Source organism: Salvelinus namaycush, chromosome 34, assembly GCF_016432855.1.
Source record: "Salvelinus namaycush isolate Seneca chromosome 34, SaNama_1.0, whole genome shotgun sequence".
NCBI classification, from domain to species: domain Eukaryota; kingdom Metazoa; phylum Chordata; class Actinopteri; order Salmoniformes; family Salmonidae; genus Salvelinus; species Salvelinus namaycush.
This window is the reverse complement of record NC_052340.1, coordinates 12,552,047-12,623,293: the sequence shown is the minus strand read 5'-3', so window position 1 is coordinate 12,623,293 and position 71,247 is coordinate 12,552,047. Positions and strand designations below refer to the sequence as shown.

At 44.5% G+C, this 71,247-nt stretch overlaps 4 protein-coding genes and 1 pseudogene across 6 annotated transcripts in view; 2 read left to right on the top strand and 3 right to left on the bottom strand.

Moving 5' to 3' along the window:
* The window catches only part of LOC120028931 (kinesin light chain 1-like), a 5,107-nt gene extending 4,219 nt beyond the window's left edge, over positions 1–888 (top strand). Inside the window, exon 11 of the mRNA XM_038974202.1 lies at positions 1–888. This exon is cut by the window's left edge and continues 132 nt beyond it. The gene's annotated coding sequence lies outside the window, so the exon portion shown is untranslated.
* Positions 889–1,577: 689 nt separating this feature from the next.
* LOC120028979 lies at positions 1,578–12,935 on the bottom strand (annotated as a pseudogene).
* Positions 12,936–16,496: 3,561 nt separating this feature from the next.
* On the bottom strand, positions 16,497–25,663 carry LOC120028733 (cdc42 effector protein 2-like). The gene is made up of 2 exons (XM_038973958.1): positions 25,532–25,663; positions 16,497–18,549 (listed from the first exon to the last, which is right to left on the bottom strand). The coding sequence occupies exon 2, from the start codon at positions 18,193–18,195 to the stop codon at positions 17,332–17,334; it is 864 nt and encodes a 287-aa protein (XP_038829886.1). The 5' UTR covers positions 18,196–18,549; positions 25,532–25,663; the 3' UTR covers positions 16,497–17,331.
* Positions 25,664–35,964: 10,301 nt separating this feature from the next.
* Positions 35,965–52,063, bottom strand: LOC120028850 (zinc finger CCCH domain-containing protein 4-like). Its single transcript, XM_038974099.1, has 14 exons — positions 51,772–52,063; positions 46,634–46,925; positions 46,355–46,462; positions 45,962–46,241; positions 45,689–45,813; positions 45,449–45,533; positions 45,098–45,234; positions 44,870–44,971; positions 44,595–44,706; positions 44,285–44,394; positions 43,741–44,171; positions 43,353–43,642; positions 42,929–43,177; positions 35,965–37,802 (listed from the first exon to the last, which is right to left on the bottom strand). The coding sequence occupies exons 1-14, from the start codon at positions 51,849–51,851 to the stop codon at positions 36,136–36,138; spliced, it is 4,068 nt and encodes a 1,355-aa protein (XP_038830027.1). The 5' UTR covers positions 51,852–52,063; the 3' UTR covers positions 35,965–36,135.
* A 3,244-nt stretch (positions 52,064–55,307) lies between these two features.
* On the top strand, positions 55,308–71,035 carry LOC120028739 (SUMO-activating enzyme subunit 1-like). Of its 3 annotated transcripts, XM_038973968.1 has the most exons (9): positions 55,308–55,521; positions 55,749–55,860; positions 56,256–56,429; positions 65,610–65,755; positions 65,866–65,968; positions 66,071–66,176; positions 67,845–67,989; positions 69,792–69,861; positions 70,606–71,035. In XM_038973968.1, exons 1-9 carry the CDS (start codon positions 55,421–55,423, stop codon positions 70,696–70,698), a joined length of 1,050 nt encoding a protein of 349 aa, XP_038829896.1. In that variant the 5' UTR covers positions 55,308–55,420; the 3' UTR covers positions 70,699–71,035. The 3 variants fall into 3 exon arrangements, 1 of the variants encoding a protein (XP_038829896.1); XR_005473522.1 differs by lacking the exons at positions 69,792–69,861; positions 70,606–71,035 and adding an exon at positions 67,361–67,483 and having other exon boundaries at positions 66,071–67,198; positions 67,845–67,957; XR_005473521.1 differs by lacking the exons at positions 69,792–69,861; positions 70,606–71,035 and having other exon boundaries at positions 66,071–67,198; positions 67,845–67,957.
* Positions 71,036–71,247: the final 212 nt, after the last annotated feature.

The following is a 71,247-nucleotide window of genomic DNA, read 5'->3' as shown; positions in this document are numbered from 1 at the left end:
TGACCCCTACTCCACTCTCCGTCTGTGGATTGGCCTCTTGTGCCTACATGGGTTACTCCACCCCTTCCCTGTTTAAATCGAACACTGATCCATTATCAGTTGAGGTTTGTTTACTGCACTATGTTGTAGTGGGGGGAGGCCACTGGTACTCCTTGCCTGCTGTCTGCTAGTTTCATCCCCTGGTGCCCCAGTTCTGGGGTATAGATTAGGATACACACAGCAATGAGGACTGGTTTTGAGTGACACAGATTGTATCAATTTCAGACCAGTTTAATCTGGAAATGAAATGACAATCCATTTTGCTTTTTTATAATGATTTAGTAATGCTCTGTTGTGACTTACTGTACAAGGAGGGAAATGCTTGAATTCTTAAATGATTGTTCACAATTATGAACATGTTGATATTTCTATTAAGGTAGTGTCTGAAGCTATTGGATATTATCTAAATGACTGTAGCTATGCATGAAAAAAATACCTTATTTATACAATATGTTTTTTTAAATGTGTTACATTCTGATTTTATCTTCTTGTGTTCATGTTTACCAGCGGTTCTCGTGTTTTTGGCACTAGATTTTAATTCCAAAACGCTGATCTGCACAAGCACAATTAAAACAAAGATTTACTAATACATCTAGTGAATGTGATGCACAATCTGTGTATTGGCTTCCATATTAGGTTATGGTAAAGGACTCTCCTTAGTCCACAATATTACAGCACAATCTCTACTTCCCAGTCCAGCTGTAGAATGCTATGTAATTATTGTCTAAGGCTTGGCATTCTGTGAAATGTTTGAACTATGTTTAGCCGATTTCATTATGAGCAGATATAAAAAGCATAAGGGGCTCCCAAGTGGCACAGTCTAAGGCACTGCATCTCAGTGCTAGAGGTGTCACTACAGACCCTGGTTCGATTCCAGGCTGTATCACAACCAGCCGTGATTGGGAGTGCCATAGGGCGTCGTTAGGGTTTGTAAATAAGAATTTGTTCTTAACTGACTTGCCTAGTTAAATAAAATAAAACTATTTTGATGGGCCAAAAGTAAAAGCACTACAGTATGTGCCTGTATGTAATCTCTTATTTTTAAATTTCTCAGTTTGGTATACATTTACATTTTTGGGGGTAGCTAGCTCTAATTTAAATTCCTTCTGGAACATGTTTAAAAATTATTTGATTTTGTTGATGTAGCCTATGCATCTTATTCAGGATGTTAGCAAGTCAAGAGTAAATATATGCAATTTGAGGCACAAAAAGTGATTGTTAATCCATTGTGGCGGTATTGCCACGTGATCATTGAAAGAGCTGTAGAGGAGTCACTAATGTAGAAAACCTAGATTGTTAAACCCCATTAAGATGGATTGAAGGCGTTAAATGCAGATTGCGACAAGGTCGCCATTTCGAATCCCAATGAGCCTTTTGTTTTCCAACCTTAACCATTCACATTTCTCATTTGACGTTCTAAATGACTAATTGACTGAACAGCTTTATAAATGTAGGAAACGTGTGGCACCCTCCCTCATGCTGCTGCAGTGGACTAGAACTGGGATAGGGACCAGAAGGCCACAGGTTCTAATCTTTGCCATGCCATTTTAATCGTCGACACTGGTCAAAAAAATAAAAAAAAGGGCACAATCCGATCAGGACACAGAATGCATGTTAGAACCGGGGATATAAACTGACAAAAGCACAATAAGGGCTCTATTCAATCTGTATCAAGCGTTTCAGATTGCGCAATAGAAATGAAGGTCATTTCCAATTGAGTCGACATATGCAGCGTTTACCATGAATGCAGTCTTCGCCAACACGGGAACATTGCCTTTAAATTTTAATCACGCTGAACTTCAGCGGTACAGATTAAATAGAATCCTACTTATTTATGTAGAACTCTTGCTGTTACGGAGAGCTTTCTTTGCAGATTGTCAATGTTATTGAAAATGACAAATGTATTTTATATCTGGAAACCATAGACAAATGTCAAATAAAGTATATTGAGTCTCTTTAATCCACTGTATTCATGCTAGCCTTGTCTGTATCATGATGTACATGTGCAAATATTTAGAAGACAAAAATAAACATGCTAGAAACTGTAAACAATTATTTTTCGGCCTCCAGGCTTATGCAAATATACACTTTGTAAGAACATATAAGCTGCTCTATGTACAGTAGGATTGAAACAGTGACCTTGTCTGTATGACAGATGTGGGTTTGACTGGGTGATGACATTTCCTCTTAGGCTTGGTGAGCGATCTGGGCGATCTTTTGCAGCATGTCCTCTGACTGCAGCTGCTCCAGTGTCAGCAGAGACAGGCCCAACTGGTCCTCCTGAGGGAGGAGGGGGGCATTCAGAGAAAGTAGGGGTTAAGGGGGGACCTGGGACACGTTCACTTAGCAAACATTGAAGAACGTTGCAGGTAGAGATGTCATGAATAGATCTGATGTGATTTCTTTTTCTACGTCAGACAGGCATCTCCATAACATTTGTTTCCACAACCTCGGAAACCTGCTAAACATGTGCCTGTGCAGTACCTTTCTGAAGGGCTGGGCCATCTGGCGTAGGAAGTGTTTGGTCAGGTTGAGGCTGCCGTCAGTGAGGTGCTCCTGAATCCACCGGGGCAGCTTCCCTCGCTTGTCAGCCCGGGCATAGCGCTGCAACACGAGAGAAAAAGGATCTTAGGCTTTGTTCCAATTCTCTTCAATACTGATGTGAAGGAACTAGATCACTAACAGCATTATGGAACAACCTGCTGTGAGCTCAGTGCATTATGGCTTTCAACTTCCAGAAATCCACTTTCATATTTTTTATTACAAAAGGAATTTTTAATTTTTATTAGGATCCCCATTAGCTGACGCCATAACGTCAGCTAATCTTCCTGGGGTCCAACACAGAACTATAAATACATTAAACATTTATTTAAGTAGACATTGCAGACAAAAGAAAATGATCAGGGTCGAGTCTATCAATGATCAGAGTGGTAAGAAAGGATCCAACAATTCCTCTGAAACTTTTGACACACCAAGTTCCAAAGGCCCTCACCTTGTCTGCGAAGATCATCAAGCCGTAGTCTGTCTTGCCCCTGATGACGCGGCCCACACACTGCGCTGCGTGCCGCCTGGCGTCAAACGTCAAGAAGTCATTATCTCTAATCTGGAACTGGTCCCGCAGGTACTCCAGACGAGCCTGGTAGGGATGGACAGAGGAGGAGAAGGATAACTATTTTGGACAAACAGCCCATTAGGATTAAAGGAAGTAAAGTGAAAGACAGAGGGATGAGGAGGACATACATGGAACATAAGAGGAACAGATCAAAACAGTGAATAAAGCAGAAGAGAACAAGGATGATGAACAGAGGAGTTGGACTGACCTTCAGGATCCGGCTCTGTGTGTAAACGTAAGGCACTCCGAACATGATCACCGCACGTCCAAAATGGTGGACTGAGGGAGACAGTTTCACATCACTCATCTCTTCAAATAACTACAATGAACAACTCACTGTACATGACCTGTGTTGTAACTTTGGCAGCCATTTTGTTTTGCAAATGAGCCTGAAGGAGGCTATACTACAGGAACTAAAACACTCACCAAAGTCGATTCCCTCGGACACCTTTCCCCTGGCCACAGACAGCAGGATGGCTCCTCTGCCGTTCTCACAGGCCTGGGGCACAACGGATAAGAGGTCACAGACACAACGACAGAAGACAACCTAAGACAATCAAAGAAAGGGTCTCCTGACCTCCTGGTATTTCTCCAGAGCCATGCTGGTCTCTGCTGCGTCTGGGGTCTCGATGAAGATCAGCTTGTTCCTCTGGACGTTCTCCAAGATGCCCTACAGACAGAGACACACCGGGACAGGACAAGAGGACAACGCTTACTCAACTTCCAGATTACTACCCTTCAAAAAATTCAATTTCTCCAACTCAGGAATCTATCACCAATATCAACATTGGGCACAATTCTAGCTGCTGCCAATAAAATGCTAACATACTGTATACTGAGCAAAAATATAAAACGCAACATGCAACAATGAAATAAATTCATTAGGCCCTAATCTATGGATTTCACATGACTGGGAATACAGATAATTGGTTGGTCACAGACACCCCCCCCATCAAAAAAGGTAGTGGCGTGGATCAGAAAACCAGTTAGTATCTGGTGTGACCATGTGTCACGCTGCATGAGGCAAATCTCCTTCGCATAGAGTTCATCAGGCTGTTGATTGTGGCCTGTGGAATGTTGTCCCACTCCTCTTCTATGGCTGTGCGTAGTTGCTGGATAATGGCAGGAAAACTGGAACACGCTGTCTGGTGAGTGTGCAGGCCATGGGACATTTTCAGCTTCCAGGAATTGTATACAGATCCTTGCGACATGGGGCCATGCGGAAACAAGGTGATGGCGGGGATGAATGTCACGACAATGGGCCTCAGGATCTCGTCACAGTGTCTCTGTGCATTCAAACTGCCATCGATAAAATGCAATTTCTCTTCGTTGTCTGTAGCTCGTGCCTGACCATACCATAACCCCACCATGGGGCACTTTGTTCACAACGTCATCAGCAAACCGCTCGCCCACACAACGCCATACACATGGTCTGCGGTTGTGAGGCCGGTTGAGCTTACTGCCAAATTCTCAAAAATGACGTTAGAGGCAGCTTATGGTAGAGAAAATAACATTCAATTCACTGGCAACAGCTCTGGTGGACATTCCTGCAGTCAGCATGCCTATTGCACGCTCCCTCAACTTGAGACATCTGTGGCATTGTTTTGTGTGAAAAGAATTCACATTTTAGAGTAGCCTTGTATGGTCCACAGCTTCTTGATATGCCATACTTGTCAGGTGGATGGATTATCTTGGAAAAGGAGAAATGCTCACTAACAAGGATGTAAAAAAAAAAAAGGTACACAATTTTAGAGAAATAAGCTTTTTGTGCATATGGAAAATGTCTGGGATCTTTTATTTCAGCTCATGAAACATGGGACCAACACTTTACACGTTGTTTGTATTTTTGTTCAGTGTAGCTATGTCTATTGCCATAACAGCACAAACAGAACCACACGATATTCACTTAACATTTATTCTCACTTCCATTTGTGGACCGTGTGTACACACCTGCTCATACCACAATATTCTCCATGTAGGTGTAGCTGGTAAAGAAGGCCACGATGCCATCGGGCACGATCGCAGACATCTCCAGCAGCAGGTTGCCATAGTTACGGATGACCGCTGAAAAATAGAAATCAGACCAGGTTTATTCCAATGTTTTGTTTTATCACAACTAAGGAACGGAGAGTCTAAGCTTACAATTATTTCGATACAATGTAACAATCACTAACCAAAATCTTCACGTGTCTCAAACTTGGAGGTCATGGCCACCTGGTCGTTCCCCCTCCCCACCACCTGAAAGAGGAAGAGCTCAGTGTCACCCCCTTGCATCCTTTCTGAAGCTCAGCATAGCTTGAATTAACCACTCAGGTCATATCATGTAGACTGTTTCTGAGGTTACTCACAAGAGGGCAGAGGCAGGTGCGTGCCAGCGTCATGGTGAAGGATGCCGTGGTAACAGGCCGGAAGTCCAGGATTCGGGGGTAAATGTCCAACGGTGAAAGGGTCTGTGGGTAGAAACATGGTCAGAAGTAGACAGCCGCAGGGTAGGACAGCCGAGCCAACACACAGCCAAGGGATCTAGTGTGCGGATCAATGGCGTGAGGTGATGATCATACTCCTGAACTAACTGCTGAAGACACCTACAGGCAAAATAATATAAAACTATCATACTCCTTTACATTTGTTTGCATCGCATGAACTCTGTCATTCTGAATGGTGGTAAAAAATAAATAATTAAAAGCTGCAGATTTAAGGGGGAATGCCCTGTTGATAAAGTACTGAGAAACAAAGAAAAGGCATGTGTCCCTCATTAACACATCTACATGGACAAGATACAGCACTAAGTTTACAAATAGCACCCGAGCCTGACTGCATTGGAATGTGAGTGGCCACATCTTGGACAGATGAGACCATCAGCAGGTGGCTTATAATCACTGATTAGTGGCTAGGTCACAGGTAATCTAGGAACAAGAGAGCGAGAGAGATTACCCCTGACGTAATGATGACAGACTGGAAGCGCTCAAACACAGGCTTGATGGCAATGGAAGGGTCCATACAGCTGAAGGGAGATCAGAGCCAGGGTTAGAAGATCCCAGATAAAAAGCGTAAACCGACATACGTTGGTGTTTTTTAATGCACTAGCCCATAAAATAAAAGGCTGTTTAATATCTGAAACTACATTAATGCCTGGACCTGGATTTATGCAATATATAATATAAATTGTTCCTGTTTCTCTCAACTAGATCCCAGGTAAGATGAATGCCAAATCATTTCTTATGATGCATTTAAACTATCCAATGACACAATGAGTAACTAAGCAGAGTGTATACATGAGTCATTCACTTGCATCCTAATGGATTATTTCACCCTTGGCTCTTGCAGTGGTACAACATCTCATCCATCAATAACACACCGTTCTGCTGGCGAAACAAAATATGAACCGCACCTGAAGTGCAGAACGGGGTTAGCAATGGTGGGGGTTCGGTCTTCAAAGGGTTCAATGATGATGGTGAATCCTGAGGGTGGAAGATGTCAAGGAACGGACAAAGAAAGTAAATAACCACAGAGCTGTAGCCGTGTAGAGATAACAGACACAGTCAGCCTAGGGAGGTTCAGTACCTTTGCTGTAAGTGCTGACCAGTGTGGCAAAGTTGGAGATGAGGGTGATGGCTGAGAAGTCTGCGATGTCCGCTATCTCTAAAGTCCTCAGCAACGAACGCAACCTCTCGGCACAGAATCTAGAGAAACAAATAGATATGTCATATAAGAATTAAGGAGTGAGGAGTTACTAGAAACTTATTTCAATGTTCCCAAGAGACATAATCCACGATGGAGTCTTAAGTCTAGGAGCATTCCTTTTGCATTCCCTGGTGCCCTGGTGGACGGAGTTTGCACATGTTAGGGCCATTCCATTGGTCCTAAAATAGAAATCTCCATGGTCCTAAAGTGGAAAACTCCACCAACCAAGGGCACCAGGCTATACAAAACTAACACAAATGTACTGTAGAAGTCACCTGAGGGGCTTGCGGTCAATGCAGACCTTCTGAAAGATGTCTTTGAGGAACTGGGGAGCGCTCTCCTGCATTACATGGTGAAACCTCAGCCTGGACTTCAGGTACTCCAGGAAACGCTTCATGAAGCCCACAAAGTGCTCTGCCGTGCGGATGCTGCCAGGCACAGCCTCTGGAGGCGGATGGGGGAAAAGACGTAAAAAAAGACATTACGGGAGAGGGAGGACAGGATATAGAAAGGGAAAGGTAGATACATGAAACCCTGTTTGAGCATAAATCGATACAAATATGAACAAATATTCAATAACTGGGTTGTTTTCAACTGGACTCCAGGGGGCTAACCTTGGAGGATCTCATCTGGCAACACGGGATTGGACATGTAGATGTCGGTCTCCCTGGCAACGTTGGCCTCTTTCAGGCCCTCCACCAATCGTCTGTATTCCTCTTTCAGTTTGGCTGCGTCTGTCTCCTTTATCCTACAGCAGAGGACAAGCGGTTGAGATGACATCACAAGACAAATGTTAGTGTATCTAGTGCTGCTCTCCACTAGACCCCTGAGTGGATGACCTTACTTGAGAATGGTGTTCTGTAGGGTCTCCACGTTGGCCTGACTGCGGTCCAGAGTCCTCCTGGTGATGTTGACACTCATGGAGTCGATGCACACGTTGTCTGAGGAAGAGGATGGAATATCAGCTTGTGGAGGCTTGAAAGTGGGTTAACTTAAAGAAATTATAAAGAAACAGGTGGATGTCCTTACCGATGTTATGTGCTTCATCAAAAACAACCACCGATTTCTTGGAGAGCTCCTTTGATACTAGGTCTGCAATCTTTGGATCCAGGAGGTAGTGGTAACTGTAAACTATGATGTTGGCATGGAGGATCTGTATGTGTTAAGGAAAGAAGCAAAAAGGAAAAACATCCTCACTTGTCCATCTCCTTCATACAGTAATACCAGAGTTTCTAAACCCAGAGGCGCAACATAGCAAGACTTCCGGGAACGCATGCGAAACAGACCAAGCAGACCAGGGTTTGAGAAGTCAATGAGAGAAGTGAAAAATTCTTCCTTACTTGTTAATTTTCTCAAAATGTAAAAGGCACAACCTAGATCCGAGCCTATGTCTTAAGTAGCTAAATGTTATTACTCCAACCTTGTGAAAGTAAACTGACACATTTTCATCAAAAACAACTTCATATCGAAAGTATATTGCCTAAAAGGGTGATCGGGATTTCTATTGGAGAATCAGTTTCTGCCCATCTTCATACTGTACCGTCTTTAGTAATGCTGTCAAATATAACACGCTACAAAAACAATTGTAAAAGAAAAACATCAGAAGCTATGACAAAGGGTTATTCTTACCGAATAGCGTGCTAGGTAGTAGGGGCACCAGCCTTTCCTCCGCCCAAAGTCCTTCATATCATCCAGGTTGTAGACTCCAGCTGGGAGGGGCACCTGCTTTCCCATAGCGTCAAACTCCTAAAGCAGATAGTCAGTCAGACAGAGGCATGGAAGTCTCCAGATCACTCTCTTTGTCACAATCCCAAGCCCCTCACCTCATAGAAACGGCACGAAGGCAGGCTTGGGTTGCTGTGCCGTTGGGCGCGGATGTATGACGCTGTCAGGCTGTGACATTTCCCATCCACCTCCTTCCCAAAGCGTAACGAGCTCACCTGAACACAAAGAATCATGCAATTTGGACCATGACATGGACAAAATATTTGCTATTTTGACCACACACAAATGTGTTTGAAGAGTGTTACAGGACCGTGGTTAGTGGGTGTCATCGTGAATATATACTGTCGGCAGTGTACTGACTGCTAGGGCCGGGCAATAAAGTTGTCTACCGTGACCCTTTACAGACATAGAACGCAGTACAGTAACATGTCGATAACTGATGACTTTTCAGAAGCGTCTGTACCTTTTCAGATTGTAGAATTCTGCTCCTGCATATAATATTCCATTGTTTCCCTGACAACAATAAACATTGCCATTTATGGTAGGGTGGATAGATGTGCTTTCTTTCAACTAAATGTCTAGGTAAGTTGCAATAATTAACAAACCTTAAAGTACCATTTTTTTAGGAAAGAATGATCTATGCGTGGGCAGCAGGCAGGCTAGGTTTGACTGTTCTGGTCACCTACTGATGGAAGTCAGTCCCGCTTCAGAAGCGGCATTACTTTACAGACAAATAAAATGCTGTTCATGTCTCCAAAGGTTTTGTGTCTGCGTTTAAAAAGCTGTAGTGTAGCCTACCCTAACAGACAAACAAACATGTCGTAGCAGAGGTGCTTTTAAGGGGCCACTAACCATTATATCTGAAAAGGGTAATCGATATAGGCTATACTGGAAGCCTACTGTCATTTCATATTATGAGACAAAAACACACCCACCCACTCATAAACAAAGAGTAGCCTACCCCGTGCTGGCAAGACTGGCCTCAAGATACCCGTCCCGGCGACATTGGTCCCATGAATAGCCTAAACTAGGATATTCTACACGCAACAGACCGAACACACACACGGGTCATTAGCAAAGAGAAAGAACAGGCAGGCCAGCACAAGGGAAAGACAGCCGTGAGCATATGTCTTGGTAATCTGCATCTTGCAATGTCTTGTCTTGCATGCCTCGCAAATTCACCAAAGTAGCCTAAAGTTAGTCTCTTCCTCTTTGGTTTTATTTAAAAATTACACAACCTTGCCCAGGTCTTTGTAGACATACACTGCTCAAAAAAATAAAGGGAACACTTAAACAACACAATGTAACTCCAAGTCAATCACACTTCTGTGAAATCAAACTGTCCACTTAGGAAGCAACACTGATTGACAATAAATTTCACATGCTGTTGTGCAAATGGAATAGACAACAGGTGGAAATTAGGCAATTAGCAAGACACCCCCAATAAAGGAGTGGTTCTGCAGGTGGTGACCACAGACCACTTCTCAGTTCCTATGCTTCCTGGCTGATGTTTTGGTCACTTTTGAATGCTGGCGGTGCTTTCACTCTAGTGGTAGCATGAGACGGAGTCTACAACCCACACAAGTGGCTCAGGTAGTGCAGCTCATCCAGGATGGCACATCAATGCGAGCTGTGGCAAGAAGGTTTGCTGTGTCTGTCAGCGTAGTGTCCAGAGCATGGAGGCGCTACCAGAAGACAGGCCAGTACATCAGGAGACGTGGAGGAGGCCGTAGGAGGGCAACAACCCAGCAGCAGGACCGCTACCTCCGCCTTTGTGCAAGGAGGAGCACTGCCAGAGCCCTGCAAAATGACCTCCAGCAGGCCACAAATGTGCATGTGCCTGCTCAAACGGTCAGAAACAGACTCCATGAGGGTGGTATGAGGGCCCGACGTCCACAGGTGGGGGTTGTGCTTACAGCCCAACACCGTGCAGGACGTTTGGCATTTGCCAGAGAACACCAAGATTGGCAAATTCGCCACTGGCGCCCTGTGCTCTTCACAGATGAAAGCAGGTTCACACTGAGCACATGTGACAGACGTGGCAGTCTGGAGACGCCGTGGAGAACGTTCTGCTGCCTGCAACATCCTCCAGCATGACCGGTTTGGCGGTGGGTCAGTCATGGTGTGGGGTGGCATTTCTTTGGGGGGCCGCACAGCCCTCCATGGGCTCGCCAGAGGTAGCCTGACTGCCATTAGGTACCGAGATGAGATCCTCAGACCCTTGTGAGACCATATGCTGGTGCGGTTGGCCCTGGGTTCCTCCTAAATGCAAGACAATGCTAGACCTCATGTGGCTGGAGTGTGTCAGCAGTTCCTGCAAGAGGAAGGCATTGATGCTATGGACTGGCCCGCCCGTTCCCCAGACCTGAATCCAATTGAGCACATCTGGGACATCATGTCTCGCTCCATCCACCAACGCCACGTTGCACCACAGACTGTCCAGGAGTTGGCGGATGCTTTAGTCCAGGTCTGGGAGGAGATCCCTCAGGAGACCATCCGCCACCTCATCAGGAGCATGCCCAGGCGTTGTAGGGAGGTCATACAGGCACGTGGAGGCCACACACACTACTGAGCCTCATTTTGACTTGTTTTAAGGACATTACATCAAAGTTGGATCAGCCTGTAGTGTGGTTTTCCACTTTAATTTTGAGTGTGACTCCAAATCCAGACCTCCATGGGTTGATAAATTTGATTTCCATTGATCATTTTTGTGTGATTTTGTTGTCAGCACATTCAACTATGTAAAGAAAAAAGTATTTAATAAGAATATTTCATTCATTCAGATCTAGGATGTGTTATTTTAGTGTTCCCTTTATTGTTTTGAGCAGTGTATAAATCTAGTTAGGCTACACCACAAAAAAAATGATGTTTTGTGATAACTGCACTGTGATTTTAATTATGTGGGGGGAATTTTTTGTTTCTTCTTCTTAATGTTAAGGATTCCAACTTTGTTTAAACGTTTACACCCCTAATGGAATCCATGTTTGATTTGGAGGGGTGATAGTAGTAGCATCTAATAATTGGATTTAATTATTTCCTGGGCACCGCTCGGTGATGCAAACGACTCCTTCCCAAACAGAACCGTCCAAGGATATACCCTTCAACGTGGAAAAAGCGATGCCAAACAGGCAGACACCAGTCAGTATACTGTATATGTTTCAAGGCTTGGGATTGTTAAGCCCATAGACCTCCCTTGATTGAGGTCTATAAAATGTGCTATTGGCACGCCTACCTCAGGGTGAACACATAGGTTTTTTCGAAAGGAGAGCGCCAGAGCCAGGAAGTTGTTCTTCTCTCCCGTCTCCTTAGAATAGAACTCCGTAAGCTTCCTCAACTCCTCCACCACCTGATGGAGAAGGGAGCAACATGGCATCAGAGAAGGGGATGAGAAACATATGTTCTTCAAGGATAGGGGAGCACACACAAAGGTGTAGGAGAAGAGAGAGATCACCTTCTCTATCTCAGGAACAGTAGATCAGCTTTGTGACTTCAAGGGGATACTCCTGTCAAAGAGAGGAGATATCACTGTATAAGTGTACTGTCAAAATGGTCCAATGGAGTCCTGACGGAGAAACTGACATATCTTGACTCACCCGCTGATATGCAACAATCAATGACAGAAGAGAGATGGTTTTCCCAGTTCCCGATGGCATCTCCAGAACACCATGTCCATTTGGATAAGCAATGTGTTACCATCATGCATAGGGCCATAACATTAGGATAGATCTACAACAACTGGCATGTTGCTGGGTCTCTCTAGTTACCTTGGCATCCAGGGTCCTCTTGAGTTCCAGCATGTAGGAATATTGCTCTGGGTAAATGTAGTCATAAGGAAAATAGACTAACAACCCTTCGATGTTGAGCCTAGAATAAAGGTATTACAGAAACATGCATGTAAGTGAAATAGTAAGGGCATTTAGCCAGGTAACATTAGCTACCAAAACAGAGCTGTGACAGCACGTACCATTAGCTAAGTCAAAGAAACCTATAACTACCTAGCTAACGGCCCTATTCATCTGTGGCTAAGTTCGTTCCAACAGACATTGCATGGTGCAATGTTTACAGTTTAGCCAGCTAGCTAGCTTATGATAGCCAACAGCTAGCTATGTTAGCAAAGAGCGGATTTAGTAACGTTTACTAACGTTACGTGCGCTAGCTAACTAACTTTGCCGTCTGAGAATCTCTCTGCCACGAGCACTCACTTCATTTCGGTAGGATGTCTTGCAGCGATGAGCAAGCAGCTTCTTTGGGTCAGTCACTTTTTTTTCATTTTTCACAATAAATAGATGCCTAGCTAACTTATTGGCAAAACAAAACCCTTCAATTAGCTAGCTATGTCCCACACGTTAGATTTTTTCAGACATTCTCCATCTACACAAAGGCCCACCTTTTGCTTCTCTGATTGGTTGCAGAATTGTGATCTAGTCATTTGGTCTTCTCTGATTGGGTTTTGTATGCGTTCCTCAATGGAAGTACGTACCGTTTCTTTAATCAGACCTAACTAGTCAAATATCGAGTTCAATTTTGACCTGAATTGCATTTGTGGAAAACAAGACTGTTTTCAGATCAGACCTGGTTGTGGCTGGATATTTTCGAGTCGCGTCGGGGATAATTTTAGCATTTTAGCTAACCCTAACCCTTTTCCTAACCTTAACTTAATTGTCCTAAACCTGCCAAGTTAATTTTCCTAACCTGCTACGATACTTCTGCTTGTCAAAACCGGCAGACCTGCCTGAGAGCAGTGTGTGTATCCACTAATGCGATGCAGCCAGCCAGGGAGGTTCAGAGAACTTCATAAAACCAAGCAAAAAGAAAACTGAAGTACTGCAGACTAAAAAAATAACAAAGATTTACCTGAACAGAACATTATATTTATATTAAACATGAGCAGAAGGTATTGTCATAATAGTAGTAAAGGTACTGTACTGTTAGCCTATGTTTTTCATTTGACAAGTTGTAAGATAGAGTGGGATAAAAAAAAAATACATTACATTAAGTATCACTCCATCAAGGGAAATATGGTAATATTTCTAACAAACATATCTACATATATTTCAGGCCTTTGTATCCCTGGAGATAATCAAAATTCATGTAAACTTTACAGTTTGGAAACATACTGTACCTTGTCCAAAAAGAGTAGTCTCTTGGCACAACTTACCCGGGAATGGGGTAAGTTGAGCCCGGGACATGGTAAATTAAAGTTAGACTCAGCGATATGATGTAGATGCAGAAAGGAAACAGCAAAATGAGTACATTTCCACAACAATTAAAAGCGTTAAAGCGCCAGGCTCAACTACTCTGCTGTTTTGGTGCCCTGACTACCACGCTCTGAACAGCGTGAAGTGAACCCATGCACATGTGCAGATAGTGTGTGTGCCTGTGTGAGAGCTAAGTCTTGCATCTCGCTCATCTTAATATCTGCAGTGCTGCTCGTGCCAACAAATCTTCTGTACTGAATGAAATACCACTACCTTTTTAAAAACATGTCGATATTTATTTCCCAAACACAATTCAACACAATCGCTTTTTTGTCTTTTCATAATATTACGTTTATTTTAACACACCTCATTTCTTTACACTTTTAACATAGGCCAGGCCTATGAAATTATGACCTTTTCCTAAATATTTGGTCAAATTATGAATTTTGTGTATGGTTTCCCAGAAACAAGGGTGGGTTAACTTGCCCATTTGGCTCAATTTACCCCACACTCCCCCAATAGGTGGTGTGGTGGGATGACCTCAATATTGGAAAGATAAGCCAGAAGTTGCCGTTTCCTCAGATTCCACTTTTAGTGAAATTATATTTATCGACAACACAATACAGGCCCACACATTTCAAAGACAAAATCTAATTTTTTCATTACATAATTACAATCTTCCCTGTTCTGTTATCACTTAGCAAATTATGGGAGCAGATCAGCCCTTCATTATGTGTTTATGGAAATTTCATATACAAAATAATATGGTGCTTTATTTTCAGTTTAAGAAAGGAATGATATTTCTTTGAGCTGTGTTTCTTGGTCCTGGCCCTGGGGATCCATCAAGCCTCTCATTTGGGGTTGGGTGTATGAGGGTGGGAATGTGTACCCCTTTGGGTCCCCGGCCCAGAGTTGAGATGCACAGCCTCTGAAGAATGTAAAAATATGCATACAGTACCAGTCAAAAGTTTGGACACACCTACTCATTCAAGGGTTTTTCTTTATTTTTACTATTTTCTACATTGTCGAATAATAGTGAAGACATTCAAACTATGAACTAATACATATGGAATCATGTAGTAACCAAAAAAGTGATCAACAAATATATTTGAGATTCTTCAAAGTAGCCACCCTTTGCCTTGATGACAGCTTTGCACACTCTTGGTTTTCTCTCAACCAGCTTCATGAGGTAGTCACCTGGAATGCATTTCAATGATTTTATTTGGCAAGTCAGTTAAGAACAAATTCTTATTTACAATGATGGCCTACCTCGGCCAACACTGGGCCAATTGTGCGCCACCCTATAGGACTCCCAATCACAGCCACTTGTGATACAGTCTGGAATTGAACCAGGGTCTGTAGTGACGCCTCTAGTACTGAGATGCAGTGCCTTAGACTGCTGCGCCACTCAGGACGCCAATTAACAGGTGTGCTTTGTTAAAAGATCATTTGTGGAATTTCTTTCCTTCTTAATGCGTTTGAGCCAATCAGAAGTGTTGTGACAAGGTAGGGTGGTATGCAGAAGATAGCCCTATTTGGTAAAATACCAAGTCCAGCTCAAATAAGCAAAGGGAAACGACAGTCCATCATTATGTTAAGACATGAAGGTCAGTCAATCCGGAAAATTTCAAGAACTTTGAAAGTTTCTTCAAGTGCAGTTGCAAAAACCATCAAGCAACATGATGAAACTGGATCTCATGATGACTGCCACAGGAAAGGAAGACCCAGAGTTATCTCTGCTGCAGAGGATAAGTTTATTAGAGTTAACTTCACCTCAGATTACAGCCCAAATAAATGTTTCACAGAGTTCAAGTAACAGACACATCTCAACATCAACTGTTCAGAGGAGACTGCGTGAATCAGGCCTTCAAGGTCGATTTGCTGCAAAGAAACCACTACTAAAGGACACCAATAAGAAGAAGAGACTTGTTTGGGACAAGAAACACAAGCAATGGACATTAGACTGGTGGAAATCTGTCCTTTGATCTGATGAGTCCAAATTTGAGATTTTTGGTTCCAACCGTCGTGTCTGTGTGAGACGCAGAGTAGGTGAGCGGATGATCTCTGCATGTGTGGTTCCCACCGTGAAGCATGGAGGAGGTGTGATGATGTGGGGGTGCTTTGCTGGTGACACTGTGATTTATTTAGAATTCAAGGCACACTTAACCAGCATGGCTACCACAGCATTCTGCAGCGATACACCATCCCATCTGGTTTGCACTTTGTGGGACTATCATTTGTTTTTCAACAGGACAATGACCCAAAACACACCTCCAGGCTGTGTAAGGGCTATTTGACCAAGAAGGAGAGTGAAGGAGAGGGAGTGCTGCATCAGATGACCTGGTCTCCACAATCACCTGACCTCAACCCAATTGAGATGGTTTGGGATGAGTTAGACCACAGAGTGAAGGAAAAGCAGCAAATAAGTGCTCAGCATATGTGGGAACTCCTCCAAGACTGTTGGAAAAGCATTCCTCATTAATCTGGTTGAGAGAATGCCAAGAGTGTGCAAAGCTGTCATCAAGGCCAAGGGTGGCTACTTTGAAGAATCTCAAATATAAAATATATTTTGATTTGTTTAACACTTTTTTGGTTACCACACGATTCCATATGTGTTATTTCATAGTTTTGATGTCTTCACTATTATTTTACTGTGTAGAAAATAGTAAAAATAAAGAAAAACACTTGAATGAGTAACTTTTGACTGGTACTATATATAGAAAATGGATGGTACAGCATCTAATTTACATATTTATTTAATACATTACAGTAATATACAGTACATAACAATTTGAAATACACTGTAATATATCAACACAATATAATAAAATGCTGAAGGATTTGATGCAAGTCCAGAAATTGCACCGCTGTTACAAAATATGAACTTTCTCTGGTCATCCCACTATATTTAAAGGATTTTGAAGAAGCTGCACATTTCTCATACTTTGATTCTAATGCACAAAAAAACATTTTGACCTCAGTTTTTGCCCTGCTAGAACGGTTGCATTTTGGGTGTCATTACCTGCCACTAGATGGCAACCTAATACATAGAATACTCCATTCTTGACAGTGTTGTCCTGACATAAAACAGTAAAATTCCTCACAGAGGTACACACAGAATTTTTTTAAATGTGCCTGGAAGAATATCAAAAGCACATGAATTGTATTTTTAGGCAACTACGTCATCCTATCAGAAAACTACAGAGCTTACTTAGGGAGTTAGTGAAGTATGATTTATGAACCCTAACAATAGTGAAATGCTGAAAAACATGTAAAATGATAGTCTGCGAAAATGTAGACAGCATTTGGGTGGGAGAAATGATGGTCTCTCCACCATTGTGAATCTGAATATCAAAAGACAAATGGTTGGTTCTGAAGCTGCTGTGTATCCAGTCTGGATATTATATAGTCCCACAGTCCCAGCGTTTGTGCCCGTCAGTCCTGGCACTATCCTCTGTCTCTGTCTGTTTGTTGGACCAGCCCAATCATCATTAGGCTATATGGAGGATGGCAATAAAAGTGTCCCAGACACCTCTCTGCACAGCGGTGTCTAAGCCCCTTTCCTCCCTCTGCTCACAACTCACAGCGGTCATCAATACTCTTGTAGCGGTCCATGATCCTCAGCACGTCCTCCAGGATGGACGGCCCCAGGTCAAGATCCAAGCCCATCAGGGACTCTGAGCGGGAGACGCCGGGAGAGAACCTAGGGCACACGGTGGGTGACTCACTCCGCTCGCTCCCCAGGTCCTCATTGCTCAGGCCAGCATCTGAATCCAGGCTCAGCCCCCTCCGAGGGTCCAGGGGGCCACAGCTCTCTGACATGGAGTCCTCTGAGGAAACCTCTGAGAAGGAGCCGGAGGAGGGCACCAGGTGCCTGAAGGAGGCAGAGTAGCTAAGGTCGTGGCAGGGGTCCATGTAGCAGCCGACACCCTGGTCACACACAGAAATAGAATAATGCTTCTGCTGGTTTTGGTTATGGTTGTTTGGCTGAGGTTGGTACTGTTGCTGCTGGGACGGGGGGGTCGAGTCCTCCAGGTGAAGCCGAGGCGGCTTGGGCGGGGCCTGCTCATGGGCGATGAACACAGGCATGGAGATGGTGCTCTTCAGCATGCTGGTGGAGTGGTGGTAGGGGTTGCGATGGTTGTTACAAGAGTGGTTGGATCCTTTGTCGTTCATGGGGTAGGCCTCTTCCAGCTGCCTCTCCATACTGTGGGAGCGTGGTAAGCCATTCAGGGCGGGCAACATGTCCATCTTGCCCTGCAAAAAGCCCACGTCTCCGAACATGTCGCCCTCCCCCTCCGGCCCGACATGGGCACTGTGGCGCATGTCCCCTAGCGGGGGGCTAATCATGTCACTGGACAAGACGTCTCGTGGCTTGAGCTTCTTCCCCCGCTTGGGTGTGGTAGTCTTTAAGTACATGGGCGTCTTGGCTGGCATTCTGTTTCCCAGAATTCAGTTTGTGAGGGGATCGTCTCTCAGTGATAAGATTTGCACCTCCTTTTAATGATATGCCAGACAAAAGTGATTTTTATTGTTTATCCTTGTCCTTACTTTGTCCACTTCTTGGTGATCACAGTGGCATGTAGGCCTTGACCGGAGATCAACACACTCTCAAAAAGTCACCATTATTCAGTAAGGGTGGTGGGTGTTCCAGCTTCAAAGCCTCCCTTCTTCCTTATCTTTTGGCCTCTCTGAAGATGAAGAATCCTTTGGCTGCCTTTATGTCTGCTGATTCTCTGACGAGGCTCAGTTGCTTTGGGAATGTGACATCAAAACGCTAGGCTTGGAGGTCTGTGGAGACACAGAGAGAAAGACAGAGAAAGATTTACACCCTTGGAGCCAGAGGACAGAAATACAAGGGGAAACACTTCATGAATCTGTGTGTGAGGGGGACTGGCTGAAAACGCACAAAATGCCTTTAGTTTAACATGGCAGATGATGTGTGCTGATTTGAGGTTTGTGTGGGGTGTTGCAGTGAATCACACATTAAATCATACACCCTCAGGAATTCATTGCACATTCCAAAGACTTCCTAGACTTTTGTGGAAACACAATTTGCCAAGGAAGTTGTTTGTTCAAAAGATTTTGTGTGCATCTCCCTGTGTGGGAACCTGTTATCAGGGCCTCTTTGTGGTTCCGTTGCTGAGACAAACATTGCGTATTATACAGCTGCGTACATACTGAGGGAGCAAGAGAGATTATCCTTCAAAACTAACACTTTACATACAAAACTAACACTTTACATACAAAACTAACACTTTACATACAAAACTAACACTTTTATTCTTCAGAGCTGTATGCACATTACACTAAGAAGCATTTAAAAGCATGTTAACTGTAGACTTTTTCTTCAAAGTCCATTTGGATAACAGACATAAAAAAATCACGATCATCATGATCTGTTGGCTTTTGCATAGCATCCTTATTTCCACATTTTGTTACGTTACACCCATATTCTAAAATGTATGAAATTGTTTTTTTCCTCATCAATCTACACACAATACCCCATAATGACAAAGCGAAAAAGTTTTGTAGACATTTTTGCTCATTTATAAAAATTAAATGAACAGATATCACATTTACATAAAGTATTCAGACCCTTTACTCGGTACTTTGTTGAAGCACCTTTGGCCACGATTACAGCGATTACAGCCTTGAGTATGACGCTACAAGCTTGGCACACCTGTATTTGGGGAGTTTCTCCCATTCTTCTCTGCAGATCCTCTCAAGCTCTGTCAGGTTGGATTGGGAGCATTGCTGCACAGCTATTTTCAGGTCTCTCCAGAGATGTTCTGGCTGGGCCACTCAAGGACATTCAGACACTTGTCCCGAAGCCACTCCTGTGTTGTCTTGGCTGTGTGCTTAGGGTCGTTGTCCTGTTGGAAGGTGAACCTTCACCCCAGTCTGAGGTCCTGAGCACTCTGGAGCAGGTTTTCATCAAAGATCTCTCTGTACTTTGCTCCATTCATATTTGCCTCGATCCTGACAAGTCTCCCAGTCCCTGCCGCTGAAAAACATTCCCACAGCGTGATGCTGCCACCACCATGCTTCACCGTAGGGATGGTGCCAGGTTTCCTCCATACCTGACACTTGGCATTCAGGCCAAAGAGTTCAATCTTGGTTTCATCAGACCAGAGAATCTTGTTTCTCATGGTCTGAGAGTCGTTAGGTACCTTTTGGTAAACTCATAGCAGGCTGCCATGTGCCTTTTACTGAGGAGTGATTTCCGTCTGTCCACTACCATAAAGGCCTAATTGGTGGAATGCTGCAGAGATGGTTGTCCTTCTGGGAGGTTCTGCCATCTCCACACAGGATCCCTAGAGCCCTGTCAGAGTGAACATCCGATTCTTGGTTTCCTCCCTGACCAAGGCCCTTCTCCCCCGATTGCTCAGTTTTGCTGGGCGGCCAGCTCTAGGACGAGTCTTGGTGGTTCCAAACTTCTTCCATTTAAGAATGATGGAGGTCACTGTGTACTTGGGGACCTTCAATGCTACAGAATTTGTTTGGTACCCTTCTCCAGATCTGTGCCTAAACAAAATTGAGGAAATTGGGGGCTCCCGAGTGGCGCAGTTGTCTAAGACACTGCATCTCAGTGCAAGAGGCATCACTGCAGTACCTGGTTTGAATCCAGGTTGCATCACATCTGGCCATGATTGGGAGTCCCATAGGGCGGTGCCCAGTGTTATCCGGGGTAGGCCGGCATTGTAAATAAGAATTTGTTATTAACTGACTTGCCTAGTTAAATAAAGATTAACAAAAAAAATGTAATCCTGTCTCGGAGCTCTATGGACAATTCCTTCGACCTCATGGGTCATGGGTTGGTTTTTGCCCTGACATGCACTGTCAACTGTGGGACCTTATATAGACAGGTGTGTGCTTTTCCAAATCATGTCCAATCAATATAATTTACCACAGGTGGACTCCAATCAAGTTGTAGAAACATCTCAAGGATGATCAATGTTAACAGGATGCACCTGGGCTCAATTTCGAGTCTCATAGCAAAGGGTCTGAATACTTATGTAAATAAGGTATTTATGTTTTTTGTTTTTAATACATTTGTTAAAATTTCCTAAAACCTGTTTTCGCTTTGTCATTATGGGGTATTGTGCATAGATTGCTGAGGAAATTTAATTTAATTTAATTTAATCAATTTCAGAATAACGCTGTAACAAAATGTGGAAAAAGTCAAGGGGTCTGATTATTTTCCGAATGCACTGTAGATACAAAACTATGTGGACACCCCTTTAAAAATGGTTGTGGCTATTATAGCCACACCAGTTGCTTACAGGTGTATAAAATCGAGCACACAGCCATGCAATCTCCATAGACAAACATTTGCAGTCGAATGGCGTTACCGAAGAGCTCAGTGACTTTCAACGTGGAACCGTCATAGGATGCCACGTTTCCAACAAGTCAGTCAAATTTCTGCTCTGCTCGAGCTGTCCATGTCAACTGTAATTGCTGTTATTGTGAAGTGGAAACGTCTATGAGCAACAACGGCTCAGCCGCGAAGTGGTAGGCCACACAAGCTCACAGAACTGGGCCGCCGAGTGCTGAACTGTTCGTCGGGCGATTCATGAAATGGGTTTCCATGTCTGAGCAGCCGCACACAAGCCTAAGATCACCATGTGTAATGTCATGGTGTAAAGCTCGCCGTAATTGGACTCTGGAGCAGTGCAAACGCGTTCTCTGGAGTGATGAATCAAGCTTCACCATCTGGCAGTCCAACGGACGAATCTGGGTTTGGCAGATGCCAGGAAACACTACTGTAAAGTTTGGTGGAGAAGGAATAATGGTCTGGGACTGTTTATCATATTTCAGGCTAGGGCCCTTAGTTTCAGTGAAGGGAAATCTTAACGCTACAGTATACAATGACATTTTAGATGATTCTGTGCTTCCAACTTTGTGGCAACAGTTTGAGGAAGGTCCTTTCCTGTTTCAGCATGACAATGCCCTTGTGCACAAAGCAAGGTCCATACAGAAAGGGTTTGTTGAGATCGGTGTGAAATTACTTAACTGGCCTGCACAGAGCCCTGACCTAAACCCCATCGAATACCTTTGGGATGAATTGGAACACCAACTGCGAGCCAGGCCTAATTGCCCAATATCAGTGTCCGACCTCACTAATGCTCTTGTGGCTGAATGGAAGCAAGTCCCGCAGCAATGTTCCAACATCTAGTGGAAAGCCTTCCCAGAAGAGTGGGTCTGTTATAGCAACAAAGGGGGGATCAACTCCATATTAATGCCCATGATTTTGGAATGAGATGTTCGACGAGCAGGTGTCTACATACTTTTGGTCATTTAGTGTAGTTCGTGGCTGTGCTCTAAGCTGACTCACTGATGATACTGCTTACTGCATTCAGCTGATGACATTATCGTTAATCATCTCAGTTAATGGAATCCCCACCAATCCTAGGACTTTACGCCTTCTGAAAACCTTCTTCATCATGAGTCACGTGTTTATATGTTAAAACAATGTGAATGTCTAATAAGAATTGAGGGGATTTGTGTATGAATCATATCCTGTATGAGTTATAGTACTATTGTCTCACTTGATATGTGTTGAAATGTTACACATTTTCTTCTGCAGCCAGTCGACTCCTGGCATCTCTAACCGTCATGTGAATTTTACCACATTAGCTTCACATATAAAGCTGCTTGAGATCTTTGTAAGAGGAGAGGTGAGACTTGTTGGTGATGATTTTCACAGTGTTAATTGACCGCAGAGTCATTGGCCACATTGTGACAAGGTATTGTGTCACTGTGTAGAGAAATCAGATGGGGGCTGATCGTGAAAGTACTATACCATTTCTGCGACACACCATCAGATAAGATACAAACAGCCTACTATTCTCTGAGACAGAGAGATTGAATCTTCCTTCTTGAGTTGGAAGTAAACAATATTTCACCCTTATATCATGTGTCTCAGATTGTATGCAGGGAAGTGAATCTATAAACATGCCGGTTGTCAAACACAATAGGGATAAAGTGCTGGCCCATGCATTCTGACAGTCCTGGCACTGCATGACAATGATGTCCTGCTCCACTCTTTTGAACCTTTATTTAACTAGGCAAGTCAGTTAAGGACAAATGCTTATTTACAATGCCGCCCTACCCCGGCCAAATTGTCCCCCCGCCCTATGGGACCCCCAATCACAGCCGGATGTGATTCAACCTGGATTTGAACCAGGGACTGAAGTGACTCCTCTTGCACTGAGATGCAGTGCCTCAGACCACTGCGCCACTCAGGAGCCCTAGGGCCTTCAGTCAGGCCCTGCTCCTCACCTATTTATGGTGACAGACTTACACTAATTCCATCCCAGTGGAAATTTTATCCAAAAACACACACACACACACACACACACACACACACACACACACACACACACACACACTCACACACTCACACACACACACACACACACACATACATACACACACACAGACTACTGATAAGACAGTTGGATGAAAACTGACAAAAATGTTGATTTACTCATCACAACTGTGAAGTGACAGATATTCCTAAATATTGCTTGTTAATTAAAATATTAATGGTGATATTTAAAGGTTGAATGCAGCCATTTTTTTTTTTAAATATCAATATCAAATCATTTCTGGGTAACAATGAAGTATCTTACAGTGATTGTGTTCAATTAAAATGGTAAAAAATTAACAAAAATAGCTTCTTAGCAAAGAGCAATTTCTCAAGCAAGAATTTGGAGAGTGGGCTGAGCGGAGAGGGGAAAACTGAAAACTAGCTGTTATTGGCAAAGAGGTTTGGAATTCACTTTCTTATTGGTCAATTAACTAATTTACGCCTGGTGATGTCACCAAAACTCCATCCCACCAAAACAGGCTGAAATGTCACGTTTTCTTTTCAAACAGCTATTACACTAAAATGGCATTATCATCCTTTTCACAATTTCTAAGTATATTTCCAAACTCATAGTGTGGAAATATATATAAAACACGGGAAAATCACGTTTCTGACTGCAATGGGCCTTTAAAATAAAAAAATGTATGATATATTTTGTTATTATTTTCCTGGACACATATGTAACATAGTTATTCAAGTCAAACATCTGTTTGTAGTTTCTTTCCGCCACATATGGTCTCAATTTGCTTTGTGTATCAGAAGGTTATACCATTATAGCGACAGTTCCGCACTCCTTGTTACATCTCTAGTCGACCAAGGAAAGTAGCTATTAAGAAATTGTGAATCATTCCTTGTCCTGAAATTCCTAATTCGGCCATCCTAATGGCACGTGGTTCCCCTAATCAGAATGCGTTTTGCGTAATGTGGTTGACCTTTTGCTTAGTTTTTCTCTCTTTTGGTGACCAATGTGTTTTTGCAATATAACCAGACCAACAAAATAACCCAATTCCCAATCTATTAAATAATGCTAATAGTGTATTTTGCAGTGGGCGTAAGACATTATCCAGACGTTTTTGGAAAAGGGAATACTCAGGCTTTTGCGCAAATGTATTGCCTGTCAATTTTAGCATCATTCATCTATATTGTGCATATTGCTGTGTATATTCTGTAGCCTACCTAGACCGTATAATTTACTCATGCCAGCAGTGAATTCAATCCGTTCAATGTTGATGAGGTAATGCGTAAGCATCTAAATGTATGGCCAATGTAATTTGTCATCTGGTTTGTGGAAAACAGATTTCTGGGTTTGAAATTAGATTGCAAATCAAATCAAATTGTATTGGTCACGTACACATGGTTAGCAGATGTTAATGCGAGTGTAGCGAAATGCTTGTGCTTGCAGCGAGACAGGCTCTGATTTATTGTCGTGATTAAGGTCCCAGGTTCTTGTGACCTTGAGTAACAGAGTCTCACTCAGACCCATTTGTTCCTGCCCACTGGGAACATACTGGTTGAATCAACGTTGTTTCCACGTCATTGAAATTATGTTGAATAGACGTTGAATTGACGTCTGTGTCCAGTGGGTGGGTTGTACGGACACAAGCCTTATGTAATATTTAGGCTCTGAGATCATCCAATTCCCGGACATCCCCCAGTTAACTATTTGGTAGGCTACCACTGTAGACCTGATAATCCCCACACACAACTCGGCTATTTTAAACGCGATTATTTTCCAAGAGAGCAATGCATAAGCCTACAAACGGTTTACGTTTGTAGGCATATAGGACACACGCTTGAAGGAGTAGCCGTTGGAGTTTATTCAAGAGGCCATTGATTAGGGTATGACAGATGGCTACTATAAAAGGCTGTAAATAATGGGACGATGTAGGCTACAGTATTAAATGATTATAAGGAATATACCCAAACAAAAGTACGAACACGTTTATAGAAAACAACTGACTTTAAAGTGGCTTTCTCACCGACTCATTTTGTGAGGGTCGCGTGGCTCACACTGGATAGTTTTGTTAGTGGAAAACCCTGTTATATATAAGCTTGTAATCTTCTTAAGATGTTAGATCCATCATAATCAGATGCAGACAGTGGTTCCAATATATCGAATTGTATCCATGTTACCAAATTACGCACATTTAAGCTGCTCATCTCATGTGAATAAGTCATTTCAACACATTTTGATTTTGGTATTAGTAAAAGAAAAACAGCGGTATAAACTGTTTTCTAATTTGCAGGCATGCCGGCTGGTGAAATAGAACCGATGTATTATTATAACTTGGGTGAGAGATATTTGGACACAGAACGGACAAGTGACAAAAATACTTGGAAAATAACTGTTTTAATTTCGTAATAATAGTCTAACAGAAGTAAATAATACTTGCCTACCTTGTACAGGAATAGCTATATTTCCATAAGGACGAATCACGGAGCTGTCTATAGTCCACCGTTAAGGCGTCAGCTTCTCTTGTTAGTATAAGAACAGGTAAACCTCTTACTGCGAACTGTTTCTGGAGTCGAGGAGCCTCGCAAACAGTCTGGGTGGAGAAGGGAGGGGAGGTGAAGGTTGTGAATGAAGAAAGTGAAAGGGGATCCTGTGAGGCGCGCTCTTGGGCGCAATTAACTCTTGGTAATGTATTGTAGGCTAAATAGCAAGCAGCAACAGATTATTCAAAAACAAATTAAAAGTAAATTCATCACACAGACTATTAAATCTTTGGCTAAGCATTAAACAGCAGTTTTTAAAGTTCAGTGAAGCACAAACACAGTTGATGCGCACATTCTGCATATGGGCCAACCAATTAAACATAGGCCTAATAGTTTTGAGCAGGGGCGCAACTTTGGTTTTAGGAGTGGGGGGGACATCATTTTTTATTACATTTTTTATCCAGTCAGATAAACACTCCAAACAGCCTACCTAACGGTTCGGAGGGTTCCTCATGGGCCTAAAGCACACCGTTGCCTCATTTTGTATCACATTCCAACTATAAAACTGGGGGGACAAAAATGTAATTTCAGAATCTGGCGGGACAGTGAAAGTTGCGACCCTGGTTTTGAGTATGTGATATTGTGAAAGTCGGTGTTTAAAATTGATCTGTCATTGCTTTTCCCATCTCTGGGGAACTGTCATGATGGCCAAGAAGTACCTAGGCAGGCCTACAGTCCCGCCGGATAATTAATCATCCAATGGCTCGGTGGTTAACTCTGAAAGTGATGTGACAGCACTGTTCCCCAGACTTTATCTGATGACCCCATGCACAAAAAGTTGGACACGGTCCAAAGACCTGCAATTATATTTTTGTTCAGTGTAGTATGATATATTAAGTTCTACTGCTTTAATATGATATGTTACCTTCGACTGCTTTAGTGTGATATGCTACATTAGGTCAGGGGTTAAAGTTAGGGTTAAGATTAGAAGTTAGGTTAAAATGTTAAGTTTAGGTTTAGGGGAAGGGGAAGGGTTAGCTAACATGCTAAGTAGCTGCAAAGAAGCTAAAAAAAGTAGTAAGTATTTGAAAAGTTGCTAATTACCTAAAATGCTAAAGTTGTCAGTGAGGAGATTCCAACACGCAACCTTTGGAATGCTAGACATTTGCATTATATGCCCATCCACCCCGACCAACTTCCCTCCTTTCATTTTAATAAAATATAATACGTTTTTCTCTGAGACCAGTCTGAAACGTTAGGTCTTCAGGAGTCATACTGACAACAGAGCAATAACTGATTTGCGGTCCTTGCATTATGCGTGCAAGGTAGATTAGAAATATTTGTTTCACGTTCAGTATTGCTCTTTGGGCGGGTCTGCAAGACAGAATTTCTTTTCACTAAATTGACTTCACACTGTAAAATTACATGCAGGCAGAACAACCCCAAAACATTATACAAAATAAATCTTCATTTAACTTTTATGGTCTTGTAGTTTAAATGCTCATTAAAGTTAAACCCAAGAACTTGACAGTGGAATTGTTTACAGGTTCCAACATAGACACACACACACACACACACACACACACACACACACACACACACACACACACACACACACACACACACACACACACACACACACACACACACACACACACACACACACACACACACACACACACACACACCATACAATTCCAGCCTTTGAAGTGCTGAGAGAATCTGTACACAAGATAAGAAATGACACAGGCCAGGACAATAGACTGATAGTAAATGTGGATAGATCAAAGAGAGTACAAGCACTCTACAAAACGGGAGATAGTTATGAAGACAGTTGAGTAATTGGGGACACAGACAGGGTGGGGTAAAGTCAAGAGGACCCCCTCAAAGGTTGTGGGGGTCCTGTCACTCCACCCTCCACCTCCACCCCCGACCCTGCCTCTAATCTGTCTGGTCTGCTGTGGACCTTCTCTGCCTGTGCTGCTGGGTTTATCATATGCTGCAGTCCTTCCTTGCTGTGTGGGTTCAACAGCTGGCCAGCTCTCACAGCACAAAGCTGAATAGGGCTATGTGGGCCTGGTCACAGCTACAATGACCCCTCCCAATCTTGGTTCCCCTCACGGCCCCGTAGAAAGTCTCAGATGGCTACTTAAATCCATCAAGGGCTCCATTGTTGATCAGAGAACACTGACAATCATACAGTATTAAATTGAGCGAATTTGGGCAGTGAAAGGCATGGACAATGGACAGCTGAGCAACAGAGTGACCTCACAAGCAGGAATCCTGGGAATTCTGGGATGTGTGTGTGTTCATGTCATGTGGTTTCCATTATAGACGACTCCGAGTGCTTCAGCTAAACTCAGGGGGGGAAATTGGGCTGAGAAGCTCCATTTGGAAAGGATGACTCAAAGCGGGAAGGAGATGAAATAGTCAGGCAGTCAAGTTCTACTCAGTGTCAGAGTGTGAAGCAGCAGTAACCCTGACTCAATCACTCACAAATCAACTGCAACTGTCTACCCAGTTTAGAGTAGGATGTGCAAGTCAGTTATGGTTATAAACTCACAGTGAAAAACTACTGGACACTTTTGCATCAATAGAAATGGGTATGGAAGGAGAATGGCCACCAAATGCTTATGTGTTGGTACTGATGTATTTCAGTTCTTTCCAGTCTAATTTAAAACGTGTCGTAAAAAGACAGACAGTCTTGTTGATGGACAACTAAAAGATTTCTGTAAAATAAAACAAGGAGACAATAAACATTTATTATAGAATGCTTTATTGAATGAACTTGTAAAATTCATTCGTGGTCACTTTTTCCACATACTTTTTCATTGGGTGTATAGGCCTGTGAAACACATAACAATGAATGATAAAAAAGGAGGGGGAGAGGCATATGAAAATAGCAGAGGGTGAAGGAAGGATGCTGAAAAAGTAGCCGTCCTCCACGCTACTGTACACACAGGCAGTTAGACAGCCAGTCACTCTCTGTCTCTTCTCCCTCTCTTTTTTCTTTCCCACCCACCCACCCACCCACCCACCCACTCTCTCTCACACACACACACACACACACACACACACACACACACACACACACACACACACACACACACACACACACACACACACACACACACACACACACACACACACACACACACTTCCCTTTAAGGAAGGCCAGCCATCCCTGTCTCCTCCCTTTCCCATCATTCTCTCTGTCCCCCCACGACAGTGCCAGGGTGGATTCGTGGGTCATGGATAAGGGCACGCTAGAGCAAACAAACCAAAATAGTCAACAACAAAGAAAGAGAGGAAGGGACTAAACACTACACTGCCAAACCTGGGCGGATGGCTACTTATCAATGATTGGTAGATGGTCCATTGGGCTGGAACATTTTGAACCTAATGGAGGAAAGATTATGTACTAAACCTGATTCGATAGAAGTCGCACACACACACACACACACACACACACACACACACACACACACACACACACACACACACACACACACACACACACACAAACTAACATACACTACTAAAAGTGAACCTGGGAAACACTACAGCTGAGCAGTAAGATAAATAAACAGAGCTCACGGCTCATTGAATGTGACCAAGTCTCAAGGGGATGGAGGGCACAATACTTCACAGTGAGTGGGGCAGCAAGTTCACACAGTGAGAACCCAGGGGGCCTTTTCACAATTTCTCATGCCAAAGTCTACCCTGAAAAACATGTTTTTGGAGCAGAGGGGCATGTTGGAGTTTGGGTGCCGACTCAAGGGCACTACAGGTGACTTTTAGACAGTTGGAATAAATCTTTCTCCTGTTCCACAGATGGATTCTGAGTTTGTGTGCTTTTGACCACAACAGGATTGGGAGATGTTGAATGTTGGAAGGCCTTATTAATTGACAACACGTTTGTTTTCTTAATCACCCTAAATCAGTGCCGCTTGTCTTGGTTGTATTGTAGATGATAATGCCATTTGGTTCAGAGTAGAGAAACACCTACATCCTATTTCCCTGTTGATATAGATATTACTTTCTCAGACTATCAGTTCATAAGAGCCTGTAATGAAATGCAGGCGCTAAAACAAACCATATCTGCAAACCATATCCATATCCATATCCAAACCATATCCGCTTCATGGCAGTAAAAAAAAGTAAAACATTTGTTCCTGAACACCCATAATAGATCTGCATAATAACCTATTTTAGTACTTCAAAGCATCAACCTATAAAGTAGTGAGTCAAGGGGAAGGGGCCTGCTAAAGAGGACTGGACGTTTCACTGTGTTATTTCCAAAGGAAGCCAGAGCTTTGTTTTGAAGTTTCTTAAACAGTCACTGTGGCATGGAGGAGCAAAGTTGCCTCTACCATACGCAGACCGGAGTATTCTCATGAAAAGCAAGTGTTGCGTGGAATTCTTCCAAAGGGCAGAGGAAATGGGGAGGAGGGGTACAAGCTGGGATTGAAGTCCCACGGGAATTGCAAACTTGACGGTCCCAGACGTTTGGCACAACACTTTGGAGGGGTACATGCTGTTCACACAGAGGAGGAATAGAAAAACCCTCCTCAACACCCCACCTGACCCCAAAATAACACAATTGACCCCATGTGGGTAAGCTTCCCATGTATACATCAAGAGCAGTACATTTTTCTATAATTTGACTCACTCCAGACTGTGGCTGTTTTATTGTTTTGGATATTATCAGCATTTTGAGATGTGTGCATTCATTGCCCACAGGGAGACATTCACTGGCATGCAACATGGGCCTACTCCACCAAACACAACAACAATGTGTACACCAGAAAGCTCTCTGTGTCATATCTCCACCAGACACATACCAAGGGGTTGATGTCAGTCTGTTCATTCAAATATACAATAATGTCACTGATGCTGAGAAAATGCTCAAGTACATTGTTCGTGGGAGCAAATTAAAAAAATCCTATTGTCTCCAATGTTTGGCCCTGGTTTGCATATCTGATGCATAAGAAGATGAAAAGAAGATGGCATGACAATGTTGTGCAACTTTAAGGGCCGATTTCCCAGACACAGATTAAGCCTAGTCCTGGATTTATTAGGGCTTTGAATTAGGATTCTCAATTGAGAATGCTCTTTAGTCCAGGATTAGGCTTAATCTGTGTCTGGGAAACTACCCTTTTTTTATGATGGTTAATGTTTTCTGTGGCTGACTCCTCCAGAAAAGCAGCTCAGACCGGAGTTTAGAAGGATTCAGCTGATGTTGATCAGTGATCAAGCAGGAATGTTAGTAGAGTACTGAATACACAGAAGGAGCCCCCAGCTGATGGCAGTACTACAAATCTCAGGTGCCTTCCAATCCTGACCTATTTTAACCCATAATTAAATGTCCAATGCAGCCATTTTTATCTCAATATCAAATAATTTCTGGGTAATAATGAATTACCTTACTGTGATCGTTTTCAATTAAAATGGTTGAAAATAAACAAAAATAGCTTCTTAGCAAAGAACAATTTCTCAAGCAAGAATTTTGCTAGGATTGTCTGGGAGTGGTCTGAGTAGGGAGGGGAAAACGGAAAATTAGCTGTTATTGGCAGAGAGGATTGGAACTCTTTTTTATTGGTCTACTAACTAATTTACCGCCTGACGATGTCACCAAGCAGGCCAAAACTCCATCCCACCAAAACAGGCTGAAATTTCAGGCTGTCTTTTCAAACAGCTCGTACACTAAAAGTGCATTATCATTTTCATAATATTATTCCAACCTCATAGTGTGGAAATATGTGTAAAATACAGGATATTCACGTTTTTGACTGCACTGGGCTTTAAGGAGATCAGGGATGCTATATATATATATATATATATATATATAAATATATATATATATACACTGCTCAAAAAAATAAAGGGAACACTTAAACAACACAATGTAACTCCAAGTCAATCACACTTCTGTGAAATCAAACTGTCCACTTAGGAAGCCACACTGATTGACAATAAATTTCACATGCTGTTGTGCAAATGGAATAGACAAAAGGTGTAAATTATAGGCAATTAGCAAGACACCCCCAATAAAGGAGTGATTCTGCAGGTGGTGACCACAGACCACTTCTCAGTTCCTACGCTTCCTGGCTGATGTTTTGGTCACTTTTGAATGCTGGCGGTGCTCTCACTCTAGTGGTAGCATGAGACGGAGTCTACAACCCACACAAGTGGCTCAGGTAGTGCAGCTCATCCAGGATGGCACATCAATGCGAGCTGTGGCAAGAAGGTTTGCTGTGTCTGTCAGCGTAGTGTCCAGAGCATGGAGGTGCTACCAGGAGACAGGCCAGTACATCAGGAGACGTGGAGGAGGCCGTAGGAGGGCAACAACCCAGCAGCAGGACCGCTACCTCCGCCTTTGAGCAGGAGGAGCACTGCCAGAGCCCTGCAAAATGACCTCCAGCAGGCCACAAATGTGCATGTGTCTGCTCAAACGGTCAGAAACAGACTCCATGAGGGTGGTATGAGGGCCCGACGTCCACAGGTGGGGGTTGTGCTTACAGCCCAACACCGTGCAGGACGTTTGGCATTTGCCAGAGAACACCAAGATTGGCAAATTCGCCACTGGCGCCCTGTGCTCTTCACAGATGAAAGCAGGTTCACACTGAGCACATGAGCACATGTGACAGACGTGACAGAGTTTGGAGACGCCGTGGAGAACGTTCTGCTGCCTGCAACATCCTCCAGCATGACCGGTTTGGCGGTGGGTCAGTCATGGTGTGGGGTGGCATTTCTTTGTGGGGCCGCACAGCCCTCCATGTGCCCGCCAGAGGTAGCCTGACTGCCATTAGGTACCGAGATGAGATCCTCAGAGCCCTTGTGAGACCATATGCTGACACATGCACATTTGTGGCCTGCTGGAGGTCATTTTGCAGGGCTCTGGCAGTGCTCCTCCTGCTCAAAGGCGGAGGTAGCGGTCCTGCTGCTGGGTTGTTGCCCTCCTACGGCCTCCTCCAAGTCTCCTGATGTACTGGCCTGTCTCCTGGTAGCGCCTCCATGCTCTGGACACTACGCTGACAGACACAGCAAACCTTCTTGCCACAGCTCGCATTGATGTGCCATCCTGGATGAGCTGCACTACCTGAGCCACTTGTGTGGGTTGTAGACTCCGTCTCATGCTACCACTAGAGTGAGAGCAACGCCAGCATTCAAAAGTGACCAAAACATCAGCCAGGAAGCATAGGAACTGAGAAGTGGTCTGTGGTCACCACCTGCAGAATCACTCCTTTATTGGGGGTGTCTTGCTAATTGCCTATAATTTCCACCTTTTGTCTATTCCATTTGCACAACAGCATGTGAAATTTATTGTCAATCAGTGTTGCTTCCTAAGTGGACAGTTTGATTTCACAAAAGTGTGATTGACTTGGAGTTACATTGTGTTGTTTAAGTGTTCCCTTTATTTTTTTGAGCAGTGTATATATATATATATACACACACACACACCAGGAGCAGGTACCTTCACTTCATATAGATTTAAGAGGATGTGGTAAAAAAAGATCTATGTTAAAGTGTTCTTTATTTGCCTTCGTGGCCTGTAAGCGGTAGGCCTATTTGCTACTATTCAGATTCTGCCCAAAGAAAATCAACATATTTTCAAGGTTTCCAAAAGCAACCATTTCTGATGATTTGGGAGGGGAAACACTCAAAGTAGGCTCGTCTTTAGCTGAGGATCAAATATAAAACCAAAAACAAACACTACTGTAGTAGGATTTCGTAATGATCTTTTTCTGGTACGTACATTCCTGGGGTATTGTTGCAGATTTGTTCGTTTGTTCGTCAGGGGGATCGTGAGGAAGGTCATGAGCAGTTTTGGGATCATGCCTAAGTAACACTCCCTGTCCTGAATGCCAAAAACTAAAGGCATTCCTGTCATAAAAGAACTGGGTGCAGCCCAAGAATTTCCCAATACAGTATGGAATCAGTGGCCTGAATACTCACTACCTCAACATTCACATACATGTTTTAAGAATAAGTCACTCTTAGAAGTTCTTCAGCAGCCAACCATGCCTGCAACTCAAAGTGACACTAAACCATATGAAACCAACAATAGGTTGTCAGGTTTTTAACCCATCTGTTTGAGATCCTGTGTAAGGTAGGAACCATTATGGTGGTTTCCTATCTAGACTTACCTCCACACCAGGGTGTCACCTAGCCTGATGACTCACACTAAATTCTTCCACTGCTCTGTCATTCGTTACATAATTTAGTCTGAGACTGCAATCATTGAAGTCGTTTGTGGTGACGAGGGGAAAGGAGGGGCGTTGTACAAAACAAAGTAATCAGCGATTGGATCGTCTCTAACCAGACTATCAAAGCCAATGCCGAGTTTTCAAACCGCGCTTTACCCATTTGTGTACGGGCTCTGGCCCAACCCATCAGTTTCTGGACCAATCAGATGGCCTCGAATGTTTTCGTATTCGATGAAGGGTCAGGGAGGTACTCAGATCCAGACTCATTGCAAAGAAGAAGCTAACGTTCGTGGGCGTGGCGTTTGGCCGTGTTTGAGTATCAAAACCGTAATGTATCATGGGTAAATTGTGACTGACTGATCTACAGTACAAATAATAATGAGTAGTTATTTATGATGAAAGGTTCTTCGTAGATCAGTCAGTCGGCAGTCGACTTCACTGTAGGCAGCAACGTCGAACAAGCCCAATGTGTTTCCATCAGTAGCGTGACACTAAAGACTTGTGGCGGGCAGAAACAACCTCTGCATCATTCAAGACTGTTGCTTTGTGAGAAGGTGTTAAAGTTCAGTTAGCCATTGTTACTGTGTATGTAAATGCAAGCTAAAAAGTACCCAGGGACCTGCCTTGGCTCCAAGTCAGAGCAGGTCTGCTGGAGCCATGGCCCAGTGAGACACAGGTTCCAGCCCACGTAGATGGAAACAAAATAGTCTGAGCCTTTTGGGTAAAACACCGGGGTAAATCCTCAGTGGACATCCACCATTAGCTAAAGAGATCTGGGATTAATGATGAAGTGACTTCCTGGAGCCAAGAGATGTAAGGAAATGAGTCACACAGGGATCATGGTTAGCAGGAAACACTAGGATGACAAGATGATGACATACTACCACAGAGACGCCTGCCCGCCCACCAAACTACGAGAAACACTGGTCAGTTACTGGTTGATCACGTATCGCCTTTATTAAATACTTCACAACCTCCCCTACAGTGAACAGTTACAAAATGTTACCTCTCGTCAAACAGGACACTGTTCAATTTACAAAGCAGTCACTTTTTGCAAAGGGCAAAACAAAACTAGAAAAAACTAGATGCTTGTGTAGCCAGGCTTTCATACCTCTATGGAATTGAGTTTATTTTATTTGTTTGAACCTTCAACAAAACAAGAATGTCAGTGTCTGTTTCTCCTCTCACGGTTACAGGCTGCATCCCACTTAAATGCAGGGGAAATAAATGTATTTCTTTCTAATTATATATATATATAATATACACACACACGTGTGATAGATGTGTGTATATATATATATATATATACACACACACACACACACAATATCAAATGATTCGAATGAACTGTCATGTGACATAGGGAGGAGACATGAGAGGCAGATATCTCATAAGTATAAAAAATAAATTAAAATGATCATATCTCACGTGACAGATGGACTATGTGGTTTTCAATTCACAGTTCTGACTCTGGCAGAGAGGTGTGAGTGGAACCTCAAGCAGGGTTGTGTGGGGTAGTGGGACCAACATGGCCGACATATTCATAGGCTTCACCCCGACACACAACAGACAGACAGAAGAGGTTAGAGATAACAGTGCTGACAGAGCAGAGGGCTCAAATATAAAAAAAAGAAGAGAGCCAACAGAGGGGAAAGACTGGCAGATAACAGGCGGACAGTGCAAAGAAATGACTTCAAATCAAGCAACAAAAGAGTTGTATTCATATATAATATACTGTACTGTTATAACGCAACAGGCAGAGGGAGTGGCAGTGAATGTTCTCTATGCGTTATCTTTGCCTGTGATTGTACTAGAAAAGCTACAATGATTGACAAGTATTCTTCTGACGGCGACACAGTGGAAGCTATTGAGGTGAACGGGTTGGTGGGATATGGACAGAACGGATGATAAAAGGGAGAGCTTGGAGACTGGAGTTACAAACAAATGAACAGGAAAATGAACAGGACTAGGGGGAGCATAAATGACAAAATACAGCCCATTTAAATCTGTGGACTCGTTTTTGTTGTCCTATAATTGTTTTCTCTTAAAGTAGGGAGGGACTCTCGTAAAAGGAATACATGTATTTATACATCTGTTTGTTTTAAAATAGAGTTCGCTCTTTCCCAGACTCTGACATATCCCTCCCTCCCACACCCTCCCTCCCACACCCCCTCCCTCCCCGGCCCCAAAGTCTGTTATAGAATCTCATTAGCAAACACTGCAGGTGTGACGCCTGAGCAACATGTTCAAACGTTCACAGTCTGTGGCCAGTCCAACTTCTGCCTCAGTGCGCTCCTTGCTGATGCGTTCAGTGTTCGTCTCTAAAACAATGTTCGACCAGGATAGGCTCAGATATCACTGGCAGAACGGTGATGCCGTGGGGTCAAAGCCTTTGAAAACCTCCTTCAGAGAAGCATTGTCCTGCTCCGTGGTGGTGGTGGTGTCGCCAGGCTGGGCAGGGCTGTTCCCACCAAAAGGGCTGCCGGACCCGCTGGGCTTGCTGGCCTGTTTCACCATGCTGAAGAGCGAGGACACAGGCAGGTTGTGGACGCCCGCCGGGGCCTGCTCAGCACCACCAGGGGGGCCCTGTCCGGCCGTGGAGGAGACAGAGGCAGCAGGACCTCCGGGGGGCCCGGTGGAAGGCGAGGGTGCAGGCTTGGGCCTGGGCCGGTTATAGCTGTTGTATCGGTCAGTGGACTGCTCGCTGCTCTTCTCTGGCTCCGGCTGGTCCAGGGCAGACTTACGGACAAACAGGGGCTCCTTGGCCTTGGGCTTGGCTGGTGCCGCCTCACTGGGTTTGGGCTCTGTGGGGCCGCTGCTGGGGGTAGTGTTTGTGGCAGCACCAGGGCCCTCAAGTTTACCTGCACCAGGAGTCCGGGGATCATAAAGACTGATACCACTCAGCACACTGCTGCCACCAGCTACACCCGCTCCCCCTCCACGACCCACTCCACCTGCAGACAGTAGCCGAGGGTCGTAGGGGGCGATGGTGGGGGAGGAGGAGCCGGAGGTGGGTGGAGGGGCTGCCGGGGTGACCGTCAGAGGGGGGACAGGGGACTCTGAAGGCTGCTTCAGGACAGATTTCTGCGGCTGGAGCCGGGGGTCAGCGGGGGCTTTGCGGGACATTCGAGGATCGACGGGCTTGTCGACAGGGGTGGGAAACAAAGCAGGAGGCGCCGGCAACAAGGCCGGTGGAGGGACAAGGGGGAGAGAAGGGGATGACTGGGAGGGGCCGGATGAGGCGTTAACAGTCTTGAGGATGCGAGAGAGCAGTTCAAAGTCTGGGAGGGAGGAGGAGGGGGCTGGGGGTTCTAAGGAGGGAGGGGGGATGGGTGGGGTAGGGGGGAGGGCCGTATGGATTCGCTGCTGGCTGCGTGAGAGGCGGGGGTCCAAGGCTGAGACAGGGGGGATGCCTGGGGGAAGGGGGAGGAGGTCCTGTTTAGGGATTGGGATAGGGATGAGGTCCTCGGGGTTCCATGTCACTGTCTTAGCGTAGGGGGGCATGTGCAGGAGAATGTCCTTCTTGATGTGGCTGAACTGCCTCAGCTGGGAGCGTGGGTCCCTCAGGGCCATGCCCATAAGGGGGTCCAGGGGGATGGGCACAGGCTTATCCCTCAGAACCCTCTCCGTCTCCTCCTCCTCTGCAGGGGGAGCCGTGAGGGGCGGGGGCTTGTACACCAGGGGGGCGTCTGGTTTGGGGGTGAGGGTGGCGGTAGCGAGCCGTGCCAGGCGGGGGTCTGCAGGGGTGATGGTGGCCAAGGAGGGGTTGGGAGAGTCCAACGCCTGGGCAGAGTCTGTGGCCCGGGAGAGGCGGGGGTCGCGAGCCAGCCGGGGGTCCCCCTGACGGGAGTCCGCCGGTCGGATGGAGGGGTGCGCTGGGGAGCCTTTCTGGAGGCGGGGGTCGCTGGGAGGACCCTCAGGTTTGGGGGGCCCCTGGCTCTGCTGGCGGAGCGTCTTCAGGATGGATGTGACACTGCCGCCTCCATCCTCATCCTCACTGGAGTACCAGTTAGCTGAGTCACCTAGAAGATAAAGCAACAGGAATCAGTGACATAGTCAACCGTACTGACGGTCTGTAAGGTATAAAGTAGAACCACAACCACTGAAAACCAGGGGTGTGAACATTTAAACGTTAAAACTTTAAAACCTTAACATTAAGAAGAATGTTTCCCCCCCACAATTTTTTTTAAATCACAGTGCAGCTGGCTCGCCTGCTCTTTGCTAATGATGAGACTGAGTGTTCAGTCTTCGGTCTGTAGTGTGTAAAATTTCCTAGCCTATTTCATTGATGACAGGCCCTGCTTTACTGACTTTTGAAGATGTTACAAGCAAAGAAATTGCAAGATTCAGCATTCCATTGCGAGATACAGCTTTTGATTGCCGGTATAAAGGCCTAGTGCACGGTTCTGACGGTCTGCCTGGTGACTGACCCCTTATAGCCTTAGCCAAGGCCCTTTCAAGGGAATATGACTGCGATAGATATAACTTCATTGCCATTCCCTAGTGGCCATACAAAGGTAATAAGACTATCATTCTGCATTGATGTGGAATTGTATGATTTTTTGTATTGTTTTAATGGAAAACCGATTTAAAAAAAGCCATTTAAACGTAAAGCAAAATTGTCAATTTGTCACATCCCTAACGAAAACCACCTAAATCAGAGATCATCAACTAGATTTAGCCGTGGGCTGATTGTTTCTTGAGCGGATGGTCAGGTGGCCGGAACACAATTACAAATCATTTGTAGACTGCAAGAATACCAAACATATTTGACTAAAACATAATAATTTCAAACCTTGATAACATTTGTATACGATCACATGTATCTCTATTATGCGTGGGAATACTTGGGAACATACAGTTGAAGTCGGAAGTTTACATACAGCGATGGAAAAAAGTATTTGATCCCCTGCTGATTTTGTACGTTTGCCCACTGACAAAGAAATGATCAGTCTATCATTTTAATGGTAGGTTTATTTGAACAGTGAGAGACAGAATAACAACAAAACAATCCAGAAAAACGCATGTCAAAAATGTTATAAATTGATTTGCATTTTAATGAGGGAAATAAGTATTTGACCCCTCTGCAAAACATGACTTAGTACTTGGTGGCAAAACCCTTGTTGGCAATCACAGAGGTCAGACGTTTCTTGTAGTTGGCCCCCAGGTTTGCACACATCACAGGAGGGATTTTGTCCCACTACTCTTTGCAGATCTTCTCCAAGTCATTAAGGTTTCGCTGCTGACATTGGCAGTCCCTCCTCCCTCCTGTCCCTCCTCCAGTCCCTCCTGCAGCAAAGCACCCCCACAACATGATGCTGCCACCCCCGTGCTTCATGGTTGAGATGGTGTTCTTCGGCTTGCAAGCGCCCCCCTTTTTCCTCCAAACATAATGATGGTCATTATGGTCAAACAGCTCAATTTTTGTTTCATCAGACCAGAGGACATTTCTCCAAAAAGTACGAACTTTGTCCCCATGTGCAGTTGCAAACCGTAGTCTGGCTTTTTTATGCCGCTTTTGGAGCAGTGGCTTCTTCCTTGCTGAGTGGCCTGTCAGGTTATGTCGATATAGGACTCATTTTACTGTGGATATAGATACGTTTGCACCTGTTTCTTCCAGCATCTTCACACGGTCCTTTGCTGTTGTTCTGGGATTGATTTGCACTTTTCGCACCAAAGTACGTTCATCTCTAGGAGACAGAACGCGTCTCCTTCCTGAGCGGTATGATGGCTGCGTGGTCCCATGGTGTTTATACTTGCGTACTATTGTTTGTACAGATGAACGTGATACCTTCAGGCATTGCTCCCAAGGATGAACCAGACTTGTGGAGGCCTACAATTTTTTTCTCTGAGGTCTTGGCTGATTTCTTTTGATTTTCCCATGATGTCATAAATACATCCACAGGTACACCTCCAATTGACTCACCTCCAATTGCCTATCAGAAGCTTCTAAAGCCATTACATAATTTTCTGGAATTTTCCAAGCTGATTAAAGGCACAGTCAACTTAGTGTATGTAAACTTCTGACCCACTGGAATTGTGATACAGTGAACTATAAGTGAAATAATCTGTCTGTAAACAATTGTTGGAAAAATTACGTGTGTCATGCACAAAGTAGATGTCCTAACCGACTTGCCAAAACTATAGTTTGTTAACAAGAAATTTGTGGAGTGGTTGAAAAACGAGTTTTAATGACTCCAATCTAAGTATATGTAAATTTACGACTTCACACGGTATATCCAAAATTAAAATAATTTGTAGCTGATTTCCTAGTGTTTTTAGTCTTTTATCTCAGAAAACTTATGGGGCCCAATAAAACTTTGGCCCACGGGCCACCAGTTGGGGAATCCTGACCTAAATCAATGTCAGAGCCCAACATAATTAGTAGTCTCACACACCAACAGCTCCACCTAGCGACGGAGTGGAGTAGAGGCCCATCGGAGTCACTAATCCGATCCATGGGAGTGTATTACACAACCAGAGCCCAGAGGATGTTGACTCTGCTGAGGGTTACAAGTGAGGGTCAGCGGTGTCATACAGACATTTCCTGCCTCCTCAGGACACATATACATTTCTAACAAAACAAAAGGCCACAGGAACACTGTACATTTTCCAAATTTACGCAAGCACTTTGAGGCTAAAACCGTACGACTTGTTAATAATACCATTAGCTTTATATACGTTCCAAATGGCACCCTATTCCCTTTATAGAGCACACTTTAGACCATGGTGCAGCCAGGGATGTAGCCAGGGTTTACACAGCATATGCACTCGACTCAACCTACTTTATGTGCTCTACGTAGCCTATACGGGTGAGTGCGACCTAGAGCAAGTATTTATATGGTGTCTGTATTAATATAGCATAGTCCTGCAGTGTTTGCACTGCCAATGCACTGTTTATACGGTGTCAGTGGGAATTGTTTGTTTTGTCTATGGAGAATTGAGATGAAGTCATGCCAGGTTAACCAGGCCCAGTAGAAGTACTTATGTTTTTGTCTGTGCTGGCTTGCCATTATATTAGTGTCTAAGCATAATAGTCATCAATACAGTGTCTTAAGCATGGGCAATAATGTTTTCGGACCAATTTGTTCATCAAAAGCAATTTGCAGGCCAGAAAAAGGATAGTTATTTGAAAACGTATAGGTCTATTATAATTTGACATACACTATATATACAAAAGTATGTGGACACCGATTCCAATTAGTGGATTCGGCTATTTCAGCCACACCAGTTGCTGACAGTAGGGCTGGGCGATATGGCCAAAATCTCATATCCCGATATAGCTCATTTCATATCCCAAGAACGATACATATCACGATATATACATTTTCTGTCAATTCAATTAATAAATAGTTTATATAAAATGACCACACGTAAAGGCCTATTTCTTATTACATTTTGAATTATACTCAACAAATAAAAGGCATTTGCATTTGGTACCTTGGGTCGAGTGTTGAGCACCAACTCACGAAACCCCCGTTTCTCAACTGTGTAAATTGGGGCCATATCTTTGCAGATGTAAGTTGTAACGGCAGCTGTTATCTCCTTCCATCTTCGTGATTCTTTGCCATATGGTGTGCTGTGGGAAAAAGCCTCTTGCAACGTCTGAGTCTGTGGTTTGTTTTGAGCACTCGACTCTACTTTTTTGGGTCTCATCCGTAGACTCTCTCTGTACTGTTTCACATGATTCTTCCGTTGGTGGTAAAAGAGGTTAGTGGTGTTTGAGCCTGTTGTCGGGACCGGCCACGTCCATGCGACCGAAGTAGCCCCTCATAGGTACGGTCTCCGTTCTCTGTGTCACATTCACTCTCCTCCATGTTTGTTTGTATTGCAAATTTCCTTCTACACGCAAAGCAACGTCCAATTGACGAAAAATATTGCCGTAAAGAGTGTGATTTGCGACACAACGAAATAAACGATAGAGCATAATATGAAACGATAGACATTTTTCTATCGTCACACGATATATATCGTCATATCACCCATAATGCCCAGCCCTAGCTGACAGGTGTATAAATACAGAGCACACAGCCAAGCAATCTCCATAGACAAACATTGACAGTAGAATGGCCTTACTGAAGAGCTTCTTCTTACTGAAGAGACTTTCAACATGGCATCGTCACAGGATGCCACCTTTCCTACAAGTCAGTTCGTCAAATTTCTGACCTGCACTGGTCAACTGTAAGTGCTGTTATTGTGAAGTGGAAACGTCTAGGAGCAACAACGGCTCAGCCGTGAAGTGGTAGGCCACACAAGCTCACAGAACGGAACCGCCGAGTTCACTACCAAGTTCCAAACTGCCTCTGGAAGCAACATCAGCACAAGAACTGTTCGTTGGGAGCTACATGAAAGGAGATTCCATGGCCAAGCAGCCGTACACAAGCCTAAGATCACTATATGCAATGCCAAGTGTCGGCTGGAATGTTTAAAGCTTGCCGCCATTGGACTCTGGAGCAGTGGAAATGCATTCTCTGGAGTGATGAATCACGCTTCACCATCTGGCAGTCCGATGGACAAATCTGGGTTTGACGGATGCCAGGCAGGAGAACGCTGCCTGCCCCAATACATAGTGCCAACTGTACAGTTTTGGCAACAGTTGGGGGAGGCCCTTTCCTGTTTAACCATGACAATGCCCCCTTGCACAAAGTGAGGTCTATATAGAAATGGTTTGTCGAGATCGGTGTGGAAGAACTTGACTGGCCTGCACAGAGCCCTGACCTCAACCCCATCGAACACCTTTTGGATAAATTGGAACACCAACTGCGAGCAAGGCCTAATCGCCCAATATCAGTGTCCGACCTCACTAATGCTCTTGTGGCTTAATGGAAGCAAGTCCCGCAGCAATGTTCCAACATCTAGTGGAAAGCCTTCCCAGAAGAGTGGAGGCTGTTGTAGCACCAAAGAGGGTACAAACTCCATATTAATGCCCATGATGACCCTGGGGGGGGTCTACTAAGCTAACATGTGAAATTGTTTTAAAATGGTCATACCAAGGATCATTTAGATATGTGATTTTGAATTTTAGGATAACAAAAATATTGAACGCATGTTGCCCACCCCTGGTCTACAGTCTGTCTGTGTGTATGTGTGTGTATATATATATATATATATATATATATATATATGTATGTATATATATAGAGCGTACCTTCCGCGTCCCTCTCTCCTACCCCCTTGGCAAGTCTGGCCCTCTCCTCGTCCTCCTGCTGTTTCTGCTGAATTCTCATGAACAGCATGCGTTGGGCCGGCGGCAGAAAGTCAGGCACTCCCATCCCCGCCTGCTGATTGGCCGAGCCTCCGTTTGCGGGGACGTCGGTGCCTCCCACGGAGCTCTGGTTTCCTCCCGATCCTCTTGCTTCTTTCACGTCCATCCCTCCAAAGCCCTGGAAGTGATCACCTGAAAGGTACAGGAGGAAGGTTGACAACTACAATACAGAACACTCTCAGAGACACATAACAGCACAGGTTTAGATTCAATCTGAAATGATATTGGAGGAGCCAACATTAGTCTCTGATGCGAACAGTGATTGTATGCTTCGTTCATGATGTGATACGATATCAGCTCAGCTCACCTTCCTCCACCACCCCGTCCATATTCATGTCTTGCTGCTGGTTGAAGAAGTTATCAAAGAAGTTACCCCCTGGAGGAGGTCCGGGGGGCATCATAGGCCCCCCTTCTGGGCCAAAGCCTGGCATCATGGGGGGTCCTCCAGGGCCCATGGGTGGGGGAGGACCCATGGACATGTCTGGGGGCATCATGCCAGGTGGAGGGAACCGAGGCGGAGGCCCACCAGGCCCACCGGGGTGCCCTTGGGGGCCAGTGGCGCCAGCTTGGCCTGTGGCAGTTCCTGGGGTCTGACCTCTGCAGAGAGAAAGATCGTTGAGTTATACCATGTTCCTAGCGCATACTCAAACTATAAAAGCCACATAAATAGGTTTGGATGGATGTGAAAAGCTCACCTGTGATTAGCTAGTTTCTGAGCTAGCTGTCCCGTGGGCTGCACCTTGATCTCAAACAACGAGGGGATCTTCTTCCCTCCATTGCCAGGACAGGGGGGTGGGGGGCCCATGGATGGGGGTGCGGGACCATTGGGGTTGGGAGGTCCCTGGTAGGGGCAACTGTCTGGGTAGGCGGGAATGGGACCAGGACAGGGACCGGGCCCTTGGTTAGGCCCTGGGCCGGGGAGGCCGTTGGGGGACATGGGGCCCTGTGGTGGTCCAGGAGATCCAAAGTCCCCAGGGCCAGAGTTGTCGGGTGGCCCTGGTCTGGGCGGTGTCGGGAGCAGGCCCACCCCAGGAGGAGGCTTGGGAAGGGGGTTGATCCCCTGCTTCTTTAGCTCCTCCACCTCCTTCTCATCCTCAGCTCCAGCCTCGGCATCCTCCGCCAGCATCTACAAACATGAGGTGAAAAGGTGGTCAAAAGGGGTTAACAAACTAACACAGAGGAGAGTGAGTTAAAGAAACAGAGAGAATTGGTGTCTAAATCCACTTGAGGATGGCTCACCTTGTTTAGCAGGTCTTGGGTGTCGTCGGTGAGAGGCTCGTGGGAGAACATGCATTCGTCTCCATTCACACAGCTCCCGGTGGTGTGGAACAGCTTGCAGGGGAAATCACGTGCTGGGGAGTTAAGGAACTATGGAAGGCCTGGATGGACTGAACTCACTCAAAGACTGTCTCGGGGGTAGCACTGATATAGGCTATACTAAACTTGACAACTAGTATGGCCGTTCTAGCTATGCTAGCTGGAAACACACACTGAAGGAAATATAGGAAATGTCCTATCTGATAAAAAGTGGACTGCAGGTAAAGGATATCATGCATGTAGGGGCAGTTTTCAGCCCGCGCGCAGAACCCGGTGATGTAGAACTTGCAGAGTTCTTTCTTCTTGGGCAGCTCAATGTCGTGGCTGAAGTTGCAGTGTTCCCCCTGGAAAGTTGGCAAAGCGTTAAAACAATAAAAATCACGTTCGGACAAGATTTTAAAAAGCAGTTGACGGTAACATATGTCAGAAGAAGAATGATTTGACATTCTATTGAGAATGCCTGGCAAGAACATTATCTCTGCTCAAATTCCATGATTTCCTTCTTACCCAAGTACAGCGGCCCTCCATGTAGTACTTGCAGATGGCTTTCCCTTTCTTGTCTTGGTGCTTGTCCCCCTGGTGCTTGTTGTGCTGGCCTCCTCCTCCATCCTGCACCACAACACAAGCAAACAAGCATTACCAGTTTCAGAGTGTTATCAGAAACTTGTACAGGTTGAGTATTCATTCAGATGAGCGAGCAGGTCTGTAAGGTGTTGTAGTTGGTTTTATTCTCACCCCCATGTCCCCATTGTCTCCATTGTTGTCCTCATCGTGACCCTGGTCTCCGCCCCCTCGGCCTCTCCCCCGGTTCCTCCCTCGGCCTCCCCGGTTCATACCACGCCCCTGTTTCCCCCGGCCCCGCCCCCGCCCACCTTTACCACCTGGTTGGAGCAGAGAGAGAGACACTTCATCAGTGGGCTACAATGGAACAAGACAGGCAACCATTTTGGATTGGGTGCGAAGCATGTTTACTTAGGAAGGACATCAGAACAGCTAACCTAGCATGTCTGTATTACAGTAGCATGACTAAGTATTGTGTAGTGTGAATAATAGTGGTAATCCTTCACATTCTGACAGCCAACTCACCCCTTCCACGGTCTTTGGACTTCCTGTACTGAGAGTATTCATCATAGTCATCTTCACCCATATGGTCATAGTCATCATCTCCATACTAGAACACAACATCAACTGGATGAGGAACAATTCAGAAACAAAACAATATACTTTCCCAAAACAATATAATTTAGCAAGCACACCAGTATCATTGATAAACAATGTGAAATGATCTGTGCATCTGGGGCCAGAGGATGACCGTCTTTGACTCACCTCCATCTCGTCTCCTCCTCCTCCTCCTCCATACATCATCCCTTCTCCGTCCTCATTGTCTCCGCCCATCTTGCCCCCTCGTCCCCGACCCCTGCTCCCTCCTCTTCCTCTACCTCCACGCCCTCCTCCTCTCATGCCTCCTCTACCTCTCTGGTTCTTCATACGACCTTTACCTCCTGTGGAGAAAGAAAAAGAAACACTGTCAGCACCTTGTCAGCATCTCCACGGCACGCGGGGACATGCAAGCAAACTAGTAAGGGTCGTTCAATTCACCTCTGACCCCATTTTTTCTACCTCTGCCCCCGCGACAGTTGCCCCTTCCACCTCCATCGCCGCTGCCTCCCTCCTTGGCCTTGCGATACTGGTTGAGCTCCTTGGTGAAGTCATCGTAGTCTTCATCGCCCATCTCCTCATCCTCCTCTCCCTCGTAGTTCTCTTCTTCATAATCGCCGTAGCCCCCGTAGCTTTGCTTGTCCATCTTTACGTAGCTGCCCTTCTTAGGCATGGGGCCCCCGTGGCCAGAGGACGGGGCTGGTGGGTAACCTCCAAGGGACTGGGTAGGAAACAAAATCATTGTTAGACCACTGTAATTACATGGTGACAAACAGACTAGCAACTTTGCAGCAAGTATCATGTGATTTAGAGTGCCGCCATGGGGTAACTTACAGAAGGGGGGTACGTAGGGCTATAGTCCCGATACTTCCTCTTCTCACTTGGGCTGTAGTCAGAGTCGTCGCTAAAGTCTGAGTGGTCATCACTGGAGGAGGCATGACGCTGTAACACCACACACAACACAGAAAGAGAGATAGGTTGAGTGACAAAGTACGAAGAAACATTTAGACTAAACAGTAAGAAAGCAATAACATCCCTGTTCTGAAGGGTCTGTATAGGACGATGAAAGCCAGAGCTGAGCTGGATGTGAAACACACACACACGCTATCTTACTTTGTGCTTGGATTTGCGTCTCTTCTTGGCTCTCCTCTTCTCCTTCTCCCGCTCCCTCTCTTTTTTCCTCTTCCTCTTGTGGCGGCGGGCCTTCTCGTCGTCCTTCTCGTCGCCGCTGGCGTGGCGCTCTTTGCTACGGTGAATTTTCTCTGGGGGGGCCGCCTCTGCTGCTGTTGCTTCTTCACCTTCACCTCCATCTTCTCCTCCTCCCCCGGTGCTGGGCTCCTCTGCCACCTCCACCTCTCCACCATCATCCTCCAGCTCCCCCTCTTCCAGCTCACCATCCTCACGTCTGTGACAAACAGAGAACAGATAGACAGGACATCAAAATGCTGTTCAAGCCAGACTCCGGTCTCAAACGCGTAGTTCATGTTTGGACTCCCAGTATGGGACAGGTGGATGGTTCCTGGGTGGTGAACATTACATTCCTAGACACCACCACCAGACCATAATAATAAGGGATCAAAGCTTTTTGTCTGGGGAAAGGTAAAGTGGAATAAAATGGCATTAACAACTGAGTGCTAGGTTGGGAATATGGATCATTCCTTTTTCATGGTTGAGGTAACATTGCAAAATTCAGGTGTACCCGTTCTACATTGATGACTTGTATACCCCGAGGGAGTCACTTCCCTCATGTTCTAACGTGAAGAATTTAATTTGTGGGTTTCAGTCACTAATTACGGCGTTTCCTTGTGCATTTCTGTACGTTTGTCTTGACAGTGGAGATAATGCGGTTATCCTCAGGGCCAATCAGCTGTTGTTATCCTATGATAATGTCTGAGAACTCCGTTTCTCTGAACTCGTCAAACGTTAATCACACCACCGTTCACCCACAAACCATGACACAACGTAGGCTGCTCTGCTGGAACATTCTGATGAGTTATGAGTGTTTGGGTGACTGGGTTGACAGTTGGCTGTTATTGTGGGTGACATAAAGGACCTAGTGTCTGCTGAGAGTCAGAGGGCCAGATCATGTTTTTCTTAGATTGAACACATAGGCCTACTGACTGTATGCTGGAGATAGGACTGCTAGGGTGTAAAGGCTGTGTGTTATATGTGTCAAAACAAGCTGAGTTATCGTGAGGAGGACAGGGATAAGGTGGGTGTGGTCTGTGGTCTGTGGTAAACAAATTATATGGCAGTTAATATATGGGACAGCAATCAGTAACAGCAAGTTTCTCTGCATTTTGCTATAGGTATGACATTTCCATGTGTGTGTAATGTGTACACTTTGAGCTTCACTGTTTTGTCTCTTTGGACTGGGAAAAGTTGAGAGTGATGCAACTATGATGATGCAACTGGTGGGGAGGGGGATTCAGTACTGCTGGACATGCAGAATCCGTTGGCCTTCAATATACAGGGTGGATTCAACATCAACATTCATTTCAAGGACATTTTGAAAGCAATAGGCCCATCACTAAATCGAGCTAGTCATTCCTGTGCGGGGAGATCAAAGTGTTTACATAACAAAAATGATCTTAAACAGTCTGCTATTTATCAGTGAAGATCAGTCAATTTCATCTGTCAACAGTCCTCAACAGCATGCAATATGCTTGCTTAGAAGATGAAAATATTTAACCACCAACCAATACAAATCTCAAACATTACACAGGAAACTGCAATGGTTAAAACTGTATTAAAACTGGAATAGCTGGGCCTAAATGTGGCTAGAGAACACAGACAAGAAATTAGAAACAGATACCTTTTCCCCCTGCCAGCTTTCAAGGTGTAGTTCCACAGAGGCGCGCCATTACATGATTTACTGAAATACACTGGCGTGACAATAAGGCATGTGTGGTGGTGGTGATTTGTATTTTTTATTTATTTAACTAGGAAAGTCAGTTAAAAACAATTTTGTATTTACAATGACGGCATACCTCGGCCAAACCCTAACGACACTGGGCCAATTGTGCGCCGCCCTGAGGGTGATAAGTAGGATATAACCACTATGTCCATTTGAAGCGTCACTATAGCCAGAGTCCAGCCTACAGAGTGAAGGGATATTTGCTGACCCTGATCAGAGCAGGCTTGAGTAACAGTCTCGCTTTAAGTGTCTGGTATAGCCTAACTTCAAAATGGTACAGGTTAGGCCTTTATTTGATTATTCAAATACAGATTAGAATTCTGACTTTTGGCCAAAGTACACAGAAATGGTTTTGGTAGTAAAACAATGAGTTTGATGTAGGCTATAGAATAGACTATACTCTGAGCACACAGACCCAATCTGTGGACATAGGCCTATAGGCCAATTGACACAAATAAATGTTGACTGATCTCTCTTTATACTCACACCAACACAGTCCACACCACATCCTCAACATACTAACTTCCTATGTAGGACATGACTTTCCTCCTGGGCCTGAGGGTTGCTGGGTTTTACTAAAGTCTCCTGCTCCTCCTTACGTTTAGTTATCCTAAGTTTACTCTCAGCCAGAGGGACCAGATATAGATCTAGTCACTCTTAAATAAACCAAATTCATCTAAAACTGCAAGTTGATACATTTTTTCCTTCATTGTCAATGGCATGGTATTACCACCTGGCATAAAACAATGGAGTCAACATAATTTAACTCAGCACAGCCAACCCTTGAATCAAGATCACTCATGTCCTTCAAGAGGCACAATGAGGCCATTCTTGATGAGCGCAGAACTTTGCATTGCTGGGGGTTCTATGGACTGACATGGGCACGTACACAGAACAAAGGCTCTACTGACATAGCTCTGACTCCTTGCCCCTTTCTCTAGTGGGGTGCCAGGTTCAAGTATTCAGGATTCTGCGGACAAGCAAAACGCTTCATCATGATATTGCTTAGTTCAGATGCCAGTCAAGCCAACCTATACAGAGGTGTGCCACTCCCATTGGCTGGGATTATGCCAAACCATTTCGCTGTGTAAAGAGACGTTAGGGTCTAGCCAAACCTAGACTTACCTAAACCTAGACAAACCTAAACTTACTCTTATAACATTATGTAGTAGCCTATTTCAAACTGAGGTTACAGGTGTTTTGGTTTATTAACATTACGGTAATAAAGAGTTGTATATAAAAATTATATTGTCAGGCTGGTTAGATGTCCTGACAAATGTGTTAAATGGCAAATGCAAAACACCTGTCAACAGCTTCCTCTGGGTTTAATAGCCCACATCAAAGACTTTGCAAAAAAAAGGATGCATCACTCCAATAACAACAGAGGGGTCAGGAAATGATAGCACTCACTACTGCCAATTAGATAAGGCTCTAGTCTACTCTACGCCAAGAAACTATGAACAGAAAAAAAGTTACACTTGAATCCAAAAATATAGCCTAATAAAAATAAATAATACGCAATCTAAGGATAATCACACTTCAAACAAGACAACCTTTACAGTTGCTATAAAGTTGTGTGCGTGCACAGGACACACCCTATGTAGTTCCAAAAGCATAAACTGAGTTAATGCTGAAAGTACTAGGTACAATCAGTCATGTAAACTTACATTTTCACTTAAAAATACATTTTACAATACTTTTCATGCATCATCACAACAAGATTACAGCTTAATTAAAAAGGTCAAAAATTTCCCTAATAATCAATTAAACTACAAACAATGGGCCTTAATCAAAATGATGGGAAGTACTTACTGTGAGAGGTTTTCTTCACATTCTGCACTCAAAAGCACTGGTATGACCATTTCCCCCACCCCAAAAGTTTTTGGAACATAATAGTGGTCTTCCCACTTTATTATTAGGGTTTGTGGAAATGGTATAACTTGGGTTGTTGGGGGGGACAGACAGGGAAATCAGGTAACATTTGTGGTTTACTTGACGTTTTAGACATCTGAAATGCTTTGCAAACGTTCAACACAGTGCTGGGATTTGGTGGGTGTTTGGGATAACAAGTAATATAGTAATATAGCAGTCTGACCTGAGAAGAAACTTTATAGGGGCACGAAATTAGGCAATTTTCCTGAACTTGCAAAGGAAGAAAATGTTAAATCCATTAATGTACAGATCTAGTAATAACTTTTGTTTTGTTTTAAATGGTTGGCACAAACATTAAAGTGGATGAGCATGCTAAAACAATTGTGCAATCACGTTTGTTACATTTTTGCTGAGTAGTTAGTATGATCAATTTCACGCCATGGAAATGTATCAATTTGTTAATTGTTAGTGATTAAACGTTATATCAATCCCTAGCTAGTTGGCTTAGTTAACATTAACCCGTGGACCAATAGCGAACTTCATAGGTAGCTAACGTTAACTAATCGAATCAATTCATTTTATTCGCCGATTTAAGAGGGCTCTGTCTATATATAGGGTGACAAGTGAACAGCTGCATCAATTCCAATGACAAAATGCTTTCAACACAACTATCTAGTTGCTAAAAAAAAAAAAAGACAGGCCCAATGGCGGCCTTTGCTTACTAGCTAGATTGGTCTGGCAAGCTAGCTAGCAAAAAATGAACTGAGTAGTTAGCGTAACTAGTTAGCCACTTCGTTACTTAGCATGAGTGCTAATAAAGGAAATACCTCCAATGTCCAACAACTGGCTATTAATCCATTGCAATCAAGTCTTTGTCTGACCTGAGAAACCTAGAATGTAATGATTAATTATGAAACTGTTAAAATTCGCCCTATTGGCTTGGCGGATAGTTAGCAAACTGGCTTTTTTTCCACGGAGGGCAGCTAGCTAGCGAGTTGGAACGTTAGCTAGCTCTGTCTTTGCGATGCAATTTTGCAAAGCTTTTGTGTTCAAAAACGTCTTGGACATATAGCTAATTTGAAATCTATTCAGAAATACATTTTTGCTAGTTAAGTTGATGGTGGACAATTAACAAGCAAAAATATTTTTTCTTCATTCACTCTACTTTGGTGGGGATGCAACTTTGATGGATTATTTGAACTGATGGTCTTTTTTCTTCATAAAATAACTCCTTGAAATACTTATTCAAACTGAACAGATCCCAGGTTCATATTTGACCTTCCAGTTTGCGCTGAGCAACGTTTCAAGATGGCGTTCGTTACCTCTGTACTTGTTCCCCAGAAAAAGGCGAGTTTAATCCCTTTGAAAGAAAAAAAGGAAAAAGAAACCCGGGCTTTTTATACCTAAAAAGCACAGGACAAATAAATAGTTTGATAGAAATATGATTGTAGAATTACTCGACCTTTCGTCAGTGAGAAGACTGTGTTCGTGGTTGGTTGTTGTTGGGGAGTTTGGATGGACAGTCATGCTTTCCACAGCCATTTCCTCTAGCTACATTTAGGTGCAAAAAAAATTACAACTCTACTGGCTTATGCGTCACTTAACTTGGATCTACAGTACTTGTTAATGGTTTAAGGAAGAGTTTCAGTTCATAGTAGTCAATTCCCCACTAACAGTTGTTAGAGAAATAGGTTGAAATTGTGTCCTGAGATTCTCCGTCCTACAGTTGCGCTGTAAAATGAAACTCATCCACTTAAAATGGCTGACTGTCTCCTCCAAAGAGAAGGGGCGGGATATTCCGAATATGACGACATAAACATTACGTTCTCATACGTTTGTCACGGAAATAGCCGAACATTTTTCGTTCAGCAGTTGTGAAAGATCACTCTTTGGCATGTGTTATTAGTTTAAGCTGACTGTGTTTGTCTATTGTTGTGACCTAGATGAAGATCAGATCAAATTTTATGACCAATTTATGCAGAAATCCAGGTATTTCCAAAGGGTTCACATACTTTTTCTTGCCACTGTATGTCTTACAGTGAGAGAATGTGGAGGAAAAAAAACATCAGGAGATGGCTTATTCTTTTGATAAAGTACAAACCTCTACGAATCTGAGTGTCAATGGGTCCACTCTCTTCACATATAGATGAAAAAAATCCAAACAGTCCCTTTACAAGTCAAAATGTAGAATAAACTTAATTTGAACTTTACCTGTTGTCCACTGATTTCGTTCTGCTGGTAGAATTTGAGACAAAATATCCACAGGAAAGTATTATTAAATTGACTTCAAAACGCGGGTCTCTGTGTATGGCTATCAAGATTTGTTTGCTCATCACCTAAGGGATGTGCACAAGACGGAAGTACATCCACGCAATGTATGCATACTAACCAAAGCCTTGCAGGTGTTTACAAGGTTTTGTGCATGTGCCAGGTGATAGAAAAATCTCAACGGCTGTATCGTTGCTCTAAAAGGTCAGGTGAATAATACTGTCGTGTGGATATTATTTCTCAGATTTTGACCCGAATAAGGACCAACCACACAGACAACCGGTAGAGTAAGTCCAAATGCAATTGTATTCTACATTCTGGCTTGTAAGGAAACTTTCCAAGTTTTTGCAGTGCTTTAATTCAGACTGTGTATGCAGAAAGCTTGCCTGACGACTCAAACGGAATTCTTAAACTACTCTATGTTCACTACAGAAGAAACTAACGTCTGTGGGGGTAAGAAGGTGGGCAGGGAAAAAGGAAGAAGATGGAACATATTAAGAGTAAATATTGAGTGCTACAGACTAAAATTTAACATGACTAGTGAGGATGAATTAACTGAGGTGGCAGGTGCGGTGAAGAACGCAGAGTTTGAGCCTCATTCAGATGGCGATAAAGATGTTTTTGCCCAGTGGGAGTGAGATTTTTGGAGAGAATGGATCCTTGCCTTCTGGGTGATTCATATGTGGTGTCAGGTTGGGTGGAGAAGAGTTTGGGGAATGGTGGGTCAGTGAAAGTGGAATCTTGTTTATTTTTTTGTATTTCTGCCATCCAGAGGAACGTGCACTCCGCACCACCTGACTGGGGAGAAGAACTGTGACTTGCTAACCTCTCCAGAGCAGGGTGCCATTGAAAGGAGTGATAACTGGAGTGGCGTTAAGTGTTGAGGAGGCTCAACTGAAGTTTAAGATTCCTGGTGTCTGTGACGCCCACTGTTTGGTGCAACGGAGACCCCCGGTGGAGAGGGTGGTGAAACAGAGATGACACTGTCTGTACTTCTGAGTTTTGATGCAGAGTTTTTACCAGATAAAGGCAAGTTAGGATGTGTCAGTTATACCATGAGAGCTTTTGACCCGAACCCATTACTGGTTTAGGTTTCAAGCTTATGGTCATGTGACAGTAGTGTGTAGGAGGGATATTCCTAGATGTGAGAAGTGTGCAGGAGGACATAAGACAAAGGATTGTGTAGTATCGGTGGAAAAGGTTGTGTGTGTGTGGAAACAGTAGGGGTACCCATGGTGCTGGAGATCAGAGGTGTACCCTGAGAGAAAGGCAGGTTGAGGTTGCCAGGATCAGAGTAATGCAGGTGTCATATGCTGAGGAACTAAAGAGAATAGTAGAGGAAGATGAGTCCACCCTTACGGAAAAAGATTGCTGTCAAAGTGCAGTATAACGGCAGTATCAAATCAAATCAAATTTTATTAGTCACAGATGCATGGTTAGCAGATGTTATTGCGAGTGTAGCGAAATGCTTGTGCTTCTAGTTCAGACAGTGCCGCAATATCTAACAAGTAATATAACAATTCCACAACAACTACCTAATACACACAAATCTAAGTAAAGGGATTGAATAAGAATGTGTACATATAAATATATGGATGAGCAATGACCAAGCGGCATAGGCAAGATGCAATAGATGGTATAAAATACAGTATATACATATGGGATGAGTAATGCAAGGTATGTGAACATCATTATTAAAGTGGCATTAATAAAGTGACTAGTGATCCATTTGTTAGAGTGGCCAATGATTTCAAGTCTGTATGTAGGCAGCAGCCTCTCTGTGTTATTGATGGCTGTTTAACAGTCTGATGGCCTTGTGATCGAAGCTATTTTTCAATTTCTCTCCCAGCTTTGGTGCAGCAGTACTGACCTCGCCTTCTGGATGGTAGTGGGTGAACAGGCAGTGGCTCGGGTGGTTGTTATCCTTGATGATCTTTTTGGCCTTCCTGTGACATCGGGTGCTGTAGGTGTCCTGGAGGGCAGGCAGTTTGCCCCTGGTGATGTGTTGTGCAGACCGCACCACCCTCTGGAGAGCCCTGCGGTTGTGGGTGGTGCATTTGCCGTACCAGGCAGTGATACAGCCCGACAGGATGATCTCAATTGTGCATCTATAACTGCAGTATGCTGCAAATACTGCGTCCAAAATAACAGTGATTTTGTAGTATAACAGCAGTTCAACTGCAGGACACTGCAGTTATTCTGCAATTACTGTGTCCAAAATACTACAGTCGACTGCAGTTACTGCACTTTTACTGCAGTTTCAAAACAGCAATATTTTTTGTAAGGGTGACGGATCCTAAGAGGATCCCTGTGAGTAGGACGAGGTCAATAGAGAGTGATAGGAATAACGTGCTTCGGTAAGGTTGTTTTTTTGGCGTACATGGCCATGGTGGTCAACTGTACCGCAGGAATGGAATGTAAATCACAGAGGATAGATGTTGTGGTGGCAGCTGCAGAGAAGTACTTGGGCGTACAAGATTTTACTGCAGAAGAGTTACAAGGTGTTTTGAACGACATTGTCCCGTACTCCCAGGCTGCTGGCCAGGTGCAGGATCAGATAGGACCAAAGTAGTGGAATAGTGATGATGTTTTAATGGGTGGTAGGATAATTTTTTCATAAAGTGTAATGAATAGATACATAGTAGGCTGATACACAGCCAATACAGTAGATGGCGGCATGCACCTAGAACATTTGTTTGCGGACCGCCATAATACCAAAAAAGAAGAAGATAACGTCATCTTCCAGCGTCCGTTCAAATCAGCGATAGCGGTACCCTACCCGAATTTGAAAAGGGGCATATTAATCCCATTACTATTAAACTAGACAAATAAACCAGTTTGAGATGATAGACATGATTGAGAAGGAGGATTCTATCATTAGCGAGGAAGAAGCTGCTCAGTATGACCGGCAGATCCGACTATGGGGTCTGGATGCACAAAAGAGGTAGCTATTAGCTAACCATCTAGCTAGCTTGAATTCGATCTGTTCGTTCTGGGTTAAAATGGGGTCCCACAGCAAGAATGGATTGGAAAACACTGAAAATGTTGATGTTTACATAATTTATCAATCTGCACGAGGCATGCATATTTTGTCTTTAAGGCTTTCTACCCATTATTGTATGATGGCGCCACATAGCTAATTAAGGTTTTTGCCATCTGCTTCTGTTCCAGACTGCGGGGGTCTCGTGTGCTCCTGGTGGGGCTCAGGGGCCTGGGGGCTGAGGTGGCCAAAAATCTAATCCTGGCTGGAGTGAAGGGGCTGACCATGCTGGACCACGAACTGGTATAGACCACCAACACAAAGAGGGGTGGGGGTTGTAACAGAGTTAGGTCAGAACAGGTAACCTAAAGTAGCAGGTGTAAAATAAACACCTGAAACTAGATCCACTATATACTGGTCTTGTCGAGAAGGAAAAAACTGTTGGGGGAGGTACTATTTTACACTGTCCAACCAATCCAGTAAATGTGGAGGAGGAGTTCAGATGGAGTTTTGCCTTGTTAACATCTAATAGCGGAAGTAGTGTCACAGGCTCTTTCCGTTCTTGGGGACTCGGCAGAGGCTAGGTGAGAGGGTACCTTCCCAAGTAGGATAATGGTTGGATAAACACTGAGAAAAGTGCAGGACAGTAGAAATTAATGCTACAAATTGCTAACTATGTCTGTTCCCTTGCTTCCCAGGTGACGGAGGAGTCATGCCGAGCCCAGTTCCTGATTCCAGTGAGTAATCAGGGCCAGAATCGAGCCCAAGCCTCCCTGGTGCGGGCCCAGTACCTCAACCCCATGGTAGAGGTGAAGGCAGACACAGACAGGGTGGAGACCAAACCAGACGAATTCTTCCTACAATTTGAGGCAGTGAGTACGGTAGTGCAGGACCGGCCTATTATCAAGATTACTTTTGTGCATAATTTTTTGTTACCTTAAATGGCCACTAGGTGTTGCATTTACACCATACTTCTTACCACATGTTGCTCTGGGTAAATCAAATCAAACATTTTTTGTCACATACACATATTTAGCAGATGTTATTGCGTGTGTAGCGAATGCTTGTGTTCCTAGCTCCAACTGGGCAGTAGTATCTAACAATTCACAATAATACACAAATCTAAAAGTAAAATAATGGAATTTAAAAATATATAAATATTAGGATGAGCAATTTCAGAGTGGCATTGATTAAATACAGTGGAATAGAATACAGTATATACATATGAGATGAGTAAAGCAGTATGTACACATTATTAGAGTGACTAGTGTTCCATTATTCAAGTGGCAAGTGATTTTATGTATATAGGGCAGCAGCCTCTAAGGTGCAGGGTTGAGTAGCTGGGTTGTACCCGCCTGGTGATGGCTATTTAACAGTCTGATGGCCTTGAGATAGAAGCTGTTTTTCAGTCTCTCGGTCCCAGCTTTGATGCACCTGTACTGACCTCGCCTTCTGGATGGTAGTGGGGTGAACAGGCAGTGGTTCGGGTGGTTGATGTCCTTGATGCTCTTTTTGGTACTTCCTGTGACATCGGGTGCTGTAGGTGTCCTGGAGGGCAGGCAGTGTGCCCCCAGTGATGCGTTAGGCAGACCGTACCACACTCTGCAGCAGACCAATGCTAGTATAGCACCTGTTTTGCACATATGTTTTTTTCCCTTATTATTTTCTGCAGATAAATGAAGCCCTTTATCTGCTTCCCCAGACTCAGATGAACTCATGGACTTCATCAACTTTTATGTCTCTGCATCCAATATGAAGGAAGTTCGAGGTAGTTTCATGAGCCAATGCTAACTAGCATTAGCATTACCTCCTCCCTAGCATGCTAGCAGTTACCATAGACTTCCAGTAATTGCGCTAATGCTATTTAGCAACTTCCTTCAAACATAAAAATGGTATCCACAAGTTCATCTTACTGGAAGATGATAAAGGGCTTCATAATATGATGCATATAAGTATAATTTATACACTGACAGAGTGAGGGAATTGACAGGTGCCAGTAGGGGAAAAGAATAGCATAAACATTAAAGACCCTCGAGTTTGGAGATACATGCATTTATCTAACTTATGTCTGTACGGCTAACAAGTAGAAACTTAGCTTTCCTGTGGCGTTTGGTTCCAGACACACTGCAAAGCAAGCTGTCTGAAGTGCTCTGCTCTGAATCATGTAGTGGGGCGGGGGTTTGAAGAGACTCATCAGATGCTCAGGGATTTTCAAAGCGCAAACAAGCCGCTTCACCAGTCTGACTGTGGTGGAGAAACTGCGGAAGCGTCCCGGGGGGAGTGCTAATGGAAGTTCAGGAGGAGGGGGAGGCAGAGTGGGCTGTACTTTAGACTGGAAGACTCTTTTTTTATCTGCTAGCAACGGATCTGTCTTGTCTGTGTGGTGTAGCACTGGGAAACTGGAACTGGTTGAAATCTGCTGGAATACATGACAAGGGGCTGCTCTTTTTAGTCACTGTGTTTTGGACTGAGGGATTGATATGTCTGGATTATAACTTTGATCCCGAGAGAGTGTTTGCAGGTGTTTTTGTCTTATAGAGATCATTTGAGGCAACAATTCACACCCACAACAAACAAACTCACTCTCTTGTTTACTTCACTCAGCATACTGGTATACTCTCCCAATTCTCACTCATGTACTCTCATTGAGTCAATCATAACCACTCATTCTCTGCATGTCTATCACTTCACTTCTCCCTTCACCTCCTACCAGACCAATTCTCCGTTGTTAGGTTCCATTGTACAGATAAGCTATATACCCCCCCCCCCTTTCCTCGCTTCCTTCTTTTCACTCTCTCCCTCACCTCTCATACAATCCAGCCCAGTGTCCCTCTTCACAAAGCCCTTGCCGGAGGCCATCGGGAGGAGGCGCCCGAGCTGCACGCCTCCTTCAAAGGGTGGGAGGCTCTGTGGACAAACAGTACGGCTGGCCAGGCTGTTAAAAAGCCCTGTCCCCTCCGGTCTGCCAGTGCCAGCAATCTCAGTTCCCACTGCCAATCCACTCTAATGAACTACACCAGCAGCAGTAGCCCAACATGTCCATCCAGGGTCTCTCTCAGTGTTTGTTGCCAGTGCCACAGCAGAGGGCTTGCCTTTTTGTAGCTGGCAACTAAAGCCAATAGGACTTCCATAGTAGTCTGTAAGGGTTCCCCTTCCCCCATAAGACCTCCTTCCTATCGAGGTGTGGTTTAAGGAAGATTTCCGGTACATTTTTCAATCATCAAGCATGCACCCAGCATTGATGATTAGTCTATCAATCTTCAAATCAAATTTTATTGGTCACATACACATGGTTAGCAGATGTTATTGGTCACATACACATGATTAGCAGATGTTATTGGTCACATACACATGGTTAGCAGATGGTATTGGTCACATACACATGGTTAGCAGATGTTATTGGTCACATACACATGATTAGCAGATGTTTTTGTGAGTGTAGTGAAATGCTTATGCTTCTAGATCCGATAGTGCAGCAGTATCTAACAGGTAATATCTAACAAAACATAATATCTAACAAATTCCACAACAAAACCTAATATCTAACAAATTCCACAACAAAACCTAATATCTAACAAATTCCACCACAAACCTAATACATACAATGTAGTAAAGGAATGGGATAAGAATATATAAGTATAAAATATATGGATGAGCAGTGACAGAGCGGCTAAGATGCAATAGATAGTAAAGAATAGATGGTGAAGGATACAGTATATACATATGAGATGAGTAATGCGAGATATGTAAACATTTTTGAAGTGGCATTATTAAAGTGACTAGTCTATAGGTAGGCAGCAGCCTCTCTGTGCTAGTGGTGGCTGTTAGAACTGTTTTTCAATCTGTCTGTCCCAGCTTTGATACACCTGTACTGACTTTGCCTTCTGGATGGAAGCTGGGTGAACAGGTAGTGGCTTGGGTGGTTGTTGTCCTCGATGATCTTTTTTGCCTTCCTGTGACATCGGGTGTTGTCGGTGATGCATTGTGCAGACCGCACCACCCTCTGGAGAGACCTGCGGTTGTGGGCGGTGCAGTTGCCGTACCAGGCGGTGATACAGCCCGACAGGATGCTCTCAATTGTGCACCTGTAAAAGTTAGTGAGGGTTTTTGTTGACAAGCCACATTTTTTTCAGCCTCCTGAGGTTGAAGAGGCGCTGTTGTGCCTTCTTCACCACACTGTCTGTGTGCGTGGAGCATTTCAGTTTGTCGGTGATATGTACACCGAGGAACTTAAAACTTTCCAACTTCTCCACTGCTGTCCCGTTGACGTGGATGGGGGGCTGCTCCCTTTGCTGTTTCCTGAAGTCCACAATCATTTCTTTTGTTTTGCTGACATTGAGTGAGAGGTTATTTTCCTGACACCACAGTCCGAGGGCCCTCACCTCCTCCCTGTAGGCTGTCTTGTCGTTGTTGGTAATCAAGCCTACCACTGTAGTGTCGTCTGCAAACTTGTTGATTGAGTTTGAGGCATGCATGTCCACGCAGTCGTGGGTGAACAGGGAGTACAGGAGAGGGCTGAGAACGCACCCTTGTGGGGCCCCAGTGTTGAGGATCAGCGGAGTGGAGGTGGTGTTTCCTACCTTCACCACCTGGGGCGGCCCGTCTGGAAGTCCAGTTGCACAGGTTAGGGTCGAGACCCAGGGTCTTAATGATGAGTTTGGAGGGTACTATGGTGTTGAATGCTGAGCTGTAGTCAATGAACAGCATTCTTACATAGGTATTCCTCTTGTCCAGATGGGTTAGGGCAGTGTGCAGTATGATGGCGATTGCATCGTCTGTGGACATATTGGGGCGGTAAGCAAATTGGAGTGGGTCTAGGGTGACGGGTAGGGTGGAGGTGACATGATCCTTGACTAGTCTCTCAAAGCACTTCATGATGACAGTCATTTATTTCAGTTACTTTAGCTTTCTTGGGAACAGGAACAATGGTGGCCATCTTGAAGTATGTGACGACAGCAGACTGGATAGGGATTGATTGAATATGTCCATAAACACACCAGCCAGCTCGTCTGCGCATGCTCTGAGGACGCGCCTAGGGTTGCCGTCTGGGCCGGCAGCCTTGTGAGGTTTAACACGTTTAAATGTTTTACTCACGTCGGCCAAGGAGGAGGAAAGCCCACAGTCTTTGGTAGCGGGCCGTGTCGGTGGCACTGTATTGTCCTCAAAGCGCACAAAGAAGTTGTTTAATTTGTCTGGGAGCTAGACGTCGATGTCCGCGACTGGGCTGGTTTTCTTTTTGTAAACCGTGATTGTCTGTAGACCCTCGTGTTTGAGCTGTTGAATTGCGACTCCACTTTGTCTCCGTACTGACGCTTTGCTTGGTTGATTGCCTTACGGAGGGAATAACTACACTGTTTGTATTCGGCCATGTTTCCAGTCGCCTTGCCATGATTTAAATGCGGTGGTATGTGCTTTCAGTTTTGCGTGAATGCTGCCATCAATCCACTGTTTCTGGTTAGGGAAGGTTTTAATTGTCCGATTGGTCAGACCAGCGTTGGATAGACCTAAGCACGAGCGCTTCCTGTTTTAGTTTCTGCCTATAGGAGGGGAGCAACAAGATGGAGTCATGGTCAGATTTGCCAAAAGGAGGGCGAAGGAGGGCATTGTATGCATCGCGGAGTAGCAGTGGTCGAGTGTGTTACTCGCTCGTGTACTGCAATCGATATGCTGATAGAATCTATGTAGCCTTTTTCTCAGATTAGTTTTGTTAATCCCAGCTACAATACATGCAGCCTCAGAATATATGGTTTCCAGTTTGCATAAAGTCCAGTGCAGTTCCTTGATGACCGTCTTGGTATCCGCATGCAGGGGGATATACACTGCTGTGACAATAACCAAGGAGAGTTCTCTTGGGAGATAATACGGTCGGCCGCCTTAATAATTGTGTGGAATTCTAGGTCAGGTGAACAAAAGGACTTGAGTTCTTGTATGTTGTTACAATTACACCATGAGTTGTTAATCATGAAACATACACCCCTCCCTTCTTCCCAGAGAGATGTTTGTTCCTGTCGGCGCGATGCACTGAATATCCCATTGGCTGTACGGACTCCGACAGCATGTCCCCAGCTAGCCATGTCTCTGTGAAACAGAGTATGTTACAATCCCGGATATCTCTTTAGAAAGCAACTCTTGCCCTAATTTCCTTGTTTTAAATTTCCAACACCCTCTCCTCCGGCGGTGTTGTTTTGGGTCAGCCTCTAGAATCAGTTGAAATGACCTGGGAGGTGCAGACAAAGGATCCGCTTTGGGAAAGTCGTATTCCTGGTCGTAGTGCTGGTAAGTTGACGTCTCTCTGATATCCAATAGTTCTTCCCGGTTGTATGTAATAACACTTAAGGTTTTCTGGGCTTACAATGTAATAAATAATACATTTAAAAAAAAATACTGCACAGTTTCTGAAGGACTTAAAGCGAAGTTGCCATCTTCATCAGCGCCATCTTGCGTTAGATGAGGGCATTAGCTGAGGGCACAGCAATTTAAAACAACTTCAAACATACAGTCACACGTCATTAAGCTGCCCTTGGAAAAACACTGGCGTGTGTAGTCAACTCGATGCTGGCACCTCCCAACATTGTGGTACTTTGTGTTCTGGGAGGGAACGGCGTGTACCACTCACCCATGTCAGCGATGCCACAGACAGATGCCCGTCAGCTGCCAGACAGCCCCTTATCTCTAGCCAAGTGTGGAGTGTGCTGGGTTTGGTCTGAAGGATAAGATGGACCCAGCCCAAGGGTCAGTTGTTTATTAAGGCTCATTTTCTTTTCCCCACCCTGTTCAGATAAAACAAACTGGCCAAAACAAACTAGTTGATTCTTTGACTGAATAAGAGATTTAGTTTACTTTAACATGGTTTGTGTCAGAAGGACGGGGTGTCTGTTGTTGAAGCTGGTGGGTGTGTTGTTCAAGGGGGTTAATTAAAGGAGTAGGTTGTTTAAGAATGGCTATGGTGGAATCTATCCAAAAGGTGTATGTGTGCGTGTAAATGCAGAGTTAGGCCTACTTGCTCATCATCAAGTACTTTGTCATCACATTCCCTGCAAGGTCTCTCAATGAACATGTACACTGTATAATTGGAATTGGAAAGCAGCCGCGGTCATCCCCCTCTTCAAAGGGGGAGACACTCTAGACCCAAACTGCTACAGACCTATATCTATCCTACCCTGCCTTCGAAAGCCAAGTTAACAAACAGATCACCGACCATTTCCCACCGTACCTTCTCCGCTATGCAATCTGGCTTCCGAGCTGGTCATGGGTGAACCTCAGCCACGCTCAAGGTCCTAAACGATATCATAACTGCCATCGATAAGAGACAATACTGTGCAGCCGTATTCATTGACCTGGCCAAGGCTTTCGACTCTGTCAATCACCACATTCTTATCGGCAGACTCAATAGCCTTGGTTTCTCAAATGACTTCCTCGCCTGGTTCAGCAACTACTTCTCTGATAGAGTTCAGTGTGTCAAATCTGACAGCCTGTTGTCCAGACCTCTGGCAGTCTCTATGGGGGTGCCACAGGGTTCGATTCTCCGGCCGACTCTTCTCTGTATACATCAATGATGTTGCTCTTGCTGCTGGTGATTCTCTGATCCACCTCTACGCAGACGACACCATTCTGTATACTTCTGGCCCTTCTTTGGACACTGTGCTAACTAACCTCCAGACGAGCTTCAATGCCATACAACTCTCCTTCCGTGGCCTCCAACTGCTCTTAAATGCAAGTAAAACTAAATGCATGCTCTTCAACCGATCGCTGCCCGCACCTGCCCGCCCGTCCAGCATCACTACTCTGGATGGTTCTGACCTAGAATATGTGGACAACTACAAATACCTAGGTGTCTGGTTAGACTGTAAACTCTCCTTCCAGACTCACATTAAGCATCTACAATCCAAAATTAAATCTAGAATCTGCTTCCTATTTCGCAACAAAGCATCCTTCACTCATGCTGCCAAACAAGCCCTCGTAAAACTGACTATCCTACCGATCCTCGACTTCGGCGATGTCATTTACAAAATAGCCTCCAACACTCTACTCAGCAAATTGGATACAGTCTATCACAGTGCCAACCGTTTTGTCACCAAAGCCCCATATACTACCCACCACTGCGACCTGTATGCTCTCGTTGGCAGGCCCTCGCTTCATACTCGTCGCCAAACCCACTGACTCCAGGTCATCTACAAGTCTTTACTAGGTAAAGCCCCGCCTTATCTCAGTTCTCTGGTCACCATAGCAGCACCCACCCGCAGCACGCGCTCCAGCAGGTATATTTCACTGATCACCCCCAAAGCCAATTCCTCCTTTGGCCGCCTCTCCTTCCAGTTCTCTGCTGCCAATGACTGGAACAAACTGCAAAAATCGCTGAAGCTGGAGACTCTTATCTCCTTCACTAACTTCAAGCACCAGCTGTCAGAGCAGCTCACAGATCATTGCACCTGTACATAGCCCATCTGTAAATAGCCCATCCAACTACCTCATCCCCATACTGTATTTATTTATTTTTCTCCTTTGCACCCCAGTATCTCTACTTGCACATTCATCTTCTGCACATCTGTCACTCCAGTGTTTAATTGCTATATCGTAATTACCTCGCCACAATGGCCTATTTTATTGCTCCTTATCTTACCTCATTTGCACACACTGTATATATACTTTTTTTCCTACTGTATTATTGACTGTATGTTTGTTTATTCCATGTGTAACTGTGTTGTTGTATGTGTCGAACTGCTTTGCTTTATCTTGCCCAGGTCGCAGTTGTAAATGAGAACTTGTTCTCAACTAGCCTACCTGGTTAAATAAAGGTGAAATAAATTCAAACAAATTTGTGGACACCCCTTCAAATTAGTGGATGCAGCTATTTCAGCCACACCTGTTGCTGACAGGTATATCAAATTGAGCAAACAACTATGCAATCTCTATAGACAAACTTTAGCAGTGGAATGGCCTTCCTGAAGAGCTCAGTGACTTTCAACTTTCACCGTCATAGGATGCCACCTTTCCAACAAGTCAGTTCGTCAAATTTCTGCCCTGCTAGAATTGCCCCGGTCAACTGTAAGTGCTGTTATTGTAAAGTGGAAAGGTCTAGGAGCAACAACGGCTCAGCCGTGAAGTGGTAGGCCACACAAGCTCACAGAATGTGACCGCTGAAGCGCATTGCGCGTAAAAATCGTCTGTCCTCAGTTGCAACACTCTACCGAGTTCCAAACTGCCTCTGGAAGCAATGTTAGCACAATAACTGTTCTTGGGAGCTTCATGAAGTGGGTTTCCATGGCCGAGCAGACACACACACGCCTAAGATCACCATTCGCAGTGCCAAGCGTCGGCTGGAGTGGTGTAAAGCTCGCCGCCATTGGACTTTGGAGCAGTGGAAATGCGTTCTCTGGAGTGATGAATCGCTGACAAATCTGGGTTTGGCAGATGCCAGGAGAACGCTACCTGCCCCAATGCATAGTACATACTGTAAAGTTTGGTGGAGGAGGAATAATGGTCTAGGGCTGTTTTTCATGGTTCGGGCTAGGCCCCTTAGTTCCAGTGAAGGGAAATCTTAACGCTACAGCATACAATGACATTCTAGTCGATTCTGTGCTTCCAATTTTTTTGCCAATAGTTTGGGGAAGACCCTTTCCTGTTTCAGCATGACAATGCCCCCTTGCACAAAGCGAGGTCCATACAGAAATGGTTTGTTGAGATCGGCGTGGAAGAACTTGACTGGCCTGCACAGAGCCCTGACCCCGTCAAACACTTTTGGGATGAATTGGAACTCTGAATATGAGCCAGGCCTAATCGCCCAACATCAGTGCCCGACCTGGATAATACTCTTGTGGCTGGAGTCCCCGCAGCAATATTCCAGCATCTAGTAGAAAGCCTTCCCAGAAGAGTGGAGGCTGTTATGACAGCAAAGGGGGTCCAACTCCATATTAATGCCCATGATTTTGGAATGAGATGTTTGACAAGCAGGTGTCCAGATAATTTTGGTCATGTAGTGTAGATAGCACCATGGGAGTTGTAGTTTTAGCTGCTCTCTCTGACTTTGTCCTGCCCTCCCTTGTTCCTCTCAGGTGTGTCTGACCGGCTGCTCCAGAGATCTGATGGTACGCGTGGACCAACTCTGTGTCCAGCACAACATCAAGGTCTTCTGTGGCGACGTCTTCGGTTACCACGGATACATGTTCTCCGACCTTGGCCAGGAGCACAACTATGTTGAGTGAGTGTTGTGTGTGTGTGTGTGATTGTCGTGTGTCTAATTTACTTGTCTTGATTATTCACCAGTTATACTTATGCTCATCTGTCCCTTGTTTTGATGCCCCCGTCCAGGGAGAAGCCCAAAGTAGTCAAGCCCAAAACAGAGGATTCCAATGATGGACCTGAGGCCAAAAAAACTAAGATTGACCCCAATGAGACCACCATGATCAAAAAGGTGAGCGTTGTATAATAATATATAAATTAGAGTTATCCTCCTCCACATCTAATGATGTCATGTTCCTTTCCCTTTGGCGCTCTCTCTATCCCAACTGAACAGACGGCCTGCTTCTGCTCCTTGAAACTGGCTCTGGAAGTGGATTGGACCAATGAGAAGGCCAAGAGCAGCCTGAAGCACACCCCCGTGGACTACTTCTTGCTACATGGTACCTGCTCCTTCCACAAAGCCATTGGATATAAATATCTGTCTGATAAAAGAGCGTTAGATCACTAATTGGCTGCCATCACGTCTTTTTTCTTCTGCCATACATAACAGTGAAGCTATAGATTAATGCCCTCTACACGTGAGCGTCTGCAGCTCCAATGATATCGCCCACCACCATACCCCCCTTCCTGTTTTGGTTGTTGTAGCATTGCACCCTGTTCCTTCTAGTCTGATTTGGTCCCTTAATAGCCTTCACCTGGTTTCATAGACCTTCTTAACATGGCTCTGTTTCCATCACAGGCTCTCCATGGCCAGTCGTGTGTGACTTTAGAACAGAGAAACAAACAGCTAGCCACCACCCACGACACTTCACCCACAAGGCTGCGTACTCTAGCCCCTGTTGTTGGCTAATATTAAAATAACAGCCGGAAAGGAAAGAAGCTGTTCATTTGTTTGTTTTTGTCGTTTTCAGAGGTGTCTTACAGCATTTGGGTTTCTATAATTATGTCTAGACGTAGTGGTATCTCTCGACTGAGCTGCTCTTGAGGAAGTGGTGCTTCCTCTGTTACAGCTCCTCTGGGGGTCAGGGGTGGGGGGTTAGCTTACTGTATGCAACCATAACACCTCTGGAGGAATGGAAGGCAGCACAGGCGTGGGGGGCACAGGACTGTTTTCCCTCAACTTTGATTTAGTCAATGTAATTTGAATGTGTTGTTTTTGGTTCATCCCTGTTTGAATCTAATCAAGAATGTTCCAGACTACTCTCTTAAGACAATGTTTACTTTGCACAGATGTCTTTGTACACTTACATATTGTGCCAGGTTGAGATAATTCAATGGGTGAGAGAATATTTAGTTGAGGGTGATGATTCATGTGATGGTGATTTATGCATTTATTTTATTTTTTTGCGAGCGTGCGAGGTGTCATTCTAGTGGAAATAGCCGTGGGCGGACTGGGCTCCATGATGTGTTTGATGGACAGCTAAAGAGAGGAAGTTCTGACACCTGTTTTAACACTGAGGGGGTGAGTAGAGCTGCCAGGCTTAAAGGGGGGTTTAGAATCTAAAACGTCTCCGTTGCAACGGTACGTCCATCTCTCCCCTTTTTATTATTTCCCTTTTAGTAATATTCCGACTCCAAACCACATTCTGCTCATATTGACACATCTGCCCACGGTCTCACACAGGATGGGTGTAGTACTAGTGGCGCGTGCTGACAGGACAAGGACATGAGTCATAGATGTCTGATCACGGCCCTGTCAAACTGATCAAAAACTGCTCTTCATTCAAAGCCATTATCAGATGAAGAGGTTTGTTGGCGCAACACTTGTGGTGCGTTGATTGCCACTGTCAATCGTCTGTGGTACAACACAGATAAAGATCTGATTGCACACTGTTTCCACAAGATGATCAGTATGTAATTGGAAGTATTTCCATTTTTCTGTACTTTTTTTTTTGCCAGCCAGTGTCATTCCAGCAAGTGATAGAATCACAACTCCACCAACATTTCCTTAGTAACATATTCTGTGTCGTATGGAAACGTAGCTCAGTATATGAAGCAATGTAACCCATAAAATCAGAGCTTCCTCTGTGTGTCTTCTATGGTTTCCAGCACTTCTCCACCACTCTTTCTATTGTTCTCTCAGTTTGTTCCCCTCTTCTTTCCCACAGTACTGCTGAAGTTCCGTACAGACAAAGGTCGCGACCCCCACCCAGAAAGCTTTGAGGCAGATGCCATGCTCCTGAGACAGATCCGGGATGATGTCCTGGAGGCCATGGGGCTGAGTAGCGAGCTGCTACCTCACGACTTCGTCAGGTGACTGGCTCAATTCAACCCAGATTTCACCACATTGTGCATCACTTGACAGCCGTTCACATATTAAGCTGGACTGTTAGTAATACAGTGCATTCGGAAAGTATTCAGACCCCTTGACTTTTTCCACATTTAGTTACGTTACAGCCTTATTCTAAAATGGAATAAATCAATCTACACACAATACCCCATAATGACAAAGCAAAAACAGTTTTTTTTTTGCAAGTGTATTAAAAATAAAAACCTTCAATATAACATTTACATAAGTATTCAGACCCTTTACTCAGTACCATTGGCAGCAATTTCAGCCTGGAGTCTTCTTGGGTATGATGCTACAAGCTTGGCACACCTGTATTTGGGGAGTTTCCCCCATTCTTCTCTGCAGATCCTCTCAAGCTCTTTCAGGTTGGATGAGGAGCGTTGCTGCACAGTTATTTTTGGGTCTCTAGAGATGTTCGAACGGGTTCAAGTCCGGGCTCTGGCTGGGCCACTCAAGGACATTCAGAGACTTGTCCCGAAGCCACTCCTGTGTTGTCTTGGCTGTGTGCTTAGGGTTGTTGTCCTCTTAGAAGGTGAACCTTCACCCCAGTCTGAGGACCTGAGCGCTCTGGAGCAGGTTTTCATCAAGGATCTCTCTGTACTTTGCTCTGTTAATCTTTCCCTTGATCCTGACTAATTTCCCAGTCCCTGCTGCTGAAAAACATCCCCACAGCATGATGCTGCCACCACCATGCTTCACCGTAGGGATGGTGCAAGGTTTCTTCCAGATGTGGCGCTTGGCATTCAGGCCAAAGAGTTCAATCTTGGTTTCATCAGACCAGAGAATCTTGTTTCTCATGGTCTGAGTCCTTTAGGTGCCTTTTGGAAAACTCCAAGTGGGTTGTCATGTGCCTTTTACTGAGGAGTGGCTTCCGTCTGGCCACTACCATAAAGGCCTGATTGGTGGAGTGCTGCAGAGATGGTTGTCCCTCTGGAAGGTTCTCCCATCTCCACAGAGGAACTCTCGAGCTCTGTCAGAGTGACCATTGGGTTCTTGGTCACCTCCCTGACCAAGGCCCTTCTCCCCTGATTGCTCAGTTTGGCCGGCCGGCCAGCTCTAGGAGGAGTCTTGGTGGTTCCAAACTTCTTCCATTTAAGAATGATGGAGGCCACTCTGTTCTTGGGGACCTTCAATGCTGCAGAAATGTTTTGGTACCCTTCCCCAGATCTGCACCTCGACACAATCCTGTCTCAGAGCTCTATGGACAATTCCTTTGACCTCATGGCTTGGTCTTTGCTCTGACGTGCACTTTCAACTGTGAGACCTTATATAGACAGGTGTGTGCCTTTCCAAATCATGTCCAATCAATTGAATTTACCACAGGCGGACTCCACCCAAGTTGTAGAAACATCTCAAGGATGGTCAATGGAAACTTGATGCACCTGAGCTCAATTTCGAGTCTCATAGCAAAGGGTCTGAATACTTTTGTAAATAAGGTTTTATTTTTTATAAATTGTTTTCTCTTTTTCATTATGGGATATTGTGTGTAGTTTGATGAGGGGGGGAAAAACTATTTATTCCATTTCAGAATAATAATGTGGAAAAAGTCAAGGGGTCTGAATACTTTCCGAATGCACCGTAGGTTTGTAGGGGTTTTGCCAGTGATGGTAGTTATTAGATGTATCAAAGATCATCTGTAACTGGCTGCTCCATTCTGAGCTATTTCAGTTTTTCCAGAGGTAAGACAATTGTTAATTTGTCCTTATGAACTGGAGAGTTTGTTTCTGTTGGTGACACTCACGTTGTTGTTTTGGGTTGTCATCAGCTACTGCTTCTCTGAGATGGCCCCTGTGTGTGCTGTGGTGGGAGGAGTGCTGGGACAGGAGGTTGTCAAGGTTGGTTGTCAGTTTTTTTTTTTTTTTTTGTATTGACTTTGCATTAGTTTCTGTGACTTTAAATCATTCTTACTTTACTGTCCATCCTGGCTCTAAACTAGTGTCAACCATCACACTTCACAGACTGTCTGCACCATAGTTACTGTTGTGCAGCTTTCACTGGGGAGAAAGGTGCCATGTTATATTTTGGGGAGGTAGAAAGCTAAACACTTGACAGCAGGCCGCTCCACTTGATTCTGGGTCCAATCCAGAAATACCCACTGATATGTTTCAGTCCTGTGGGGCTTTTGGGGAGATTGAGGCAGATGGTGTGGCTGTTTTGGATATGACCTGAGTATTGGAGAATAAGGGAAGTGTCACAGTCCTACCTATGTTTGAGAGTTGAGGGAGCCAGGTGAGAAGAGGTAACGTCAGTCAGTACAGACGACAACCCTCTCAGCAGGATGATGGCACTGCGCCAGGCTGTCTGTCTCCACGATATGATGTAGTGATGAAACCGGATGAAACGGCCTGCAACCGGCCCGACATCTCACTGGGTGAAGTCAAGCGATCACACAACGGACAGTGCACCCGACGCTCACGCAATGGAGCGGACACTAGAAGACACCACATGTATGGAAAGCTGGTGAAGCTCCCACAGCAAAGCTATCCTTATCTATGGTGGGCTTAGTTTGAGAGATGGTCAGGTTGTGAGTGTGTGTTGTTGGCTGGTATTAGCATCTGTTTGTTTGTTTGTTTCTACAGGCTCTTTCCCAGAGAGACACACCGCACAAGAACTTCTTCTTCTTTGACGGTATGAAGGGCAGCGGGGTGGTGGACTACTTTGGCCCAAAGTGATCGACCATATTCCCACCAGAGGGAGAGATGTGTGCATGGTACATTAAGGCCTACACTCACATACACAATAAGTTTTGTCATTCTTTTTTCCAGTCAGACTATTTATCAATGTGTAACCATTCACCTCCAGCTGAACGTTCAACGAGTGTTTCAACAGGCGAAAAGGATTTGTCGTTATACACGTTCTCCTTTTATACCTACCCACACAACACATAGACGGTGTTTGCAGCACACCTTCTGGAATTTCTATTTTCTTGTTTGCTATTGTCAGACTGTCCGTTTTATGTTTCTAGCAGAGGTATTTTTACATTTTGTAATAAAAATATTGTGAACAAAATTTTTAGTCTTTGATGGGTTATTTGGAAATGAAAAGTAGTGACATTTTGAATGACTCAATGGTTGTCTAGCAGTGGATCATATATGTTCCAATGAGTGGATATATGGCCGCATGTGGGTGAAAGAGCATGTATCAGTTCCCTGCAGCAGCAAAATACAGGGATTTTTCCAGGTGCTTCCAAGACAGGCCAAACAGGCCTATCATGAGCATCA

Coding starts and splice junctions, on each gene's coding strand:
- LOC120028733 (XM_038973958.1), bottom strand. CDS start 18,195: ATGCCAGCCAAGACGCCCATGTACTTAAAGACTACCACACCCAAGCGG.
- LOC120028850 (XM_038974099.1), bottom strand. CDS start 51,851: ATGGCTGTGGAAAGCATGACTGTCCATCCAAACTCCCCAACAACAACC. Junction 45,235..45,448: donor GTCCAAAGACCGTGGAAGGG/GTGAGTTGGCTG, acceptor CAGGTGGTAAAG/GTGGGCGGGGGCGGGGCCGG. Junction 37,803..42,928: donor AGGAGAGAGGGACGCGGAAG/GTACGCTCTATA, acceptor TTTATCTTCTAG/GTGACTCAGCTAACTGGTAC.
- LOC120028739 (XM_038973968.1), top strand. CDS start 55,421: ATGATAGACATGATTGAGAAGGAGGATTCTATCATTAGCGAGGAAGAA. Junction 56,430..65,609: donor TCTTCCTACAATTTGAGGCA/GTGAGTACGGTA, acceptor TGTTCCTCTCAG/GTGTGTCTGACCGGCTGCTC. Junction 66,177..67,844: donor GGACTACTTCTTGCTACATG/GTACCTGCTCCT, acceptor TCTTTCCCACAG/TACTGCTGAAGTTCCGTACA.